At 55.7% G+C, this 61,997-nt stretch overlaps 4 protein-coding genes across 5 annotated transcripts; 3 read left to right on the top strand and 1 right to left on the bottom strand.

Annotated features, from left to right (window-relative positions):
* The first annotated feature begins 9,710 nt into the window (after positions 1-9,710).
* STC1 (stanniocalcin 1) lies at positions 9,711-20,923 on the top strand. Its single transcript, XM_009665652.2, has 4 exons — positions 9,711-10,148; positions 12,359-12,501; positions 13,544-13,755; positions 16,921-20,923. Exons 1-4 carry the CDS (start codon positions 10,031-10,033, stop codon positions 17,189-17,191), a joined length of 744 nt encoding a protein of 247 aa, XP_009663947.2. The 5' UTR covers positions 9,711-10,030; the 3' UTR covers positions 17,192-20,923.
* Positions 20,924-28,492: 7,569 nt separating this feature from the next.
* On the top strand, positions 28,493-31,226 carry NKX2-6 (NK2 homeobox 6). The gene is made up of 2 exons (XM_068920691.1): positions 28,493-28,646; positions 30,118-31,226. The coding sequence occupies exons 1-2, from the start codon at positions 28,505-28,507 to the stop codon at positions 30,714-30,716; spliced, it is 741 nt and encodes a 246-aa protein (XP_068776792.1). The 5' UTR covers positions 28,493-28,504; the 3' UTR covers positions 30,717-31,226.
* Positions 31,227-34,670: 3,444 nt separating this feature from the next.
* Positions 34,671-39,010, top strand: NKX3-1 (NK3 homeobox 1). Its single transcript, XM_068920527.1, has 2 exons — positions 34,671-35,079; positions 37,152-39,010. Exons 1-2 carry the CDS (start codon positions 34,698-34,700, stop codon positions 37,532-37,534), a joined length of 765 nt encoding a protein of 254 aa, XP_068776628.1. The 5' UTR covers positions 34,671-34,697; the 3' UTR covers positions 37,535-39,010.
* A 6,534-nt stretch (positions 39,011-45,544) lies between these two features.
* SLC25A37 (solute carrier family 25 member 37) lies at positions 45,545-55,975 on the bottom strand. 2 transcript variants are annotated; one of them, XM_068920689.1, is made up of 5 exons: positions 55,750-55,862; positions 50,126-54,996; positions 49,143-49,371; positions 47,197-47,253; positions 45,545-46,319 (listed from the first exon to the last, which is right to left on the bottom strand). In XM_068920689.1, exons 2-5 carry the CDS (start codon positions 50,165-50,167, stop codon positions 45,799-45,801), a joined length of 849 nt encoding a protein of 282 aa, XP_068776790.1. In that variant the 5' UTR covers positions 50,168-54,996; positions 55,750-55,862; the 3' UTR covers positions 45,545-45,798. The 2 variants fall into 2 exon arrangements, with proteins under 2 accessions (XP_068776790.1, XP_068776789.1); XM_068920688.1 differs by lacking the exon at positions 50,126-54,996 and having other exon boundaries at positions 55,750-55,975.
* Between the last annotated feature and the right edge of the window lie 6,022 nt (positions 55,976-61,997).

The raw sequence follows: 61,997 nt of genomic DNA on the forward strand, positions 1-61,997 counted from the left end.
GAGCAATTTTCACTTGTTATTCCAGGCCCCTTCCTCTTGAGTGAACACTGTGGTTAACAGGAAGATTCAGGATAGTTCTGAAATTTCTCGGAAGAAGAAAAAAAAAAAATCCCTGTAACGAGTACCACAAGGACGCTTCTTTGTGTCACAAAGGCGTCATAAGCTGAGTTGTCTTGATCTCTCCAGTCTCACCGCTGACAAATGATTATCCGGGCTGAGAAATGAGTCGCTTCCTGGTATAACATGACTAAAGCTTTGAAAACTTTTACCAATCTCTTTTGGATGCGCTGTTCGGTAGCGAGGGGAATCTCATTACAGCAATCACTGTGGAGCAATTGTCTCTATTTGGGGTGGGCTGGCTACCAGCCAAATGGTCTCGTAGCCCCTTCCCATAGCTCCCGGCTATGGGAAGCTGGCAATGTCCGAGATTTCCAAGCCTTTGGATGGAAAGCATGTTTACTGTAGTGAAGGACAGGGTATACTTGGGGGGAAAACAAACAGATTGTCCAAAAGGTGGAAGAATCAAGATAAAAATAGTGAACTCCATCAGTCGTTCAGCCCGTCTCTGTGAATAGTGCGGGTTGGTTTTCAGTTTTCTCAGGCTTTGTCAGGCACGGCTTAAATATCACGAGCGATTAAACTTCAAATTACTTCTGTAGCACGTCCAGTCAGGTCTTAAATGAGCACTTAGTGGGTGGCAGGATGCTGCTGTGGTCTATGTGGGTCCTGCGCAGCGGTGGCTGGAGACCCCTGAGCTCGTTCCGCAGCGGGAAGGCAGCTGGCAGGAAATGGGCTCCTTCCTTGGAAAACGAGTCAGTATTTCCTTGAGCACTGGGATTAGCAAAGCCTGGTTTCCCACAGGTTTGGGTCTTGTGGGCAATTGAAGCTTTTCCCACAACCGAGGCATTTGACATCTCTCTTCCCCCTTCTTCCCCTGTGGAGTCCCCGTTATCCCTGAGATACCACGGGCTTTGGGTGGAGCGGGCTTAAGGGTTGTCCTCCAACAACTGTCCTTTCTAGCAACTTAAGTTCACAAAGCAGGGGTGGATGAGGGACTCTAAGGTCTCTATTTCTCCATCAAAGAGAGCTGAAGGTGCTCAGAGAATTAAAGTGATCAAAAGTGTGTGCACGCACAGATACATATGCAGGGTGCATGTAGGAATGTCACCTTGTTAAGCAATTGGGTTAAAATTACTAAGGATGGATTTGAAAATCATGGCAGACTTCATCCACGTCATTTTTTTTAATAAACCTAGTGGAGGGGGTTGGTTGGTGGTAGCTTTCTGTTTGGCTTTTTCCCCCCCAATATATTTGAGAGGATTCTGATCACTTTTCCAGCAGAAAAGAAAAGCATCCAAAAAATTACTATTCAATTTTTGGAAAAACACTTTGGTTGATAGGTCTAGGTTGGCACCGCTACCAGTGAGACAGTTGCTTTCCTTGTCTGTTCCATAATCAACACGTTCATGTTTTATGTAGTGCCTGATCTTGAATTTTTGTACGAAAAGCATGCAAGATTAAATTCTGCTAATCTTGAAATGAGGATGGTGGGCATCATCCTGGCTTGTTTTGCAGAGGCAGAGCAGGACCAAAGTCCTGATTTTTGTTTTATGATCTGCCTGAGATGTTGGTTGCTTGCTAGCACCATCCCCATGTGGATCAGGCCTTAAAGACTCCATGTGGGCCTGCAAGTGTTACATGAGGATGAAAGGTTTCCTTTCTTCTATTTAACCGTAAAACTGTGATCCAAGGCAGTGGCATCTCCCAGATAACACCCGCAGCATCCAGGCATTTGCAGTGGGCAACGCTGCCGTTCGGTGCTGGAAGATGCAAACGAGAATTCCCCAGCCCAATCTTTAAACGTGCCAACTAGAAGTGGGGCAAATTCCTAGTTCAAATAAGGCCTTGAAGATGCTTGTTCTTATGGCTGAACACCAGATAAGCGACAATTAGAAAAGGCAATCAATTTGTGGCTGCTGTGGTTTTAGTTTTCATCTGATGCAACTGCAATCTGGAATACAAATCTTAATTTAGGACTACAAAGGGATTGTTCTTTCCGAAGATAACACGCACTTGTCCAGGCTGTTATCTTCCGTGAAAATTGATTGTCCCGTTTAGTGATGCCTTTGTTTCTCTGAGTTGGTTCAGGACGAGCTGCCAAAAAAGTGAACTGTGTTGAAGATGCTACTGGGAGAGGACCGTTAACTCTCCCTCAAAGCCTCGCTTCGTCGCCTTTCGCTTTTACGTGCTCCCCAATGTTCACGTATTTGCCTGTGTTCGGTGCAGGAAATGGGGATTTTTGAAAATCTGTTCTGGAAAATCCATTTTCTTCTCACTTTTAGTCAGTGGATATTAAGAAGGCAAAGGTCTGTTTTAAAAGCACGGCCACGGGAGCTGTGCTCTTTTCTGTATTATTGCATACCTGGTTAGGAGATGGGCGGAGATGAATTTGCTCTAGGCAAATGTATAAACCGTCCTTCAAGTTAGAGGAGGGAGCCTCAGATGAGCTTTTCCTTGCCCTTCCCCCTGGTGTCTTTTATCCTTTCCCCCTTCCTTTGGTCCCCTCCTGTCTCCCTAGATTTCTTTTTTTAGACGCTTACCTCCCTAGACACCACCTTGCTGGCTACCTTGCTAACAACTCTCCTATCTCTTAACCTAAAAAAGGGGCCAAAACAGGTCTTCTCCCTAAGCTAAAAAGCCATGCTCCTCGCTCTTCTGTATGTTACTGCGCTAGCGAGAAAACTCGGAGCAGCTGTCAGATATTTATGCAAGCCCTTTTCCTCTTCTATTTTAAGTTCAGTTTTGATCAAAAAAAAAAAGGGGGGGGGGGGAGAAACTGGCTTGGAAACCACAATACATTATTCAGAGCTCCCTGCTTCTTTCTCTGCGAAAGTAGGTGTGAGGTGTAGTGACAAAACACGCCGGGTGAGTCGAGCCCGCCGAAGGAGAGCAGCAAGCGGAGGATCGCAGACGCTGACTAGCCCCTTCGCGAAACCCAGCCTTCCTCCTTGCCCCAAAACGCGCTGCCTAGTTAATCGCCGTCTCCCTCGGAGGCCAACCCACAGCGAACTTCAGCCGGACGACGCACGCGACTCCGCGCAGCCCTACTTGCTTAGCAGTGCTCGGGGTTTGCCGTCCAAAGCAGCAGGTGGGGCGGATAGCAGGCTGCAGGCAGAGCCGGGCTACGAACCAACCGTTGCAGGCCCGTTTTCGGCTGGATTTAAGCCTCCCGCGTGAACTGCTCGGCGCGGCCTGGCATCGCAAACGGGATGTTGCAGGCGCGGGGCGCTCCATCGCTGTCCTGCGCGCGGAGAGGAGAGGTGCATGCTCCCCGTTAGCCTGACAGATGCTAAACGGTAAAGCTGCCGAGGGAAACGAAACGCAGCCAGTGTGGTTGAATTCACGGTATCTTTTATCCCGATTTATTCCGATTGCTGAGCCAATGGCTTTTACCAGGAACCCTAACGGGAGAAAAACGGCCTGCGTCACTGATGTGGAACGGCTGAGGAAATAGAGAAACTTTCCCTGGTTTTCATCTTGTTCACAAAACTCCTCTATGCTGGCCTGTTCTGTGAAGCATTTCAATCCGAGGATCTAACATGCAGTCAGTGGAAGGGATTCTGCCTTCCAGCCCCGTGTACTGCACCAGTGGGATGCGGACGTGCTTTGTGGAGCAGGGTCCTCACTTTCAAAGTGCCGCGCAGGTCCCGAGCGCTTTGCTGGTTGCGCACGGGTGTTTCAGGGCTGGGGCTGGCACGACAGCGTGCAGGAGTCTGCACTTCAGAGTCCTTCCTGCTCTGGCTGGAAATAAAGCGCTCACAAATTGAAGCAATGCATGAAAGCGTAATCGGGTCCTTGCAATCCCTTGACCAGCCCCAAATCCAGGAGGCACAGTGGTTTCGAGGGACTTTGAGCCTCTGCGGTCCAGGGTTGCATCTTTTGCAAGTCAGTCTCTGGCAGGGAGACCAAGGGTCGTAATCCCAAGGGGAGCTTTCCCATTCGCATCTGTGTGTTTTCGATTATGCCCTGCTCACTTCACCTCTCTTATTTAACAAGGCAACGTTATTTAGGGCTTGGCAATTAATAGATTTTCCACGAGAATAATCTTTCTAGCTTCTGAAAAATCATGGGGAAAGAACGAGTCTCATGTTCGGTGTTCTGGTCAGTGGGGTAACCAGAATGTTTGCTATACTAACTTTAGGATCTGTGCCTTGTTCTGGTAATAAAAAGAAAAAATACATAATTGACGCTCTTGCAAAACAAATTCCTGTAACCATTGGCGAGAAAAGTTTCAAGAGACTTTCTCAAGAGTAAATTGGGGAGGCTGCTGTATCAGCTCCCAATTTTAAAGGGCTGCTGTGCAAATTAAAACGTGTATTGCTGGATAATTCCTGCTGGCCTTATTGCGTACCTAGTGCTGAGGATTTCCTGCAAGAGGCTGAGCAGGGGACGCTCTTGCCTCCCTGTAAACGGGAAAGGATTCTTCCACAGCGCACGAAAAAAGCAAATTCATGATTCATGAAGGCTCTGGCCATAGATCTTGCAAAGAAATGCTTGGCAGCTTTAGAGAATAGCTGGGTTTATTTTAACCTTTAAGAATGACACCAATTTCACAGCTGTTAATGCTATGTGGCTCCTACGCTTTCCAATGCAAATTGCACATGAAGGGCTAATGCATTTTGATGAAGGGGGGGTGAGGCAGAATCTCCATATTAATGTGCCAATATCTTTGTTCTGAAGTGTTTAATTTTATGCTTTAATGAGAGATCCTCTCTCTGGTGAAGGCAAGCCTTTGCAAGAAACTATTTAGATATTTGCTAGTGTCATCAGGCTCCGGAGCAGGGGGAGGGAAATATTTTTTGCAAGTGTTGTTTTGTTTTGTTCTGTTTTGCTTCTGTGGCAAGAGCAGTTGCGGTGGGAGGCTCACAGAGATATGGTGGACCCTGAGTAAAGGTCTTGCGCAAAGCCCCTCGAAATCAGGGTTTGGTGTTAATTCTTGCTGCAGCCAAAAGAACAGTGGATTTTTGAGTGAGCCGCCCGGGAGAACTGCTGGCTGCAAGGACGGAAACAGACCCGAGGGATGCGTGAGCCCTCTACAATTTTGGGGTGCCTCCGCCTTCCCTTCTGCGGTACCAGCGTCTCTGAGCTGTTGCGCTTTCCTTGGGTGAACAGCCCTGTTACTGTGTGCAAAACCTCTGTGTGCCGTGAGCCTCAGGGATGGACCTGCTCGAGCGGAAGAAAAAGCCCTGGCCCTGGGGTGCAGGTACATATTGAACGCAAGCCGGCCAGGCCAGCGGTTGGTGATAGAGGAGTGAAACCACGAGCCTGTCGCAGCAATGCCCCTAAGGGGCTGTTTTCCCTTCCCCGGATGAGCGTTTCCACTGACGAGCCCGGGCCGGAGTACCTGGAATTGAGTGCGGAAAGTTGGTTGTGTATTTGATATGTGATGCACATTTGGTCTTAATCAAGATCCCGTTGAGACAGGCAGTCAGGATTTAGGGCATAGGATTTCAAATAATACCGGGCTATTATTAATAATCGCTTTTCATCATGCATTGCATTTACAAGCTAGAAAAGCAGCCCAGCAGAAATACACCAAACTACATAATTGCTTTTATTAAAAAATCAAATTATGCGAAGTGAATAAATCATGTAGTACAGTAATATGAGAAGTCCTTTTCCTTGGCTTCATTTACGTTAGCGATTAACTCAAACACATCATGAGACAATAGTTGCGACCTCCTGTTGGGCATAAAACAATTTTGCCTTAAGACACGCAGTGGTCGTGACACGATTAATCCTTTTCTGACTTTTGCACGAATCCCGGAGACGGTGCATCCCTTTGTTTACCACCAGAGTGCTGAGCGGCTGCTTTCTCTTGCCGGGTTTACGGAGGAAGGCTGAAGCCTGTAGACGGGTTTGAGTGGCCGTGTCGGGGCAGACACCCAGGTAACTTTTTAATTGAATCCTGCCTTTTGGAATAAGTCCTGACGTTGCTTACGCCGGTGCAGCCGGCATTATTCACTTGGCCTAAGCAAATTAAAAGGTTCTGCTTAGCCTCTCCCTTCCTTTGCTTTTATACTGTCAGTGTAATTGAAGCTACCGCTGGGTTATAACTTGGCGATGGGGACTCGCATGCAGACAGCGCGCGGCGCCGCGCCAGGGTAACGGCCCAGACGAAGGGCCGATGCTGCGTTGGGCAGCTGCGCTGCCGCCCACCTGTTGAGCAGCGGGTCCAGCTCCCGCGCCGTCCCCGAGCATCCCCGAGCTCGCCTGCCACCGGGAAGGGCCGGGGCGGCTGCGTACGTGTGCGCGCCGGCGTCGCCGCTCCGCGCCGCCTTTCGGGAGCGGGCTCCTCTGCTCGCAAGGAGCAGCCGTGCAGGGAGAAAGCAGCGGAGCGTTGCTAACTCCCGAGGTGGTGCAGTTGCTCACGTCCCTCCGGAGCGGAGCGCGTGGAGGCTCCGGCGGTGGGGTCGGGAAGGTGGGCAGGGATCCGGTTACAGCGGCGGGGGGCCGCCGGCCAGCCGCGGGGCCGGGGGGTGAGGGGGGATTGGTGCAGGGCTCCCCTCTTCTCTTTGTCTTTTATTTTTTTTTAAAATCTTTCTTCTTTCCCATATTTCTCCGTGAGGTTTGACCAAAACCTTGCCGCCTTGGGAATGGGGCTGCAGGGGCGCAGCGGGTGCGCTGTGCGTGCCCTGCTGTCAGCTGCCGACACCGGGCCAACTCGCTCGCAGCTGACCACGGCTTTCTCTTTCTCTTTTACACATCTGCATGCACACTTATATGTATAGGTATATATGTTTGTGTATATGCACACACATATATGTATCAGCTAGAAAACAAAGGTTTGGAATGGAAACGCCTGCACTTTGGGGCAGCATTTAACCCGTAAGGGAAGCTAGGGAGAAAATTCTTCCTCGCACCTAACACTGGGCTTTTCCTCCTGGACGAATGGACCTTCTTTTGCTTTTTTTTTTTTTTTAATTTCATTTTTTTGCTTTTCTATTTTTGGGGGGCGGGGGGAGTGTTATTTTTCTTTCTGCTCTCTCCAGGTGTGCTCTTCACCCTCCAGGGCAGCTATTAACGGGCTAGAGGAGAAAGGAAGATCTTCAGGGGAAATCCTCTCCCATCATGGGTGTTCTTACCGTGTCCCTAAACCTTCTAGTAACGGCCTTCGTGACCCTGGAGCAGGCAAACGGCCGAGCTGCGCACAGCCCAGCGGCTCCTGCGCTGGTTCTTTCTTTCTCCCATCTAAAAGCCTGAGTACGAAGGATGAGACAAACTCCTCCATCCCCCATTCAGTGACTGTGGAAGGGAGGTTACAGGGGGATTTTTCAGTACCTGTTGCCTTCGCTGTGCAAGGTGACGAATGGAGATGTGCCCTGGTACCGCAGGGCTCGAGGGCCTCGCGTAGAAATGCTCGTACAAGTCTCCTGCCAAATGTGACGGCAACTCGGTATGGGTGCTTCGCTCCCTGCGGCGCTTTCCCACTTTCTTAAAGTACGGGCACGCTCCGCAGGGTCTCTTTGGAGACTTCAGATAAAACGTCTCTGATGTTTCAGCGTTTGCACGTGGCCCGATCCAGCGAACCACACTATGGCGTAGTGCCTCTTCCCATTTCCGAACTCAGCCTCATCTTGCAGCTGCTCACCTTTTACTGATGTTTGTGATCAGGACTGGTTGCTTTAAACGCAGCCAGCAGGTACAAATACTAAAACTAGCTTGGATGTCCCTAAAGGAGTGTATCAGCCCTGCAGTAAAGCTAGGGGAAAGAATAGAAAATGTGTTTGAGGAATTTAGTACCTGTATAAACTACTTGCTACTCTCTAACTTTTCATTACGGTTTGACTCCCATCAGGACGCGTACGTGTTTGGAGGTCAAGGGCAACCCGGTTTGTTTTGCACACTACTTCAGCTCGGATTGAAACATTAGAAAAAGTAGGAATGTTCACCTTGGAGGGAGGAATCAGATTTGAGTTTGAAATTCAAATCTGCGGAAAATGCAAAGCTTCCACTCCAAATGGGACGTAGATAGAATAGTGATTCATCCCCCATTGAAGTCAATGCCAGAGTTGCTTTTGATTTTAATCGGAATCAAACCCCGTGGGATTATTCTCACTTGCAAACTGGACCGGTCCCATTAAGTAGAGAAGCCACAGCGCTTTTGCAGGGTTGGGTGTTTTCTTTTTTAATTTTATTTTTATTTAATGAAATTGGCTCAGTGTCACAGCACTGGGACGAAACACAAAACCCTTCTGTTTGAGTGCTTTTCGAATATTCTTGGAACATCTGGCACAGCTGTTATTTTGACCCCAAGGCAGGAGCACAACCTCGCTCCTGCTCCAATTCCAATTGGAGCTGACACCAAATATGCCAACGAGAGCGGGGCCGCGCAGCCCAAACCGCGTGGAAGAAATCGCAGCTCCGTGATGGGGCGAGCAACCAGACCAGTCCCGTTGTCACGGTTATAGCTGTCAAACCTAGGCAAAGGCAGACAGGAATGAGATAAACCAGTGGACGCTGTTTCTGGAGATCTGCAAAGGAAGAAGTTACCTCTGTTTTTCTTTAAATTGCTTCCTTATTGTTTTTTTTTTTAAGTCAGCCACTCGTAAACCCAAACGAATGCACACAAGATGAGTTTTGCACCTCCACTTAAATCATATTTGTAGAATTAGTTCATGTACTACTGAACGTGCCTTCTCTATATGGCCATATTTCTGAATTTGCGTGAGCTTCATTTCCTTGTCTTGCATCACGGAGACGATAGCGTTTTCCCTACAGAAAAGATTGTGGCGATAGCTCAGATCGGAGTGAAACAGACGCTGGAGATCCAAGCGGAGCTATCTCATCTCTCCGATCAGTAATATTTGATATCTAAATCTGACTTATTCTAAACAGCGGGAATTTGTAACTTTTTATCTGTAAATCTTCTTTCTCCGTGCACCTTCCTGCTTTCGTTTCAGCTCTAAGACTTAACGCTCCTGCTTATGCTTTCATCCCTTAAGTAGTCAGAGCCTTAAATTGTCTCTGGCATACAGGATAATCAGTCCGCTCGTGTGTTAAGCCTCATTATGTGCCTATTAAAATGAAGATTGAATCAAGCATGAGGGTGCCTCCGCTGCCTCCTTCCCTTATGAAATCTGCAAAAACAAGCTGGGGGGTGGGGGGGGGGAAGCAACCTGACCATGTTTTCTGGAGCTTGACTTACAAGCGCGCCGCAGCAGGAGGGGCGCGCGCCCGGGACAGCGCGGGGCAGGTGAGGAAGGGGCGCGCGGCGGCTGAGCGCCGGGGGGCGCAGGGGTGGGCGCCGAGGCGGGTGTTTGCCTGGGTCCGCGCGTGGGCTCGCCGGCCCCCGCACGCCCTTTGGCGATGCCCGGAGCGGCCGGGGCCGCCGGGCTGACCCCGCTGGGCGAAGGCTCGAGGCAGGCGTCTCGCAAGCCCCCCCGTGGTACCTGCTGGGGGAAACCGCCCCTGCCCTCCTTCCCAGCTGATGCAACCCTGCTATAAATGCATGGGAAAATGCCTTCTCTTAAAGGGCAGGTGACTTGGGGGGAAAGATGTGGGGCTGCCCTTGAGCTCCGTTAAGCCATAGGAAGCCCCCCCCCGGCCTTGCCACCGCCTCGCCGGCGATTAACTTTGCTGTTATTGTTGTTTGGCAGGTACTTTTAATTGGCTGGAAAATATTCTTCCTGTGAAGTTGCAGTTTTCTGGGGCTTGAATGAGTCCAGTCTGCCATTGGCTGTGCCCGGCGCCTCCGGATTGGCTCTGCCGCCGGCGGGGGGACCGATAAGGCCGGCTATAAAAGCCCTGGGCTCGCAGCCGGTCCCCCAGCGAGCGGGAGCCAGCAGGGCCGGCCGAGCGGGCGCCAGCGCTTCCCCAGCCCGCACGCTGCTCGCTCGCCACCAGCGCCCGTCCGGATCCACATCTTCCTTCGCGCCGATAGTGGGAGAGAAGAGACGCGCACACACACACGCACCAAAAAAAACCCAAAAATCCCCCAAAACCACACTTAGCGGAAACTTGTCAGAGAATGCTCCTAAAGTCTGGTTTGCTGCTGCTGCTGGTGATCAGTGCGTCCGCGTCCTACGAAGCCGAGCAGAATGACTCTGTGAGCCCCCGGAAACCCCGGCTCGCAGCCCAGAACTCAGGTAACGGCCGCCAGCGGGGCGCTGAGCCCCGGCCCCCTGCCCTAACCTGCTTCAGGCGGCTCTGCTGCCCCTTCCCCTTCTGTTTTTTTGGTTTTAAACTTTGCGGCCGGTAGACCCAAGTAGTGATTTAAGGAGAATAGCGGTGCATAGCGAGAGAAGAAACCTCCTCGTTCTGGGAGCCGGGGCAGGGAAGCAGCGTGTGCTCTGCTTGCAGGATGTAATCCCTTCTCTCTCCTCCTCCCCCATCTCCTAAATGAGTTCCGTGCACTTTTTTCTGTTTGCCCTGCTTGCATGTGTCTCTTTCTTCTCCCGTCGCAATTATACTTTAGTGTCAAATTCCTTGCTTATTAGGAAGTTGATAAAATCCTCAGAAATTTGACTGAACCATTGTTCTGCCAAACATCTGTATATTCAAAGAGGGAGGAGAGAGATATGCCACTTGGAAGAATGCAGTAACCTAGAAACTGTCCACTGCTAGCATTTATTTTTTGAAAGCCGATTGCTATCAGTTAGATGGTACCGTAAAAATACGATTGTGACATTTAGCAAACTCGCTTTTACAATGGACAAAAAAAAAAAAAATTGCTGGCAGGTCAGCACTAGATGTCTCTACTTCGTGCGCTATAGATGCTTAGATAAGTTGGGCACATTGTCTTCAACAATGGAAACCAAAAATCTGTCTCCTCGTATACTGAAAAGATATTAGGTCTCTAATTTGGAGCTCATTAACAGATGTCTTATTTTAGATCTGCAAGGCTCTGCAGCATTATACTAGGGTGTTTGCTCAATTTCCTTTTGTATTTGGTTGCTATAGAAACATGGGGTCTCACTCTTGCACGGTGCCTAAAACAATAAAAGCTTAATGCATACTAAGTCTGCTGAAAGCAAAGTTATAATTTGAACCTGTGGAAACATAATTATGGAAATGACTTGTGCGATGGTGAGGTTACGAACTGGGGCGAGGATGATCTTACCAAATATTTCTCCCTTCAGGCACGTAAGCAATAGCGGAGCATGGAGGGGGGGAGGAGGATTTTTTTTTTTTTCCTTTTCTGTAAAGACCCTAGTTATAAGATACGTCTTTAGGCTACGACTTAGTTCTTAAAAAGGTGTGTCCTCTTTGGTTAAATGCAAGCCCTCACTTTTCCCACACCTCGTACCTTGCTGCGAAACACGGGGTTTGCATTTCTTCCTAAAGAATGTCTCGTAACATGATCTGCAAAAGTAATGAATATGCCTTGCACAGACACATAAGGGGACAGATGTTCAGCTTACCAAAAAAGGTTAATCCCTGCTAACTTCAGGGCAGTAGTGTGGCAATACTGCTGATTCATTGTTAAAACGCATAGTATCTGTACTAAAAAAGACGGGATGACACGATAGCCTCCTGTTCAGACTAACCACTGCCTCAGTGATTTTAATTATACATGGTCATCTCCATTACCTTAACTTTCTCTGGCTGAGTCTCGTCTCTTTGAACATCTCCGGCAGTATGACCTTTCTTGGCTACGCGTGCCAAATGCTGGTACCATGGTAGTATTTAGCACCAAGCTACTCATTCAACTCCTTTGTAGTGCTAATAACTAACACGCAAACTAAAATCTTATTTCTAGATACTTTTCCTTTCTTGGAACAACCCCAATACCTCCAACACCAGCAAAAGCAGGGCTTCCCCACAGTAACTACAAATCTCATGCGAGCTTATTGGCAATCGGCATCAGTCCAGTCTCATTTTTGAACGCGGCTGGAGGCTGGCAAACCGCTCTGCCCTTCCTGCGGTCCAAGGCTGCCCCGCTGACCGGAGCTCCTCCTGCGTCCACCTTCGTTACTTCTGGCTTCTGTAAAGGACCTCTGAACGACGCGGTAAAAGCGGGCAGTCACAATGAGGTCGAGGCAGGCCTGCAAATCTCCATCTAGCCAAAGGCCATGGGGTACCGCCTGTCTCTCAATCTGTACGTAGCTGACTCGAGCAGCTAGGTTTCACGGTGAGAGTTTCTGTTCCTGGATTTACCCGGGATCCGTTGCGTGACTCAAGTTAATACCTCGCTTCAGCAGTGCCTCCTGCCCTGTCCCGCCAGCCCCCGAGGAGCAGGAGCGCTGCCGCTTGCCTGCCTGCAGCTGGGCAGGACTTGGCGTACGCGCTAAAGACGGGCAGCCCCGCTGTAACACTCCTCCCCTGCCTAACCGCCCGCCCGTGGCTCTCTTTCCAGCCGAGGTGGTTCGCTGCCTGAACAGTGCCCTCCAGGTGGGCTGCGGCGCCTTCGCCTGCCTGGAGAACTCCACGTGTGACACCGATGGCATGTACGACATCTGCAAGTCCTTCCTGTACAGCGCTGCTAAATTCGACACTCAGGTACAGCAGCAGTCATAGCGGGACAAGTATAAGCTCTGCCTTTGAGAGCTTCCTTTTTTTACGCCCCAGTTCAGCAAAGTACTTTTTCAAGTCCTGGGGCACTAACGCACGTGTTTAAATGCCTTGCTGAATTGAAGCCTTAATTTCTCTGGTCTCATGAAGGTGGGCTCTGTGCAGCCTTAACCCTTAGCTTCTTACAGCCCTTGCTGCCGCTTAGATACTCCTGTGAACCATGGTTTTGGTTTTTTGGCCACAAATGCATCCTTCAGGGATACTTTCTACAGTACATTTTCCACATACTGTATGCTATGTGTGAGGACTTGGCAGGGAATATTTTGTGGGGCGGAGAGCTAAGTTTCCTCTTCAGGAGGAAATATAAACGTTCTTCTAACAAAGTAAGTCTTCTGACTGTGTGAGCTGGCACAGGCATGCGATTTGAATTGGAAGTCTCCAGGCCTGGGAATGCGAGGCCAGATCAGCCTCTCTGGAGCTGCAGGCGCTCGCAGCAGAATAAATAGGATAATATCAGGGGACTCTGGCTCTGCGTACTTTCTTTTTTCTTCGTACTTTCTTCCCAAACGAGCACACCGCCTTGTTCCCTGCACTCTCACCCCTGGAGACAAACTTAAAAGCACTTGCAGCATCTCGCGATCCAGAAAACCAGCTGTGCTAAATCCCGGGGACGCAGTGAGTGGTTCGGCCCCCTCACAGAGGGCAGAATTGGCCCATCTGTGATGCTGGCACTTGTAGGCCTGTTCATGCAAAGACTTCCATTGCTTAAAGCTTTTGGGAACAGGAGCTAACTGCTCTCTCCAGACCACGTGCATCCCAACGAAAACTGCTGACCGCTGCTGTGAATGTAACCGCGCACGAGCGTTGAGGGTCCAGTTCCCTGCCGTGTTTGCCAAGCGACCTCCAGCAGGTCTAATTGCAGCAAGGATAACTAGCGGCAGCCAGCTACAGCAGAATATCTGATAATGTATTATTTTCTATGAACTCTGTTGCAATTTAAGGTGTTTTTTCCCCCCCCCCACCTCCCCAGGGAAAAGCTTTTGTGAAAGAAAGCTTGAAATGCATCGCAAATGGAGTTACATCCAAGGTTTTCCTTGCCATCCGGAGGTGCTCCACTTTCCAAAGAATGATCTCTGAAGTGCAGGAGGAGTGTTACAGCAAGCTGGACATGTGCGGCATCGCGAAACGGAACCCCGAAGCAATCACCGAAGTTGTCCAGCTTCCAAATCAGTTCTCAAACAGGTATGTGCGGCTTTCCGGAGCCAAAAGATATCAAATGCAAAAACGTGAAGCACAGAGAAAGAAATGAAAGGAACTGGGTTGTCTAACTTCTTGCAAGCCCTAATATAGCTTAGTCTAAATAATACTCTCTGCCTTCTCAAATTCTTGTTAAGTTTTACCAGCATTCTTCTGATTCTCGCTCTGGTAAATACTCTTATAAACACCTCCAGGGAAGAAACATAAAATTAACTAGACATACATTACTTCATAGCCCGGAGTTTGTTTGAATAGTATAGTTCTTTTCGCTTGAACGCGATACAATGGTAAATAGAGCTTTTAAATATCAAAGCATTTTGACTAGTATAGTACCTCGGCAATATGGACCCCTTAGGAGCTTCTCAAGAGCTATTACAGCTTCATTCTCTTCTTCAGACTAGGGCCATCTCCTTTTTTCTGTTCATATGGCACCTAGTACGTGAAGCCTTGCTCTGGGACTTACTGTAGTAGCACGAAGCACTAGGAAGGCTTGAAAAAGGGAACCAGCTCATAGGCTCATCTATAACCTTATTCTGTCACGATGCAGTAGTTCGTGTTTCTAGGGATAATCTGGCGTTCATAATGATCTCTTCTGAGGTTTTTTTCACCCTCGTTTCTTTTTCGATAGCAAAGGCGGCCTGCAGAAATGGGCACGCCACACTGTTGTCCGGTGCCTTCCTCTGAGCCCAGCAGCGCCCTGCCTTGCTGTCCCCATCCTGCAAGGACAAGGGATAGAGGGAGGCTTCAGGGAGCTGCTGCAGTCTGCGCAGTCACGCTGCAAGGGTGAAGATTTCTCCCTCTAAATCCTGGAACAATCAGTGCTGAGTCTTGTGATTGGGATAAAAGGGATCTTTTCGAACAGTTTGAGTAAATGCGCTCTAGAAGTTGAGCGCGACCAGACCAAGCTGCAATTTGACATGTTGACTGGCTGCGGCGAATGCTAGAGCTCCTCTGAGGAAGCTCTTTGACCAGCTTAAATCTAGAAGCCTGTGACCCCCCCCCCCCCAGACTTTTCCTGGCGCGAGCATGCCAGAGGCACGTGGAGGTTGCATCTGTGACGCAGCCCACCTTGGGGTGGCTGTGGGAGCACTGGGGCGCAGGGGGGTGCCCGGACGCTCCCGCCGCCGGGGAGGCTGCAGCACCGTGATAGCGGCGGTGGCGCTGGACGTGTCCCCGACGGTCCCCGCGAGCGCTCAGGCCTGAAACGGGGCCGCTGGCTCGCGAGGCGGGGGCACCTCCTCCCCCACAGCCGCCAGCTCGTGTCAAAGCCAGAGGATATTATGACATGTTGAGTAACAAAAGCAGCAGGATTTCCCAGCTAATAGTTTACATTAAGGTCTCCTAAAGCATCCTGCTTTCCCAGCCCCTGTCCCAACATAGCCACAGAATAAGAATGTGCCACTTGGCCTGGGACGCTGAGGGGAAGTAGTTAAAGGTCATAGCATCTTCCTGTGATTTAATCTCATGGCAGGAGCGGTGCAGAAGGAAAGCCTTTTTTGCTTTTGCTCTCAGTCTGGCTACTGGAAGAGGTTGGTGAGCGGTTAGCCTGCAGTTACAGCTGTGAAAGCCAACGCGCTATGTTTCTCTGAAGCAGCCGCAGCCAGCAGAGCACAGCACCGACACGTTTCCAGAGTCTCGGTAGAGGCAGACCGATTCAGCTGGATGCGTGGTTCGCACAGATGTGTTCATCATCATCTCGTGTGCATGCTTCAGACCTCAGTATTAGCACTGCCGGGTTATGCATGCCCTGGGCTCCAACATGCTTAAGCCCAGTTTTTTGGGGTTTTTTTTCACTTTAAGTGCAGCAGAAACCTTAACCTCACCTGACCTCTGCTGAATGCTGTAAAGGCCAGAGCTGAGAGTTGGGAAAGGAGTTTGAATGCGAACTCTCATTTCCCTCTTCCTTCCCCTCCTCCTCCCACAGGTTACTCTCTTCTCTGCTCCTATGGAAAAATGTCATGGTGACCTTAAAGACTTAAAATAAGTTCCCAGAAGTTGCAGGCAGCAGTAGTCCAGCAGCTGTGGAACTACTCCTCTTCTCCCAGCTCTCTCCCCGTTCGGAAGCTGTTCTCTCCGCTTTGTCCTGTCCGGGGCAGTCGGGCTCTCCTTGCCGCGCCAGGCGTGCGCGCGGAGCCGTGCCGCTTGCGCCGTAGCCCTGGGGAGGATCGCTCGGTGGAGCCCTGGTCTCCGCTCGATTCAAGCCGAGCTGGGGAAACAGATCAGCACCATTTCCTGGCTCCCTCCTGGAGCGAGGGAAGCGTGCTTGAGGCCCGCTGGAAGGTGAAAACGCAGCAGCCGGCCGTGGAGACGGCGGGCACAGAGCAGGGGAAAGCATAAGGTCCTCACTGTAATTTAATGCTTGGTCAGCTTGTTGGAAGAGACTACTGCCTGTATGCCCTAAGAATCTGTCCCCAGTGAATACGTGCATCTGTCAGGCTCTCAGACTCGCCCCGAGCCAGCTTCTTCCTCCTCCGATCCCTTTCTTCCTGCTGTGCGTGAAAGCGAAGGGCGGGAGGGAAGGGGATGCTGCCAGATCTCCTTGGAAGCATTGAGAAGTGCAGGGATCGTGGATTCCTTTGTAGGAGAGGTCGTGCCGGCTCAGACCGGTGGTCTGTTCAGGCTGTTATACTGTCTGACGAAGGGCAATGCCTGTCTGTCTTTGAAAAAGATGCAAGAAAACTCTTTTCTTCCTCCAGCTCTAGAAATTCTGCTCGTTTAGCTGAGAGTAAAACGCTCACTTAAGCCGGTTACTGCCTCAGCTTAGCTGCTCGCTGTTATCTGCTTCCTGCTCCATCAGTGTGACGTCGAAATAAGTCGTGTTCCTAGCCTTACCTTTTAGCGATAGGGCAGCTGCTCACTTAAGATGACTAAAGTGGAAGTTTGCCAGGTTATGTTGTTCCCTCACTATGTCACGAATTCATCGGGGCACAGCATCTCCAGGACGAAGGCATCTGTTTGGTACAATGAGAATACGTAAGTTGTGTTATGGTGACATCGATCTCAAACATCCCGAGAATAACTTCACAGTTCTGATTCTCTCAAGCTTGTCACGTACTGAGGAGGGTCTCCTGGCTGAGGGTCAGCTCTTCTGTTGTTTCTTTGGTCTTGCTGAAAGATGCATTGAATTAACAGCTGGTAACTCTTGCACAGGTATTACAACAAGCTGGTGAGAAGCTTATTGGAGTGTGATGAAGAGACTGTCAACACCATCAAGGACAGCTTGATGGAGAAGATTGGTCCCAACATGGCAAGCCTCTTCCACCTGCTGCAGTCGGATCACTGCTCGCAAGCCCACCCGCGAGCAGACTTCGCCAGGAGACGTATCACTGAGCCTCAGAAGCTAAAACTCTACTTCAGGAACCTCCGAGGTGAGGGGTCCGTCCCAGCCCACGCCAAGCGCGCCTCTTCCGAAAGTGCGTAACCCCGCCGGGTCGCGCGAATGGGTGTGTAAGGGATGCTAAGCACTACCAAAGCTGACGTCTCTCTTCTAGAAGAGTAATGCACCCAAACCAAGTGTACTGTAGCTAGTTTTAATAACGACTAGGAACTGGTTTTAGATTTAGTCATTGATATTTTCTATTCCTCTTGAACAAACTTTTGCATGGATCTGTGTTCAGTGTCTCAGCTTTCCAGCCGTCAGAGTGTCTCCATCTCTTTTTCTTTTCCCCCAGGAAAAAATATCCAAAACGATCTTAGTCTTAAATATAACCATACAGTAGTCAGGCCTTCAGACAACAAACTCAAAATGTACTGTAGCGCTAGCACCATTGAAGTCTGAAGATTTGGCACCGCGGAGAATAGCTTATTCTCCCTCGTAGTAAGCTGGTAGGCGATGATAGATGCACTAACAACTATTGCACATCCTGAAGATGGCAATGGAATTCGTGTTATGAATCTGTGCTGGCCATGGACGAATATGAATGTCATATTCCAGGTCTCTTAGTGTCCTACAGTCCTAATCCTTCCACTGCAGCTCCTCTAGCTGGTTAATTTACCAAACTTGCTAGCTGTGGGTGGTTGTAGTTACCGTGATCTGGCACCACAGTGCAAAATGAGCTAAAGCAACCTCTCCCCCACCCGCCCCCCCCAAATCAGCAGAGGAGCATTTTGTACTGTGGAAATCAGTAAAGGAAGTGCCGGTCTATGGGTAAAGCTAGTCAGAAGGTTACATAATCTTGCATTGTATTTAAAAGCTAACATCTATGTACTGTATTTAATTGTCTAAAGCTTTAAAAGAAACCTAACACAAACAAACCCTTTCTTAAGACTAGAGTATTAAAGGTCTTGCTCTAACTGTGGTATAAATAGTTTTAAAATCTGTCATGTACTGTACATAAATTCCACAAGAGTCTGCTTAAAAGAAGCAGAATATAATAACTTTATTGCATAAACTTAGTTTTGTAAGTTAGCTATTTTTTTTTCCTGGAAACAGTATCTCTGTCATATTCAAAAGTTCGCATTCTACTTTGTGGCCTTTTTATAGTGGAAGAGAGAAGATGTTTAAGACAGAAACGATGAAGACAGGGCCAGAAACAAGCCTCTCTTTTCATAGGTAACGTGAGTTGAGACTGGCCAGTCCCGTCTCCGCAGAGCTGCCGTGAACCTTTAACCGTACCCAAGGCAGAGCCCTGCAGGAAAGCTGCTGGGGGCGTTATCAAAGGCGGACAGAACAACTGCTTTGGCATCTCATAGCTGCCACGGGGAGTAAAAATTTCCTTAAAAAGGCGATTTCTGGGGAAAGGCAGGTTTTTCCTGCAGCTCTCTTGAACTCTGAACGTGAAACAACGTGCCTGTCTTTAAAAGGACACACGCAGCACGGCTCTGGCATCTGCCTTTGCTCAGGCGCAGGCCTGCAGCGGCGGCAGCAGCCCCGTGCCCGGTGCGCCGCGCTGCGCGGGAGCCTGGCCGGGCTGCGGGGAGCCAGGCAAAGCCACAGCTGCTGCTGCACGCTCCCCCTCTGCCCGCTAGCGTCCATCTGCGGGGTGGGTGACTCTTGCTCAACTAGTTAGAGAGCTAATAAAGGAGGGGTCTATTTTCCTTTTCAAAATCTAAAGCAATATAACCTTTTTTTTTTTTAACCACAAAGCCTTTAAACAATAACTTGCTGCTAATACATTGAAACCAGATGCAGTGGCAGCATTGCTAATATTGCTGTCTTCATTAAATGTAGCCCAAAAGTGCTGTCATAAAATTGCAAGCGGCAAAAAATGTTGCTGACGGTGGAGGTTTTTGGGGTTTTTTGTTTGTTTTACTTTGTTCGAATACTCTGAATCGCGCAGTCCGGAGCAAGCAAGGCGCGATACTGTAGCTTGTTCTGAAATCTCAGTCAGGTATATAGAGTGCAACCGAAGGAAGTTTTGCCAGGTGAAAACCAAAGGTGCTGCCCCGACAAGTTTGACGTCCGCTTGGGGAACGGATCGCAGTTGGTTTTGCCCGCCGCGCGGCACCCTGTCGGCCCGAGGGGTACTGCCAGGCCGGGAGAGCCGCTGGAGCGCGGATCGCTGTTTGGGGAAGCAGTTGCAAAAGGTTTTTAGCTGAGGCGCGGGGCAGCCGCCGGGGCAGCGCGCGGGGGGCACCTGGCAGCCGCCCGCGTGGGCGAGAGCCTCCCGCCGAGGGGCCGCTCGGTGCATCCATTTCTGTGAAAACCCAAAGAGTCGCCAGAGCTGATTTGGGGCTGGGGGCAAGGCTCCGGTTACCCTGAACCTTAGCCTTTTGGGTTGTCGAAATTAGGATTTTTTTTTTTTTATCCAGTGGGAATTTAAACTTCCCCCCCCCTCCCTTTAATACGGGTGGGAAGAGGAGCGGGAAAAGACTTCCCGCCGGGTCGATGCGCTCTGGTCTCGCGGGAGCCTGGACCTCCTCACCGGATTGTTGAGCTGCTTAATATGTCACTTTTTCTTTTTTTTTTTCCTATGCTAAAGTAGTAAGGAAGCCACAAGCACACCCAACATCCATAAAATGAAAAGGCCAGGGGTTCGCCTTGCCTCGCCTTGGCCGTCCCGCCTCGGCCGGTGCCGCGCAGCTCGCCCGGTCCGCGGAGGGCGCCGGGGCGGTGGCGGAGGCGCTTCCCGGCGGCTGGAAAGGAGGCCGACTTGTCGGTGGGCGAAGTAGGTGAGCGAGATGCCCCTGGGGACGGGGAAATGATTCTCCATATTATGTCCGGCTATCTCACGTTTTATTTAATCTCTAATGCTTTATTTTTTTAATCTTGCGTTCACTGCAAAATGATTTCTCTTGGGGGGGGGGGCGGGGAGAGGGGCTTATCTAGAAATGTTTGCATGATTCTCATTGTGATTTGTTTGCACTTTAGATGTTTTGTGCCATTATAAATTTGCATTATGTATTTATAATTTAAAGATACCTAGAGGGGGGAGAGAGTTTGGTTTTTTGTTTTTTGCTGAGTACTGGAATAAACAGTGAGCATATCTGGTATATGTCATTATTTATTGTTTAAATTACATTTTTAAAGCTCAGTGTGTTCATATAAAGGTTATTTGAAACATATCATAGTAATGAGAAAGATGCAAGTTATTTTCTTTGCTTATTTTTATAATTAAAGATGCATAACATAATGAGGCCTATGTTGGATTTTTCTTCTGCAATGAAATAAAATGTCAGATTTAAGATTTTTTCAGTGTCTGACTCTTTCGTTGAACCATCCTGCCGCTGCTGAGCTCCGGGGCGGCAGCGCGACTACTGCGGGGGCTCTGGGCGCGCCGAGCGCGGCGGCCTTAAATCCTGCAGCGTAGCAGGCGCCGATCGCCCGTGACGCCCGAAGAAGCAAGAGCGAGAAGCGGCTGAGCGCGGAGTAAATGATTCCCGGCGTTGCCTTTCGGCAGCCAGACCACCGCTCCCGCGGTCCCGGCTGCAGCATCCCGCCGCGGCTGCAGATCCCCGCGCGAAACCCCTTTCCTGAAGCCCCTCGCTTGTGTAGTGTGAATAAGACACGATTTACCCCGTCGGGCTACTGATAGTAAAATTAAGGCAGAAACATTTTTTTAGTGACTGCATCTATGGCAGCGTTGCAGGGAGAACAAAGTATCTTGGTTTTTGACTCTGATGTGCCTGGAAGCGTGCCTTTATGCTTCATTCAGGATAGCGCTAATTCCTGGTGGAAGACCAGAAAGGAAAAAAAGTGCAATATTCAGTTAGCAGACTGAGTCAGGCTTATTGCTTCAAAAGCTATTGCAAAAGTAAGGAAAAAAAAAAAAAAAACCCTACTTTCCCCATCATGTTGAAGCATGACTTGTTCGAAAGAATAAAAATTAATGATACAGTTGTATTAAAAGAAAAACGACCAAACCTTGTGCTTCTGCTGTGTTTTGTCCAGCCAGGACCACGGTTTCTCACAAAACCCTTTCCTAACGTGAAAACGGTAAAAGCAAGGAAGGCTCGCGGTGACGGCCGCGGACATCGCTTCCGAAACGGAGCAGCAAACAGGCAACGGCTTCGGCTCTGTGCGCCCTGCGGCGCCCTTTTGTTTCATTTTTGGGTTTTTTTTTTTTATTTAACGTTTCCTTACAAACCAAGGGGAAAATCCTTTGACCCTTCGCCGTGCCGAGCAAGGAGCGAGGGGGCTCTCTGGCCCTTGAAACGACGCGGCACGAAACAGGGGCGAAATTTGGGGACGGCTTTTGCTTCCTGCGGACTAAGAAAAACAAAAAGCAGGGGTGGGGGGGGAAAAAAAAGACCTCTCCACAATATAGTGAAGGGCATTGTCTTTGCCGTCGTGATTCAGCCAGTATGACCGAGAATATGAAAGAAGCTCAAAACAAAAAAAAACGAAGTCAGATGTTTAAAAAAAAAAAAAATCCAAGGCAGGTTCAGAGGGGCGGGCTGCGGCGCGGGCGGAAGGCGCCCGGCCCAAAATCCCGCTGGCAGATGCTGGGGTTTGTCACCCTTCCCCGCGCGGCCGGGGCGCGGGCGGACCACGGCAGGCGTCGAAAACCCCGCTGCCTTCCAACGCACCAGCCTTTTCCCAGAAAGCCGTCTTTTCCCCACCAAGTCCGCAGCAGGCAAACTGACTCCCTCTCTTCCCGGCCGGGAGAAAATGCCAGCTGCTTCCTTGGACTTTTCATCAGTTGGGTTTTGTTTTTTGGTGTCTCAGCGCTTGGAGCGTTTTTTTGCTACGAACGCAAATCCCCGTTCGCCTCGCAGTGAGCCGCGGTGCTCGGATCGCACCGAAAAGCTTTGCGCAATTTCACTCCCAGCTGGGGAATTCAGACAGTGCAAACTAGCGGAAAGAGCGAGTTTTAGTGCGGCTATTTATTTTTATTGCTGTGCTGATAATTAATTCTAGCAGTTATTCCAGGAGGACTTTAAAAAAAAAAAAAAAAATCTTTGTCTACGGATTTATTTGCTTAACCGTTTCACATGTGTCTCCTCGAATCGCTTTATTGGCTGGCTACGGTTTGCATGAGCACTGCTGAACTCATTGCACCTGTCTAACGCCAGCGCTGACGGAGCTGGGGCGGGGGGGGGGACCCAGCCCGGAGCCCCCGGGAGAGGCGCTGGCGTCCCAGGGCGCCCCGTAAGGCCGGGAGCGGCGATGCCGGCACAAGGCCGCTGCTGGTGTCTCCTCTGCGCCGGGCAGGCGGGCTGCTCCCCGCGGCGGCTGCGTTCCCGCACCCAGCGCAGCCCCCCGGTGCGGGGGACAGGCAGCACCGGGGGGGGGGGGGGGAGGACGCCCCACCGGCATCCGCCACTGTCGCGGTGGTCCAGGCGGTTTGCAAGAGCCCCGGTTTGCAGGTGGCGGGTACCCAGCAGTTCTTTAAAAGTAGACTTCTTTTTTTTCGGCCAGGCCATCTTAAAACTCGGGGCATCAAACATCAGCTGGGAAAACCTGTGGCTCGCGCTCGCCCTGCCGCATCGCTGCCGGCCGCAGCCGCGGCCCCATCTGCCCCGCACCGCGTCGCCCAGCACGCCGGTACTGGCCTAACCTGTAAGAGCCTCTCTTAATTTTGCAGCCACCACAGCCTGCATCTGTCAGCAGCGGTAGCAAATACCTCCCCGCTCCAGACTCCAAGTCCGCGGCCCGCAAGTGCCTCGCAGGGACGCGTTTCTCGCCGCAACAGCAGTGCTCTTTAAACAGGCTTTAAAGGAGCTAAAGAGACACTCGGCAGCCGCCGGCCGGGCTGGTGGGGCTGGCAAGGGGCACGCTGACCTCGGCTCCTTTGCGCAGGCTGCCCCCTCCGCAGCCGGGACGTTTGCAGCTTTACGGGGCTCAGCGCTTTCCTGGCTGCTGATGCAGCAGCGCCTCGAAGCAACAGCACCCTCTGCCGCGACGGTGCCTGAACCGGCACCAAGCAGAGCCAATACACCCATGCGTGTGCTGATACACCTACGTGCATGCCGATACACCCGTGTGCATGCCAATACACCTGTGTGCATGCCGATACACCCACGTGCATGCCGATACACCCACGTGCATGCTGATGCACCCACGTACATGCCGATACACCCGTGTGCATGCTGATACACCTACGTGCATGCTGATACAGCCGTGTGCATGCTGATACACCTACGTGCATGCTGATACACCTGTGTGCATGCTGATACACCCACGTGCATGCCAGTACACCCATGCATGTGCCGACACACCTGCCGGATGCGACTGTCTCCCAGTGCTGTGCCTGCCGGCTGCCTTGATTGCACGGGGAGGGATAACACGAGATCTCAGTGTTTCACCCAGCAAGCGCCGGGCCCGACCCGTGCTTCAGCCAGCTAAACGGCTCCGCGGCGCAGCAACAGCCCCAGAAAACCGTGAACTGCAGAAATAAATACTGGGAACTTGGCATCTGTGGAGACCAGCAGCGACCACATCGGGACGGTGTGCCGGTGCGGGCTCCGAAGCCGAGCCGGTCTGGGCAGCGTCAGCAGAGCGCCGGCACCCGCGGGCTGGCCCCCGCGCTGGCCAGGAGCGCCGCCGGCTGCCCTCCCCGCAGCCCGCTGCGAGCCCTCAGCTCCCTCCCGGCAGCCTCGCGGCGTCCCTGCTCGGTAACCTCCTCTCCAAGTTAACTGAGTAATGCAGCGAAACCTTAGCCGCGCTGCTCGCAGGCTGAAAACGAAACGCCGTGCAAGCGCGCCAGCGGGCCGCCGGGCATGCCTGCGGGGCGGCCCCCGCCCCCACGGGTGGTTTTGAAAAGGCTCTTCCTTTTGGCAGCTTTTTAGCTGAAAGTGGAAAATTACACAGATCACCCTTGGAACTGATGGTTATATCATTAATCATGCTTTTTAAAAAAAAAAAAAAAAAAAAGCCAACTCCCAAAGCAAATGCCACAAAGGCGAGCACCAAATAGCCTTTTCAGGTTGACTTCCAATTGCTTTATCACGTATTTCATCCCATTCCCAAAGGCTCAGGGCTGGGCCTCAGGAAGTTGCTCACAGCCAGTTTATATATTTTAAGGGTGGGTAAGCTGACAAATAGGAAATCTATGACATGCAATAGCTGATAATGCATGATGCATTTCCCCCTGCCCTGTGAATTACTTGAGGCTACGCTTTATTTAAATAGCATCATGCCCAGAATTGCAACGCACAGCATCCCCAGATGACATCAGAGGGAAAATTAAGCAATTCCCCTTGTTTTTGGCGCTTTTTTAGCTCAGATATTTTAAGTCGCTTTTTTGGCCCGATTCCCAAGTGATCTTTCTTCAATTTAAATAAATGTCTCCGAATTAAGAAAAAAAAAAAAGGCAAAACAAAACACTACACAAAACAAACACATGTGGTGAGGCACTCAGTTGTTCCAAAGCAGCGAGCAAAGCCAAGCAGCCGTGCCAGGCCCTGTCCGCCCACTTAACCGAGCCTGTCAAAAGCAATAATAAACAACACTTGTGCGGCGCTCGACGCGTACGCCGCGCCGGGCCGCGCTCGCTGGGCCCGCCGGCAGCGCGGGAAAGCGCCTGGGGCTCCTTCGGCCCCGCCGCCGGCCCCGCGTGCCCTCGCCCGCCCGCTCTCCTTGGCGCCCCGGCGCGGCAGGGCCATCGCTGCCATCGGCCTCGATGCCCAGGGCAGTTTCTGGTGGTGTCACAAGCGCCCGTCTCCAAAGTCGGCATCCGAGGCGAGGGGCAGCGTGGGAAGCGGGAGCGAGGAAACACCGGGGGATATATGAGCACCGGCAGCAAATAAGTAAATAAACAAAATATCGCGGCGCCAGCCGGGAGCGCCCGGCCGCCCCAGCAGCACGTTGCGGCAATGCCCCAAGTCAGCGCCTTGTTGGTTTTTCCACCAGGTTTGTGCCAGTGCAAAGGTCCCAGCTGAAGTTAAGCAAGCTGCAGGGCAAGGCACGATTCCCCCCCCCCCCTTTTTTTTTTCCAGGAGGCTCCGCTCCGTGCCCGAGACGTGCTCAGCTGAGCCACTGCTCTTGTGCCATCTGCTGACCAGAGACCTGTCCCGGCCCTTCCATTCCCCAGGACGGTATGGGACTGCTGCAGACGCCTCCGTCCGGCTCCTCGGTCCAGCCCCGCAGCGGAGACGCCGTCTCTGCCCCCGCTCTGCCGCGCCGCCCCCGAGGACCCCGCCATCCCCTGGGCTTGCGGACTGCAAACTGCCCCGAGAAGACAAACCCAAGCTCTCCTCCCCGCCCAGGAGACCTTGGTCCTTGGCCGAGGACGCCCTCGGGCTGGGTGCCCCCCGGGAGCCCCCGGCCTGGCCCAATGGGTGCTGCAGCCCGCGCGTGGCGCCCCTCGTTGCCCAAGTGAAGGGGGGAAAGGAGCCGCTGGTTAGATGAAGACTGCGGTCTACGTCGGGCTGCCTAGCAAACGTGACTAATGGGCAGGCGTGAGAGAGACCCCCCAACACCAGCTAATCACCAAGGTGTGAGCGTACGCCAGCGGCTGCCGTAGCTGTAAAAAAATCAGCTCGTCTAATGCGGCGAGGCCAGAGCAGCCCTGAGCGCGTCCATCTGCGAGTCCCCACGTCTCCCACCTGGCAGCACCGGGGCGCACCGGCTTGCTCGGCACGGAGCACCAAAATAATCCAGCCTACAAATAACTAAGTCCCCTGCTCACCAGCTGGTGAGACCGCGCTTACCGCTGGGGACCGCTCTTAACGCCGAGCGGCGTTTTGCTCTGCCGAGCGCGGCGCGCCGCCCCCAAATCTCGGCAGCGCTCTCCAAATCTCGGCAGCGCTCTCCGGCGGGGCGCTCGGAGCGGCTCCCGGCCCGACGCTTCCCCCCCCGCCGGCGCTCAGCAGCGACCACTAAAAGCGACGCGAGCTGCACGTCCCGCAGGGCCAAGCAGAGGGCACTGCTGGCTAATGCTTCGGGCCGGCGCTCGGGAAAACCGGAGCTGAGAAACTCGGGGCTACGGCTGGGGGCCGGACAGCACCAGGGCTGGCTGTCGCCGCCGCGGTCCCGGCCGGCAGGGACGCGTTTCCAGCGGGGCTGGACGCTCCTCCGACAGCGCCCCGGGGCTCGGCTGGACACCCGGCGGAAACCAGATACGTCGGGAGATGCAGTTGCTCTGCTGCCGCAGGAATGCTCTGGTGTAAATGACCGACAGGGGCTAGAAGTAGCTTTCTCCTGATTTCATCTAACCTAGTTAAAAAGAGTAGTAATGTCCCTGGGTAGTTACAATTAAATTAACTTGCCAGCCAAAAAGAAGCAGATGATTTATGACCGTTTACGATCGATCTTCTCAGTCTTTTCGCTGGAAGTCCCCGCGGGGCCTGCCGTTGCCGAAACGGGGCGTGCTGTGCGGCGGGCGCGAGCTGCCGCGCTCCTCTGAGATTCACGGGCGTGGGAGCTCGGCCGGGCCCGAGCCGAGGGCACAAGAACCAGCGCGGCCGCCGAGCTGTCAGCTGGGCAGATGCTGCTGAGATGACGTACGAGTTTGACCCAAGCCTGCTGCTGAGCCAGAAGCCATCTGGGCTCCGCGCGGGCGCTGAGCGGCGCCGGAACCCACCGCCCCAGCACGGGGAGCAGAAAGGGCCCTTTCTGCCCCAAACTGGGCCCAGCCAGGTGAGGCCACGGCCACCTGCGCCAGGTGGGATCTTCCTGGGGGATGCTGAGGTGACCGGGACTAATCCAGCCCCTCCAGCCTGCTAAGCTCCGCTTTACTTTCCTCTCCCCCAGCTGGACCGTCCGGCCCTCGCTCAGGTGAACTCTGGCGTCTCCATCAATCTCTGCGGCGCAGCGTCATTGGGGGGGGGGGGGGGGATAAAGCTGCTTATCCCGAGTCCTTCCGGCTCATCTCGGTTGCAGCCAAGCATTTCACCTTGGCGCCGGCTGCCTCCTGCCACCAGTGAGCTGAGGTGTAACGTTACTGCCCGTTTGCCCTCGCCTTTTGGTGTTTTGAGGCCCAAACAAGCCATGCAGAGGTGGCAATGAGTCCAGCTGGGGAAGAAGCGGCCAGGGCTGGCCAGTGCCTCCCAGCAGGGCCGGAGGCAGCGCCTGTCCCGAGGGCGCCAGCCCCACACCGGGCTCCGGAGGGGGCACAGGCCTCAGGGACGGGGAGGTGGCAACGGCGCCTGGCAGAAGCCTCCCCATCGCCTGCTCTCCTCTGGCACGCCGTTTCGCCCTGTTTTGCTTAAAAACGGCCTGCGTGGTCGTGCCGCACCGTGCTGCGGCAGCCTCAGGAACACCGCGGCCTTCCCGGTGCCTGGGGGCTCCCGGCCGGGCTCTGCCGGGCCCCGCGGGAGCACGGCGCTGCCAGCCCGGAGACGGCATCTCTGGGCCCAGCGTGAGCTCTTCACGCGGATGGTGGTCGCAGGGCTGCTAATAATGTGACTGGTCATGGTTTGCACGCCGTGATGCCAGCGCATTGGCACAGATATCCCGCAGGCATCAACACCTGCAATACCAACAACACAGGACACAGAGGGTGGGAATAAACCCATGCGTTAAGCAGAAATAAGGATGGACCGAGAACACTTTTCTCCCCCAGCCAGCGTATTTATTTTCCCTCCCGTTTCAGCCCCTCATTTCCTTGCCTGCCTTGGGGTAGTTTATTTATTCAGCCTCCCCTAACAGTCCAGTTCGGCTCTGTTGGTGGTGTGGGAGATACCGACCCAACCCAGACAAAAACTCGCTGCGCTCTGTCATGGCTATCAGCAAACACCCCCCCGCCGAGGCCAGCCAGGAATTTTAATGGCCGGAGCCGCTCGCTGCGCCCCGATAAGGCCGGCGGGGCCCCGTGGCAGGCGGCCGCCATCGAGGGCCCCCCCGGCTCCTTGACTCCCTCGCTCCCCCGGCTCCCCCAGCTCCCCCAGTTCCCAGGGTCTCCCGGCTCCCCGGCTCCCCCCGCTCCCCAGCTCCCCCGATTCCCCGGCTCCCCCTGGCTCTCCGGGTGCCCCCGGCTCCCCCGGCCCGCGGCGGCGGCAGCCCCGGAGCGGCGCTGGTGGGGGCCCCCGTCGCAGCTAGGTGGTCGGCGCCTTATCAGCCCTTATCTCCCCTCGCCGCTCGCTAATGTGACCTTAATGGAGGCTAAAATCGACACGATGTGTTTTATTGCGGCTTAGCCCGAATCCACCGCCCCCCCGGCCCCGGCCCCGGCGCTTCCCCTTGTTTTGGCAATACGGAGGCGGCGGGCCGAGGGGGCTGGCTGCCTCCCGGCCCGGCGGAGCCCGCAGCCCCGGGGCGGCGCACGGCCGCTCCCCCCCGCCCCGGGACCCCCCCCCCCCGGGCTGCCGCCCCCCGGGCGCGGCGGCGGGGCCGGGGGTGGCGCCTGCCGGGCGGCAGGAGGCCGGGCAGAGGCGGGGAGCGGCCCCGGTGCGCGCAGCCCCGGCGCGGACCATGCTGCCCACCCCTTTCTCCGTCAAGGACATCCTCAGCCTGGAGCGGCCGGACCCCGTCGGGGGGCTCCGCGCCGCCCCGGGCCCCGCTGCCGCCGCCGGGGATGCGCGGAGCGGCGGCGGCGACGAAGAGCCGCAGCCGCGTAAGTGAGCCGGGAGGGGCAGGGAGCGGCCCGCAGCCCCCCGGCCCCGGGGCCAAACGCCGCCGGGCTCCCGGGGGCTCCCGGCGCCCGCGGAGCCGCGGCGGGGCCGGGCAGGGGCAGCGCGGCCGCCGCCCGCCCCTGCGCGCCGGGAGCAGAAGCGAGCGCAGTTTCCGCGCGGGGCGGCGGGCGGGCGGCGGAGCCTGTCGCCTCTCGACGGAGGTTATTTTCCCGCAGTTCGCGGTGGGAAATGTCGTTTTCCCTCCTCCGGCCCGTTTCCCAGGGCGGTATTTCGTTGCGGGCGTGTTACCCGCCGCCCTCCGAGCGGCCCGCCGCATCCTGCCCTGCTGCGCCCAGCGCGCCGCAGCCGGGACGTCCCGTCCCTTCGTTTGCAGCACCGCAAGCTCCCGATTGCCACCTCGCCCTAACGAGCGCCGAACTAAACCGTAACATAAGAATAGGCTATTTTCGGTTAGCAACGAGACCTGCTGGCGGGCTGGCGCCTCCCCTCTCGGACGAGCGTTTGCCCCTCGCCCCCCGCGCAGACCGTCGGCCAAAGCCGAAAAACCGCCCGCGCTTTGGGTGCCGCAAAAGCCCTAATTCGATGCTGCGCAAATTTGTCGCCGCCGCAGCCCCGCCGGGGGGTCTCAGCGCCCTACGGCGACGGTCGCTGCCCGGCGCCCCTCACCGTGTCTTCGGCCGCCGGCACCGGGACGCGCCGCGGGAGCCGCCCGCTGGCCGGGGCCGGGCGCGGATCCTGCGCTCGCCCCGCGGAGCACACAGACCGGGGAAGGGCCGGGAAGCAGAGCCTGAGCCCAGGCACGGGGGGCCAGGGCGGCCGAGGGGGAGCGCGGCCGGCCGAAAGGGAGAGCAGCCCGCGTGAAACCCCAACCGAGACGAAACAAAAACGAAAAATAACCCGACTTTGCCTCTTCTCGCCGATCTAACAATTTCCCTCATTCATTCGCAGCCCCTTCGTTGCTCTAGCAAAGAGCTGCCAGATTCCCCTTCCCTCGGGCGCTAGAGGAAAATCCTGCCCGAGGACCCCTTGCAACCACTTCCACCTGCTCCAGGGCAGAGGGACCGGGATGGGGATTTGTGCTTGGGCGGGGGGGTGCTCAAACCTGCGGCCACAGCGTATCCTGCTCCTCCTGCGCCCCTCTGGGCTGGAGCTGCCACGGCTGTGGCACCCACAGCAGCACCGACACCCTTAGGAATGACCACAATGAAGCTTTGGCTAAAATTCACGCGACAGCTAGGCTTCTAATTCCATCCAAAAAGGGGGGGGGGATTTTCTTGACTTTCCATTGAACTTCATATGAATGCTCATATTAAATTCGGCAAATGGATATGCTCCTTCATCTTATTCCCGAGGGGCCCCGTTCCCCATTTGATTCCTTCTCCAAAAACTCACCTTCCCTGGGAACAGGACCGGGGTCGGGTCTCATTTTGCTTTGGGTTTTTCTCACTGCAGGAAATTGTGTGATCTCCCGCTCCTTCGAGGCACACGACACCAAAGCCGACCCCTGCAACCCTCCCAAGCAGCGGCAGCGCAGAAAACCCAGGGTTTTGTTTTCCCAAGCTCAGGTGTTTGAACTGGAAAGGCTGTTTAAGCAGCAGAAATACCTCTCCGCTCCGGAAAGGGAACACCTCGCCAGCCTGCTCCAACTCACCTCCACGCAGGTGAAAATCTGGTTCCAGAACAGGCGCTACAAGTGCAAGAGGCAAAGGCAGGATAAGTCCCTGGAGCTGGCTGCCCAGCCGCCGCCGCCGCCGCGGAGGGTGGCCGTGCCGGTGCTGGTCCGGGACGGCAAACCCTGCCTGGGGGGCTCCCCGCCTTACTCGGCCCCGTACAGCGTGGCCGCCGGCCCTTACGCCTACAGCACCTACTACAGCACCTATAGCTGCAGCCCCTACGGCGCTAACTACGGCTACGCCGGGGGGCTGCCGGCACCCACCGACACGGCTCCCGCCAGCCGCGTCGCCAACACGAGCTTTGGGGTGGCCAGCGCAGCCCCAAACCAGCCCCCGCACTTGCAAGCCGTGGTGCAAGCGGGGATCAGGGCTTGGTAAGCGGCCGCGGGAGCCAGGATGGCGCCGCGGGAGCCGCCGCGGCACGGCTTTCCCCGGGAGGGGAGCAGTCCGGGGCCTCCGGGGGTTTCTGCCACCCGGGGCGGTCGGACGTGCCCTGCGTGTCCCCGCCGGGCCACGGCGGGTCGGGAGAGCGGGCCGCTCGCCTTCCTCACTGCGGCTTTGGGGACCGAACGACCGCAGGTGCTTATTTATTTGAGGACAACGGGCCCGGAGCCTGGCCCTTCCCGCTCCCACCGGGGTTTGCTCCTTGGGGACGCCAGCGGGCAGCGCTGGGAAAGCTGCTCTTCTTCTAAGGCGACCGGAAAACAGGGTCTGTGCGCATCACTGTGCCTTTGCTTTTTTAATGAACACTGTATTTAATGCTTAGAGTTTCTCTTTAATCTTCTGAGATATATTTCTGATTTATATTTCTTAATATCTTCCCAGCACCGATTTTCATTTTTGTTGATATTATTATTACTATTTACAATTAAAAAAAAAAAATTGGTGAAAATGTGCGTTTTCCCTCTCTCATCGCTCTTCAAAACCTAAGGTTTTGACTTTTCCCAGCCACAATTTGCATCTGAGTGCCAGAATCTGATCCAAAGCCAACACGGAAATCCATCTGAACACTAACAAATGACCCAGAAAGGATATTGCCCAGCGGTCCAAGCACTGCAGCTCCCAAAGTTTAACCTCTGTTGGTGAGTTCCCCCCTCTCTAAACCCTGGCAAGTCTTTTAAGGTCCCGGTTGCTATTTCCTTATTGGTAAAACAGCTCAATATCTGCTTAACAGCTGATCTGGGTGCCCCAGATCCGCATCTGGCTCTATAGGCATCAAGCCTTTTGATGGGTAAAAGGAATACATATACATTCTGTACACACACACATACGCACACATATGCACACACCCTTGTACGTGTAATGCTGAAGAGCCGCATGGCCTTGCACGGGGCGAGGGCTGGGGCTTCACAACCCCGACTTCTGCGCTGGCGTCGGGGCCGGGGAACGGGAGACGCGCTCCAGAGAGCCACCCTTGCCGTTTCGATTGTTTTGCAGAGAATTTTTTCAGGCGACTCTTCCCGTCGCAGCGTGGGCTTTGCCTTACCTTTCTTTTTTTTTTTTTATTAGTTCATATGCTTTTTGAAAGGAAAAACCCACTGCTCGAATGATTACTTTTCCTGCCCATCACAACGCCCAGGCAGGAACTAGGATCCCAGCAGCGTCACTGTTACTAAACCCCGACGCTTCCAGCCTCGCCGTGAGAGCAGCAGGGCAGGCACGGTCCTACAGGCCGCTTCTCCTGCCACGAGTTTGTGAGGCCTCTCTCAGAGCACCTGCAGCTGCCGGCGTTAGCGGGCGCTGCAGGAGGCATCAAAGGGGAGCACAGCCGATACCCTGCACAAGCGGGATGAATCCGTGAGTTACACTTGCTCAACTACCCTGTTAAGGCTATTTTGAGAGCTTGGCCACGAGGGGCTGCATTTCCCAAGGACTTTGGCCTGCACAGGGCGAATCGGAGCTGCTGCAGCCCATCGCGCCTTGCAGAAGCAGGACACGCTGAGGAGCCGCTGCCTCCTTCCTCGTCCCCCTCTCTTCCTGCCGCCTTCTTACCCTCCAGGAGAGGCTGGCAGGAGGCCACTGAGGTTTTACCGCACACGGCCCCATCACTCCAGCTTTCGCTCGCTTCCCCGACGGGCCGTACCTGACATCCAAACCAAAGGAGAGAAACCTGCTCGCGCCCCCGCCGCGGACGCCAAGGGAGAGCCAGCGCAGCCAGCAGCATTTCCAGCACCGGGGCTGAAGCGCGAGTTTAACAGCGCCGAGCACGCCCGGGTTTTTTTGCGTTGAGGTTCGACAGCAAAACGAGGCAAGAGCAAGAGGCTCCAGGCTTGTGCTGGAAAATAAGAAATTATTCTGCCCACATTAGAAATTACCCACTCTGCCAGCCACTACAAAACCGGGAAGATCTGTCCCAAACACGCCTCCCCCCCCCAAACCGGCCAACCTTTGCGTGGCCAGCCGCAGGGGGCTTGCACGAGGCGAGAAACGGCCGCGGAGGGGTGTTGCAGCAAGGGGCTGCAAGCGCAGCATCCCTGGCCACGGCCGGCCGCCAGAGCCCGTCCCGGACGCCTGCTACTGCTCACACCGAGGGCTGCAACGGGGCGAAAACGGGCCTGGCCGAAAAAGTGCCGTGCAGCCAGGCGCGAGGGGTCGAGCAGGCGGATAGGAGCGGCGCTAAGAGCTACGGCAAAGCTGTCGCTGCAAAGCCGCGGTGTAGCAGAGCAGCCCCGCGATACCCCGATGCCCCTGGAGAGGGGCAAACAGCCCAGCTGCAGGCACAGAAACCCTCCAGCTACGTCTTCTGCTCACACGCTTGTGCGGCTGCCTAAAAGCCCAAGTGCTCCGGCGCGCAGCGGGGGAGCGTGCACCGAGCTCCTAACGTCTGCGGCACCTGGGAAACAACCAAACGCCCCTACTGCACCTATTGCAACCTTCGTCCTCTCAGAGGTTGAAACAGCAACGGTGACGGCACGAAAGGACGGAGCTGAGCAAGGGGACAGAAGTAGCCGGCTCCGAAATGAGGCACAGAGCTCGCGCAGCGCTGCGCCCGCAAGGCACGGGGGCATCGGCCGCACGGTCCTGCCCGTGAGCCCTGAAGCATGGCTGACTTCGCTGCAGCTCCTGGTGCAGGTTGTGTCTTCTGGCCCTCTTTGCAAGGCAGCCGGTGGGCTTCGGAGGGTCTCGCTCCTTGCTTTGCCGGCGCTCGCCGGCTGGCTGTCAGCTCCGCTGCGACACAGGTAAGGATGCCTGCCAACGTCGCCTACGGGGCCCAGGGGGTGCTGCCGCGAGCGAACGCGCTTCCCGGGGGACACGGTCCCAGGGCCAAATCCTGCTCTGCCCGGGGGCGTCCCCCCCCGGCTCGCTTGGCCTCGCTTTGCCGTGATTTTTTTTTTTTTAAAAAATCACGTGCTGGACACGTTTGCGGATGTGGCTAGGGATTTTACGTGCAGAAGGGGAATTTGTCGTGAAAACAGAAACTCTAGGAGTCTGACGCATCGACGGCACGTAGAGCGCGGGTGCTGAGGAAGGGGCAGGCGCGACACAGAGGGGGCGACCGGGGCGGCGCGGTCCGGCCGTCCCCGTCCCGCTGGGCGCCCTGGAGCCCGGGGCCTCGCCGGGGCCGCGGCTTCTTACGCAAACGCTGTCCCAGGCTACAGGTGGCTGAGGTCTCGCGCTAAAATTATGCTTAATTTTTCATGCTAACGCCGCCGGGGGCCCCTTCCTGTGCAAGCGAGCGAGACCTCTGCCTCCGATCTGCTCTCCCGCTCCATCGTGCCTTAATCCGCATCCTGAAGCCCCTTCACAAAGATAGATGAGGGGGTCTTTAACATCTTTTTCTCCTTTTTTAAACAAACTGAAAGTTCAAAGTGAAAGTTTTGGAAGGAAACCCTCAAAACCTAGATAAGAAGAAGCTTTTTCCTCTTTTTTTTTTTTTTTTTAACCCTCTTAAAACTCAGCATTCCCACGGAGCTCTAGGGCCGGCCCGGAGGACACGCAGCACCTCCCCAGCTGGGAGCAGGCAGCGCGCGGCCGGCCCGGGCTGGAGGACGGCATCGTCCCGGGACGGGAACGCCGCCCCGGCGCCCCAAAACCCCGTCCGCAGCGATGCTCCGGCTGCCGGGAAGGAGGCAGCGGCTCAGGGTTATTCCAACCGCCGGCGCCGGGAGCGCGAAAGCTCCGGGGGGATCGGGAGGCGGCGGCGGTGGCTGGGATGCGCCGCGCTGCGGGGCCGGCCGCAGCATCCCGGGCAGCGGGAGAGCTCCCGGGAGCCGAGCCGGCGGCGCAGGGCGTAGGCTCCCGCCGGGATCTCCAATCAGGCCCGGGAGGCTTGGCTGCCGGCTGTATAAACGCGGCGCCGGGCGGGCGGGCGGCCAGAGCGCTCCGGGCAGGGCGAGGAGGAGGAGGAGGAAGAGGAGGATGAGCGCCGGGGTGCTGCCTCCAGGGAGGCCGGGAGCCCCCGGCAGTGCCGAGGCGGTGGGAGGCCAGCGGCACCCCGGGGACCCCAACCCGGCCCGGCGGCAGCCGGCAGCGGGGCCGAGCCCCACGCGGGGCCGGCAGACCATGCCCGTCCTCTCCAGGCCTCTGACATCCTTCCTCATCCAAGACATCCTGCGGGACGGAGCCGAGCGGCGGGAGCTGGACGAGAGCCAGGGCCGCGGCGGTGCCGGCGGCCGAGGGCTGGGGGAGCCGGGGGCGGCCGAGGGCCGCGAGCGCCGCTCGGCTCCCGGGGGTGCCGCCGGGGACCCCGGCCTGAGCCCTCGACCCGAGGCAGCGTCGCCGCCCCGCCAGCCCCACGCAGGTAAGGGCAGCAGCCTCGGCCGGGCCGCGAGCCAGCGTCGGCGGCGCGCAGCTCGCCGGAGGGGCGTAGCGTCGGGGCAGGATCCCAGCTGCGCCCAGCACCGAGCCCCGGAGCCAGACTACCGGGGCGTTCGAGGATATCCGTGCTTTAGCTGCGGGAAAGCAACCTGGGCATCAAAGACCATCCCCGCTTCCACCGTGGGAAACTCAGAGGAAGAGCAGCCGGGCGCGTAGCTTTAGCCAGGCTCTTCCAGTAGCGCCCGGTACCGATGCTGCCTAAAACTCTGCTGGAAAAAGCCCGCTCGAAGGATTTCTGTGCGATCTTGGCGGAACTTAGTTCCCTTTTAATTCAGACCCCCCCCGCCCCCGTCAAAGACGTAGCTTGTGCCTCAGCTTTTACGCCGCCTTCGGCGCGGCGATGCAGCCGCAGCGGGCGTGCGATGCCTCCGGTGCAGCCACGCTTTGAAGTTCTCCGTGTTGCATTTATGCCCTTTGCCGTGGGGCTGCTTTCCTGGGGGCTCAGCACCGCTCCCAGCACCCTGCACCTCGCCGTGTCCCTGCCCGTCACTGACACGAAGCCGCTCTGGCGTTTTTATTAATCTTTCTAGCATTGACCCGCTAAATTCACTGGTCAGAATAACATTTCGCTGCAGAACTCACATACCGAAAAAAATCACATGCAGAAGCAATTTGTTGAATGGTGCCTCTGGCGCACCAAGAGCCCAAGGGCAGAGGGAGCCCCGGGCAGGGGATCGGCGTTTCCCGTCCTGCAGCGCCCCGGGCGAGCGGGCCGGGTGCTGGGCTTGGACGGCCAAAAGCAACGCTGAGCTCTCCAGCGACCGCCTCGCGCTCGCTAGCGGAGACCTTGCCAGGGGAATTTTGGCTTTGCGTTTCGATGCTATTAAAAGAAGCTGCTGCACAGAGCAAATTCGGAAACATTCACCAGGCTGGTTATTAAGAAAAATCATTAAGCCCCCAAACCAGCTCTTGCAGAATGGAGCTGGTGCCGAGCAGCACCGCTCTGGGGATTTCAGCGGGACTGGGATGATTTACACAAGCTGGGAATTAAGCCCATTGTTTCTATCTTAGGCATTATGTTCACATCTTAAGAAAATATACTAAGAAATAACCAAAGAAGAACTTGGCCTATTTCCATAGCAAGCTGAGTAATACACCAACAGGAACTAACTCCATAAATAAATTGACTTAAAAAGTTTTGATAGTTGCAGGTGACACTTCCCAGGGGCAGGAAGAACACGTCCACTTGTATTTTTGATCCTCCAAGGCATCTTTCAGGCTATGGTTTTTTGGTAAAAAGAGCCCACAGCTGAGAAATGGAGGTGAGCCACTAGCTCTGCGGCGCTCTGCGCGAGCTGTGTGCGCTCAGCACCTTCCCGGATCACAGCTCGAGTGACTGAGCGATGCCGCGGGAAACAAGCCCGAGGCAAATCCCGGGCTGCTGCTTTGGCACTCCGGCTGTGGTCCGAGTCCAGCTCTGCGGCTGCGTACGATGCAGTCAAGCCGGTCCTGAAGATTTAGAAAGCCTCGAGACAGCGCCCCAAAACTTCCTGGCATTGCCGCGCGGTCGGGAACAAGAGGGAAGAGGGGAGTCGCTTTCAGTGCTTTCTAATTGCAGGCGGGTTTAAGCTGCACTGATTTTACGTTTCTGAGCTAGAGTTTAAGGAGAGGAACATACTTTTTTGTGGAGGCCGGGATCTTCCCGTAGGCACAGGCGAGGGGACTTTGCAAAGAAGTGCCCGGCATCGCGAGCTCTGCAGCAAAACCCCCAGAGCCGCCAATGCCGTAACAGTACCTGGGAGCGTCAGGCGGGCCTCACCCGCGTGGCAAAATGCCCCTCACTGCGTTTTTCTTTTTTTCCCCCACTAAATATTTACTTATATGAATTAAGAATCTATGATATTAGGGGGAAAAAAAGAAAAAAACCTTAGGCAACTTAATGCACTGCTCCACTAACTAAAAAGTGGCAATATGAATATTTTGTGCTTTTGGAGGGGGGAGGAAGAGTAATTTGGGCAACTTGCAGAGGGTAATTCTCACCTCTTTGCTGGGCAGCGGCGGCGGCGGAGGAGCCCTGCGCGTCGGAGCGCGAGAGCCCGCCGGGCGCCCCGCGCTGCCCTCCGCGGACCCCCCGGCAGCAGAAGCGCTCCCGCGCCGCCTTCTCCCACAGCCAGGTCGTCGAGCTGGAGCGGAAATTCAGCCACCAGAAGTACCTGTCGGCCCCGGAGCGCGCCCACCTGGCCCGGCACCTGCAGCTCACCGAGACCCAGGTGAAGATCTGGTTCCAGAACAGGAGGTACAAAACCAAGAGGAAAGAGCTGGCGGCCGAGCTGCGCGGACTGGCCAAGCCGCCGGCCGGCCCGCTGCCCCTCGCCGGCGCCTGCCGCTACCTCCCCTGCCTCTCCTACCTGAGCGCCTGCAGTCCCTCCTGGTGGTGAGCGCGGCCCCCTTGCCTCTTAAACAGTTTTTTTTTTTTTAATGCTGTGTTGCTTTTTCTCATACTAATTGGGGATGGGGGTGGGGGGTGGGAAAAAGGCGCTTCTGACTTGGTTCACAGCAACGCTCGGCGCCTAGCTGCCATGCGAGCCTTTCTCACCACCAACCGTCCGGGGTTATAAAACGCAAAAAAAAAAAAAAAGCAAAAAAAGGCAAAAAAAGAGCAAGAAAAATGCAAAAAAAAAGCAAAACCCCCCAAAAATTGCAAAAAAAAAAAAAAAAAAAAAAGCCCAAGCCTTCCAAAGCATCTAATTCGGCACACCGAATAGCGCTGCTCCGCGGCGGGGCTGCGGCTAGGGGCTGGTGCCGGCTGCTTGGGGGCAGCAGGCGAGGCACGGCCACGCCGCCCGCGACGCCGGAGCCCTGCAGCTCGTAAAAACCCACAAGCGACTGGAGGAAAAAAAAAAAAAAAAAAGGAAACCAAACGACCGCCGTTGCGTTTCTCCCACGGAGAGCGTCGTTGCTGCCCGGGGGGATGGAGAGCGGCGCCGGCCGGGCAGACCCGGCCCCGGAGCTCCGGGCACCTCGGGGAGCCCGGGCCGGCGGCCGGGAGCGGCGACAAGAGCGCGGTGACGGATGAGCTTTGCATATCCGGCTGCTGACGCCGGTCGGCGGGTTTTTTACATCCGCGCTCTTTCAAGCAGCCCAAGCGCAAAGAGCTCGGCGCGCCGGGCGGCTTTGGCAGCAGCCAGCGCGGCGGCGGCGGGGGTGAGAGCGGCCGGCGGAGCCCGGTGCTCCCCGGCCCTCCGGCCTGCCAGCAGCAGCAGGCAAAGTCTTGCACCGGCGACTTTTTAAGTGAGGCAATTACTCGGGCGGGTGGCAGAGACGGCTTCGGTAGCTCATCGCGCTTTAAAACACGAGATGCTGCTAAGTCTAGGAGAAAAAGCGCAGAACCCGATGGAGGAAGGGCGCCCGCCGGCGGCAGCGAAGGTGCCCGGGGCGTTTCTTCCCGCGGCGCCCGCTCTCCCAGAAGGAGGATGAAAAGCAAAATCCCCAGCGATCAGGGTAGGGGCAGAAACTGCTGGGGTCACCGGGGCCCCTGGCGCTCGCCGGGGAGCAGCCTTTCCGCCCGGCGGCTGCAGAAGCGCCTCGCCGAGCGGGGAGCAAGCGCTCGCCGTCCGGCTGCCGGCAGGTAACCGCCGGTATCCGCAGAAAACGCCTCCTGCCCGCCCGGGCGGCCCCCGGTGCGGCGGCCGTCTGCTCCACGCCGCCGGGGAGAGCCCGCTCTTCCGCGGCCGGGAAAAGGAGACGGACGTACGGTGAACTTCTCGGACGGTTCGCTGGGGAAATGTTTGTGTCGTGGCTGCTGCTGCTGCTTTTTTTTTTGTTTTGTTTCCCCCTATGATTTTTTTTTTTTTTTAATTCCCATTCGGGGTTTAGGACCAATAAAATACCCTTCTTGCTGCTTCAGCACCAAACTGCTCGTACTTCCTTCTGCTGCCAAGGCCAGCGCCCTCGGTCGCTGGTTTTGCCTGTATTTTTTGATACTGTTTCACGCGATGTCCTTCGGAACAAGGAGCGCAGAAGCGAGCCGCCTCCGCGGGGTCTCTGCTCCGGGGCTGGATTTTTCTGCTCTGGATTTTCTGTGTTAATCTTGTCCCCATATATTTTGTTACTCCTTTAGGGGATTTGGATACTTGTGAGGAAGAAGATAAGTAAGTACGCTGGGCACGTCCTGAGCGCGGGGGCCGGCCGGGGTGGCAGAAGCGCTGCTTGCAGCCCCTAGCGGAGTCGGCGCCTCGACAAGAACCGAGCAAAACCCGTCAAATCGGGCTGCGGGGCTGCTCTGGCTCTGCCGCTTGGCGAGGGCGAGGACGGCCGCGGCCGGGGCAGGGACGGGACGGGAGCGACCTTGAGGCCGGCCGGCCGGCCGCTCTCCCCCCGCCGCAACCCCCTCGCCTCCGCTCCTGCCAGCGGCGGCTTTGCAGGGCCGGGAGAGCGAGCCGAAATAACCGCTTTTACCCTCAGCAGGTTTTTTTTTTTTTTTTTTTTTCCTTACTGCCGTATTTAAGCCGAATCCGCCGCCCGACCGAGCCGGGCACCGCGATGGCGAAGCGTGGGCCGTCCTGCTGCGCCGAGGTGGCCCCCCCCAAAACCCGGCCGCCGGGCCGGTCCCTCCGCTCCTCCGCAGCCCTTTTCCCCTCCATCCCCAAGCGTTTTCTCCCCGGCGAGAACAGAGACTTCCGGCTGATTTTCTTTCCCCCCCCCCAGCCCGAAACACAAAGCACGAGGACAAAAAAAAAAAAAAGATGGGGGCCGTAACGCTCTGCTGACCGCATGATGCAGGCGCGGGCGCGAGTGCGTTCATGGCAGCGGCCGGCCCTTGATTAACGCCGAGACGAGCGATCCCACCCTGACGGCGGGGCCGCGGAGTTTTAATCCGCCTTAACGAAGCACACCTCCTGTTTGCCCGCGGCCGGAGGCAGAAAGCAGCGTTTGACGTCCGTCAATCAGCGTCACGCTCCGCCGCCGGCGTATCCATCAAGACTGAATAGCGTCTCACGCTGACATAACATTTACGCTTGCTTGTGCCAAAGCGTTTATTTGAAGCGAGGGAAAAGGGCTGCCTTTGGATAACGTGGCTGTTGACTAACATTTGCATGCGCTAAACCGCGTAGCTGGCAACGGCGCGCGGGACCGGCGCCAAGAAAAATCTCCCGCTTGCCCTGCCCGGCCTTGGCGAGCCGGAGCAGCGCGCGGGCGGCCGCGCGGGGTCCGGCAGCGGCGGCACCCCAGCCGGAGACCGTTCTTACCCTGGGTGCTCTCCTCGGCGCCGCATCTCTCGCCAAGCCGGCCGCAGCACCGCCGGACGGCATCGCCCGCTCCCTTCGCTGGGCCCGGCCGCCGTCCCCGGCTGCTTTGCGCTGGGGGAAGCCGAGCGGTGCGATCGTCCCGGCGGATTTTCCCCACCGCCTTCGGCCGCAGGGGGAAGGGGAAGGGGAAAAAAGCGGGTGGCTTTGGGGAACGTGGGGAAAACCGCAGGTGTGGGGACCGGCTCGCGCGCGGTTCCCGCGCGGCGCTCCGCACGGGCCCAGCCGCCCTCCTCCTCCTCCTCCTCCTCCTCCTCCTCGGCCCCTTCGCGCCAGGCACCGCTGGCGAGCCCCCGCTGTCACGTGTTCGCGTGGGGACAAGGATCCCCCCCCCCAAAAAAACCCCACCGCGCCGGGCACGCGGCGTCCCCGGCGTCCCCGTTTCGCCCCGATTCCGCCGTGCCCCCAAAGCCGGCGGTTCGCAGGATTCGCTGGGGGCAGAGCAGGGCGCCGACGCGCCCAGCGTAGCGCCCGCTGCGGAAGGGCGCCCGGAGGCCTGGCGAACCGCGCCGCGCGGGCCGCCCTGGCGCTAGAGCAGCCCTGGGGCGGCCCTGGCTCTGCCGGGCAGCAGCTCGGCCCTCCAAAACCTCCGGCACGTGCAAAAACCCCGGCGGCGGTGGGTGAAAGGGGGGACTGGCCTTTTCGACCAGCAAGATGTACGCCGGCGCAAAGCGCTTGGCCGCTCTACAACCAGGTGCCCTGTCTGTTATAAAGGGAATTAAATCTCGAGGCTTAAATACAAATGTTTTTATTCCCTTTGTGGACAATCGTGGCAGAATGAGATAACAGGTTAAGGTGGGGCCGGAAAACCTTTCGCTCTGTGCGCTGCATCTTGTCCTCCAAGGTAAACATGCGGCTTAATGAAATTTCAAGAGGGAAAAGGTGAGATATTTGCCTTTATTTAAAGCAGAAATAATATTTGAAGAGAAACAAAAGAATCAGGCAAACTAGGCAATAATCGTACGCGGTGAACAAACAGAGCCCAGATCCTGGATTAAATCAGAAACGACTTGAGAAACGAACGCCCGACGGCCGGGCGGCACGTAGCTCCACGAGCGCGGCGCCGGTGCAAGCGTCCCCTCTCGCAGCCCCCCGCCGCGGGCGCCTGCCGGGCTCCCGCTGCCACGTTTGGCCGCAGCAGGTTGGTTTTTTTTTTTTTTTTTTTTTGGTGCCAGTTTCAGCCCGAGAGGGAAAAATACCGGCGGGGAAGCGGATCAGATACAGGCTGCCCAGCGGCAGGGACCCGGGCGGTCGGCGCCAACCCAAGACTTGGATGCAACCCGAGAGCAGAGCGGAGCGAACCCCCATCCCCGTCCCCGCACTGAGCCTTGCTAAAGGAAATCCCCGGCGTTTAAGGAGTTGTTACGGTCTGCTGGGTAAATAAGATGCATTTAAAAATACCCTCGGAAGACTTTTACACAATAGCCTGTAATGGCTCCAGAGGCACCGCTAGGGTCATAGAGAAAAAACCAAATCCTTTCTGCAACGCGCACCTTCTTTTCCAGGAAAAATAAAAGCTGTGTTTTATGAACGCCCCGTTGCATTTTCCAGCTGCATATTTTAACGCTTTTCAGATAAAGGCGGGTTTGTGAATCACCTACATTTGACACTGCGCCTCTTTGAGCCTTTGCTGTTTACAGGGTGCTCGCCGCCCGCCCGCCCCGTCCCCCGCGCGGGGCGCACGAAAGGCCACATGCAGCCCCTCTTCTCGTCTCCGTAGCCAGCAACGGTTTCCGTTGTTATCTGCAACACCGCTAGGGCAAAATAAGCGTTTAGCGGAGTCGGACGACCTTCACCCGAAGCAAAACGGGAGGAAAACGTAGGAAAAAGTTTAACTTTTACTCACCGGGGAGCAGGAGGGCGAGCGGCCTCGGCTGTCCCAGCCGGGCGATGGGCGCGCGGGGCTGCAGCTCCGGCCTCCTCCCGGCCGAGCTTCCTCTCCTGGGCCTTTCTCGCGCCCCGGGGAGCTGCAGGAGCCACTTCAATATAAGGTGCCTTTGGCTGGTTAAAGAGAGAAACGTAGGGACCATCAACCCCGTAGGAAAAACAACATTTTTGTGTTGAAAAGGGGCGTACGAAACATGCTTTCTACCTCCCGGGGTGCAAAAAAAAAAAAAAAAAGGGGGGGGGGGGGAAGGGGCTCCGGCGTGCAGAGATGCTCAGGGGCCTCCCAGGGCCGGCCCGCAGCTACCCGGCCTTCCGGCCGCAGCTGCAGCTTCCACGGCTGGAGGGTCGCAGCGAGCCATCTCAGGCCCTTGTTTTTTCATTAGAGCGCTGGGTGAGCTTAAAGTGTTGTTTTAAGATAACCTCTTTTTTTTTTTTCCCGGGTAGATTTGGAACGAGGGCGCTGCGATTCTGCCAGATTTATCGGAGAAAAGGAGGAAAAGGAGTTAAAAGAACTGCCGCTCCTGTTGGCAAGGCCGGAAGCAGTCACGTTTAGAGACCCCTTATGATAACAGGCTTTGGGAAGATGACTCTTCGGCTGAAAAAAGGAGGGGGATTTCCTCCCATCCCGTCAGTCCAACCGATAGCCGGGGGGGGGGCCCGCCGGCGGCGGCGAGCTCCGGTCGGGGAGTTCCCGCGGCAGCAGCCGAGACGGGGATAAAGCTGATTTACGGGCGCAGGGGGAGCGAAGCAAAGCTTGGGAGCCCCTTTCCACCGAGGCTTCACCAGCTCCAGCCCGGCACGAGGTTTTGGCTAAAGCCTGGCTTTTTCTGCCCAAACCCCCTCCCGATGCGCATACGCATCCCGCTACGTGCAACCCTCGGAGAGAGCAAAGCCCAAGCGCTGCTTGGAGGCACTTGGGGAGCGGCGGGACGGAAACTATTTCCCCACCGAGCCCCACGGCAAAGCGGCCGGATTTGGACAACGGCCGCCGACAGCAAGGGGAGTCCTGCAGCCCGGGGGTCTCCCGGGGGGCGCAGAGCCGCTCCGGCTCCCCCTCGTCCACGCCAGCAGCCCTCCGGGGCGGCCGGCCCCGCGCCGCGCTCCCTTCCCGGGCACGCGCCTAAGAAAAGCACAGGCAGGAGCCCACGGGGACAAGAACCAGAATACTTTATTGCCTTGAGCTCCAGTGTTACAACTGTAGCAGCATTTCACAGGTGAACTTCTGCATTGTTCCATACACATTTAAGAAAACACATTAAATTCCAAGGCAGGCAAAAAAAAAAAAAAAAAAAGAAAGAGCTGCAGCCACCTTGCCTCATCCTCCCCCTTGAATACATGTGCGTTTCTTGCAGACAAAGCAGCCGTACGTGTTTCACATACCAGGTTAAGGCAAAACTGCGGACTCGCAGCACAACTGAAACCAGGCGAGACGCGGAGCGACGCTTTGGCGAGGGGGCTTTAACCCAGCCTCAAGTACAGCCCGGTACAAGTTAAATATGTTAAAAAAAAAAAAAAACAAACTATGCAATTCTTGGGTGACCCGGGTGAGCACGCTCCCGCCGCCGGTGGGAAGCCTGGCTCTGGGAGCGGCTGCCGAGGAAAGCCGGCCGCTCGGAGGCTGCCGGGCACGCTCCGGTTTGTCTCGAGAGCGGCAACGGGAGCGGGGAGCTGCACCGCCCCGGCTCCCTCCCCGCAAGCGCAGCCTCGGCCTCCCAGCTGCTCCCAGGATCCCCCCTGGCTCCAAGCGGGAGGTGAAGTTCTCCCGGAAGAGCTGAGATGAAGACACAAATTAAAGCTAAGCAACCCAGCGGAAGAGGATCAACACGCGGGGGGCGGCTCGCCGAGCTCGACTCCTAGCTACCGAAGTCACACCGAAAGCTGTCGCCTTCCCGCGTTATGCTACAGTTTGCCTATTAAAGTGACCCAAGATTTTCATCTAAGTGTTTGTGCCCATCTTGGACGGAAAGAGTTTGTGCAGTTCTGGCTCCCGTTAGTGATGCTCCAGTTTCTAAAGTCAATAGCAAAGGACCGGGAGGTTTAGCAGAGCGCTCCCAAAGACGCTCAGCCTTGAGGCCGTAACTTTTGCGCTTTAACCTAAGGGGTGCGCTTGGCATCATGCGAGATGCCGTCAAACTCGGTGACCAAAGGGCCTCGAGAACCTCATTTGGTACCTACCAGCGGCCAAGGGCAGCTTACGCCAGGCGCACGCGCTCCCAAACTGCTGACCGCCCGCAGGAGCGGCTCAAGGAGGCGTCTCAGCCCGGGGGCCGCTCGAGCCGGCTCGGCCGCCCTTTCCGAGTCGAGAGCCGCGACTCGGGCCCCGGCCGGCGCTGCGAAGGAGCCGTCGTACCGAGGCGAAACACGAAGGATGCACAGGGAAGCGCCATCCTCCCCCCCAAAAGGAGCTTTCCCCCAAAAGAGGAAGATTAGAGTTTGATACCCTTCCAAAGCAGGCACGATTTTGCCGAGCGCCACACCGAAGCTCTGCTCCGCGCGCCGGGGCAGAGCGGCTCGATGCAGCCCGGTCAGACCCCGTGAGCCATCCGGAGGTGCAGGGCTGCTCCTGCGAGCAGGATCGGGCCCTTAGTGAAAGTATGAATAAATTAACAGAGGATGAAGCCTGTTTAGCTATCACACACACCATAAAAATGTACCTTTTTAAAAAAAAAAAAGTGTTTGCAAAAAAATACTAGTCTGTAAAATCTACATTAAGAGTTTCCTTGTAAAAAAAAAATAAAAGGAACTGATAGAGTTCCCCTCCGCCCCAAAGTGACCAGGTCTTTTGGGTGCTCCACTCGATCTCCTAGCTTCCCAAAGCAAGTATTGCCCCCATTCCTTCTCCTTGCATCCCCGGCAAGTCTCAAGGGGTTACCAAGTACCTTGACATCCACATGAGAAACCAGGCCACTGATCGCGGTCCAAATGCTGCATAATTAAAGCCAATCTGGCTATAAAAATAAATGCTCTCGTGTCTTCCTTACACGTGGTGGAAGAATGTAGCCCTTTTTAAACAGCTCAGCACCTAGCTGTAATAGTATTTAAAAAACAAACCAAATGTCTATATAGAAAAATAAAGGATAAACATTATCCATCTATTTTATATTTATATAAAAAGTTCTGTGACAGGATATTTTGCTTCTTTGCTGTAAAAAAACAGCCTAGGCTGTAAAACCTAAGCCTCCTGGTGAGGAAGTAAACTACATCTTCAGACATATTCAGAGAAAAATATCAGTTAGCAAATTCACTTCTCCAAAATAAAGTTATTAATTAAATATATATATTATTATAAGTCTTTATAATCTATTTCATTGTTTGCGCAACAAGGGGAACACGTCACTGAGGACCACTTAAACCCTCCTTCCCCCAGAGGGGAAAAGTGGACTTCAGCTGTGAATCCACCAGAAACCTGGTACGTTCCTTATCAGAGACCCAGAGCTTGCTGGCTCGCACACAGGCGCGGACACGCACAGAGGGGACATGGACGCTTGCATTCACTCTTGCTAAGTCCTTCAAAAGGATGTTCTTTTCTCCAGCTTGTGCTTTGTGAGAAAGTACTTAAAGAATTCATACACTGACCACGCAATGGCCGTTGAAGGCATCTGGTAAATGACACGTGCCTGCACCCCTCTAAAATACCCCGAGATGCCCCCGAGCTGGTAGACAGTCTTGAAGGCGTTCACCATGCCCGAGAGGTGCCCGCTGATGTTCACCGAGCTCAAGGCCATGTTTTCTTGCGTGTTGAGCAGGGTCTTGCAGACGTCGAGAGGAGTGGTGGCCGCGGCAGCCACAGCCCCCGCAAGGGCGCCGGAGACGATGTGCGACTGAGGGTTATACTCCCGGCGAGGGTTGATTTGCTCTTGCATGAACTCATAGGTGATGAAGTGAATGGCCTGGAAGGGGATGTTCATGGTGAGCTGGGTGGTGTAGCTGCGGTAGAAGGCACCAAACCCTTCTGTCTTCTGCACTGTCCTTACACATGCCAGGACGGATTTGTAAGGGGAGTTGAACATCTGCATCCGCTGCTTCACCACTGGTCCAGGAGACAGCCGGGGAGACGAACGCAGGGCAGGCGGCACCGGACGGCATAGAGAGGCAGGGAGATAAACACACTGGTTAACGCACACCTTACCTGGCCGTTACAACATCCAGACAACCCTGCCCCAAGTCATTTAACATCACTTGACATCCGCAAGCGATCGCTTAAGCAAACTTGACATTTAAAAGGTTTTTAAACAGGAGACCTTTTTCCTTCAGAAAAACTTGCCTTTGGTCCAGCTCTGGAGTACAACATACGACAACTTAACGAGCTGGACTGGCTGCTATTCAGCCTTCACTTTGGATGCATTTTACTGTTACTCCTTTCTCTGCTAGGTTTCGCTTATCCTGGACAGCCATGCCGTGGCTCTAACAGCCACTCTACTTGTTTGACAACATGACTGAGTTCAGTTTTGTTTTGGTAGTCCACAGAGCTTCAGAGAAACCACAGTTGCTTTAGTACAGATTTACCAGCAGAGGAGGAACAGCATCGTGTTACTAAAGCTGTTCCTGCTAAGGAAAGACCAGAGGCTGTATGATCGGGTAACCAAGCTGGAGCGCGCCTAAAGGTGAGACGCTCTCTTGGGAAGTCCTGACACACTGTGCCACCAAGGGGAGTCTTACCGGCAACCCCTCTGCAAGCTGCAATGGCCAGTCGGGCCTGGGCAGGATTTCTCCCTTTATGCCGGCCCTGAAGAGCTGCGTTAGCCTATCTGATCTCATTAAAAAAAAATTGGGCAACAAGGGTCACTAAAGCAAAGGGTTCCTCCTAAAGCGCGCCAAGATAGCCTGGGAGGCACCAAGGACCCCTTGGGCTAAGAAGGTGCAGCGCTTTCGTTCTGCAGCACTTCCCCAGCAGCCCTGGGCATTACCTTCAGCCGGATTCATTACTGCATCGTGGAGTAACGTGGCCACGCTCCCAGCTATACCTGCAAGACAGAAGAGCATCCTTCACAAAAGGACTCGGAGGCCATCGGTCAGGGGTTGGCTCCGGCGCTGCCGCTAGCTGCTGCTGGCACCGGCAGCCCGTACATCCGTGTGCACAAAGCACCGAGCGCCCAGGTCCCGCGGCCCCACCAAAGCACTCGCTAACCAGGCTGCCTTCCTGCACCGCGGACCCGGGCCAGGGAGGTTTGACAGAAACCAGAATCCACTCACAAGAGTGGCAAGCCAACGCGCTGCTAAACGTGACCCAGCTCCGTACCAGTCACGTTTGCTGTCCCCTACAACCACCGACACGGCTTCGTCTACGCAAGGCATCATCAGCTTAACGCAGCTCGCTCCGGACTGAGCAACGCTTAAAATCGCCTCAGTGCATCTGTAATTAGGCATTTTCATCCATTTACTCAGGCTAGTTTTAAACACTAATTGCCTGGATTCTGCAAACATCCAGCCAGTCATTAATGATTCTGCAGTTTGCTCTAGGATGGGCCTCTCGAGCCACACCTTTTCCTTTGATGTAGGTTTCCATCGCAAATTCTCTGTTGCCCAAATGACTTTCGGTCATTTTTCTCATTAATGCAACACTTCAGTTTTCCCGCTGGTACTGCAAGCCTGTAGCTACTTGAAAGGCAAACATAGGAAGCACATTACTAGGAAAAAGCAGCAAGCCAGAAAGATCTCATATCCTTAACTCAGTTGGTTGGGCCAAGTCAAGTGACTGTCATTGCAGATTCCTACTGTCACATCATATCACGGACCAAGAAGAAATGTCTTTTGCACAGCACATTTTATAACAAGTCTGGCTGTCCAACTAGAGGGCTTCTGCTGTCACAGTATCTAAAAGCAAAAGCCTCCTTGGCAGAAGCAAAATCTTTAAGAAAAGCATGCAAGTACACAGCAGATGCAGTGCACTTTACCATGCTGGAGCTCCAACAAGGGAGTCATCTGGAATGAGGAGAGCCTCTACTTCAAACCTCATGAGAAGAGATTTAGATGATACCTTCAAGCATAAAACCAGAAACAGCCTGTGACTACCTCCTGTACACCTCGTGTCCAATGTATTGATTACACCCACTAGAGTCATTTGAAATCAGATTCAGTGCAGAAGTCTGGATTAGACTAAGGTTTTGGAAGATGCCGTCATGGATTTAAGGTCAGGGAGTGCTTTTCTACTCTGATGCTGACAGCCAGCCCAGCCACATGTGATCTTCTGAGTGGCTTGGAGTGCAGCAGCCTCAGATTAGCTAGCTAGGAGCATAGCTTACCTTTCCCCGGACAGAAACTGCCCCAGCATCTGTTCGTGCAAGACAGCCTCTCAAATTCTCCATGCTCAAGGTGGTATATCTAACCACTGGCTGGTAAGCAGCTCCCCTGCCTTCCCCATGGAAGGGAAAAGTCCACTTGAAGCAAAAACATACTTCAGGAGAAGTTGCTTCAGAGCTCCTCTGCATGGTATATTACAGCTTTGACTCGTTGGTTAGATACTGCTGCAGCAAAGACCTCCCATATCGGCTCAGTACCCTCTGGAAAAGAGATTTACCAAGTGCTCAGCAGTCCTAAGACGGGACACGGATTTCAGAGGAGCGTGGTGAGCAGCGTAAAGCACTGAACTAGAGGGCAGGTGCCACACTTGCGTACCTGACTTCCCCCTGCCTTTCCAGCACTCCCCATAGCGGGGGCCGAGGCCTGCAAGCCGGGGCTACGCTTGTGTCTTGCATCCTCCCGTACGGATATTTACAGTGTCAGTCTGAAAGCAGGGTGCCTACAGCAGTTCTTCCAGGAGCAGAGCACAGTGAAGGATGCCACACTAAAGTGCATGAAGCAAGCAAGGGACAGGCTGTTAACTGCAAGCTTTTTTGTGGAAAAAAAAAAATACCATTGGCCAAGTGGCTGTTTCCTCCATGCTGAATAGTCTCACTTAGAGTCTTTTTCATTTTTTCATAGCAGGCAAAGTACATTGCGTGGGCTGGGCCAGCCCCCAGCATGGTGACATTAATCCCACGTAAAGGCCTCCAGAAACCCTCCGTGAGAACAATTTTCTTCAGTGCTTCGTACACACTCCTGTATTGGGCTTTGGGGTCCGGCTGCAAACTCTGCATCCTTGTCTGCAACAAAGCACACAGAGGGAGAGGTCTCAGTTACTTGACTCGAGCGAGCACGAGCCGCAAGACTCAGAGCTGCGAGACCTCCAAAAATCTAACACGTGCCTCCACCAGAGGGTGGAAGAATTTATTCCCAGAGCTCCGGTAGCACGGGAGCTACCGAGCCAGCCTCTGCAGACCATCTGCGACACCCCCGCTCCAGAGACTTGACCCAACTGCAGGCGAGGGCTCGTCCACCGACCCACCAGCAGCTGACGCTGGGGTGCCGACAGCCGGTTTCCCCCTCTCCTGTCCTCCGGAGAGGGGAGCAGCCTGGCTCAGAGATCTCCGCGCCTGCCGCAGCACCAGCCCCGCTGCAGCCGCGGCCGGGAACGCTCCTGCCCGAGCGCCAGCCCAGGGCCGCTGCACTGTTTCTTCATGCCTTTGCCGGCCACACCAACAGGATTAAGTCCGCACTTCCGTTGCGGCACCAGAACACGACAAGTCCGCTCAGACAAGCGCTCAGCACACAGGGAAGTATAACCTCTGCGCTTGTTTATGTGCGGAAAGTACAGGGAATTAAGCAAAGTTGTTCAAAAGACTGGGTGAAGAAAGAGTTAGGTGTTTAATTGGCTCTTGCTTACAACGCTCCAGTCTCTCTGCCTCAGCTTGTTTCCACTGCGATTGCTCAGTTGCTTTTGATACTTGGCTTGCGGGAGTTGGGCCGCTTGGTTGAGAAACGAGTTTCCTAGAAGTGCAAGCTAAGAAAACGGGGTACCTGCAAAAACCCTCTGCGGAGAGTACGACGGGCAAAGGCCATCCGGTCTGTGACAAGCCCGTGTTACTTCCTATCGCACCAAAACCGGTCTGAGGAGATACTGCCGGAGTGACGGGCCCTTTGGTGGTAGCCTCATGCCTTTAAACGCAGAAGGACCCTGGAAAGCATGTAGCCACAGGACATCAGCGTTTGGCAACCCACACTAGACTCCATCCCACACTAGACTCCATCCTGTTAAATTCCTTTAAGGAGAAGCTTGAGAAATACAATTAAAGAAAAGGTCATTTAGGTTTTATAAAAGGAAGGTCTTGCCCTGGGTTAGCTTGGACTCTACTCCATCACTGGATTAGAGCTTCCTTCAAATGATTTTATAGCATATCACCACTAGTTACTCCACTTGAGGTTAGGTCAGTTCACAAGCACAGCAGATAAAGGCGAGAAGATAAGGGCGCAGCCAGCACAGCCTGCGAGGTGCAACGTCAGCACTGACGAGTTAACGTCTTTTGCTTTAGTTGCAATCCAAGCATCGCAGCCAGCACCGTGGCTTCTTTACCGGAGCGCGGACGGCAGGAGGCTGGACCCACCCTAGGAGCACTCAGAGGAGACCACACCGGTACTTCACCTTGGCCACGTAACACCTCTGGGCGCGGACAATATCTGCCTTGAAGCACACGCACCACAAGGCGGGCTTGTGCAACCGCGCGTTGCAGCCCTGGCTGGCTCAGGCCGCGGCCGCGTTTGCTGGAGCCCGACCCGAATGAGTAAGTGCGACGCGGGGAGCCCGGCTCCGGCAGGCTCCCAGCGAGAGGCCGGCGCGCTGCAACTCTGCACGCAGGCCTGCCCGAGCCCCGAAAACGCCAGTCAGCGCCGGGGTTTCTTTAAGCGCTAGCGGGCCCGCGCAGCAGCAGCGCCGTCCTTGGACTCCCGGGCAGAGCAGCGCCGCTGCCCTGCACCTTGGCAGGGACCCAACAGGGCTTTGGAAAGAGCGAGGAGCTCGCATGCGCTTCCACTCCTTCATCCGAGGACACGTCCCTCCGAGTTTATCGATTTACATAAGCAATTAGCCAGGAGGCAATACTACAGCTAAGCTTTCAGGCACGATTAAGCCACTACAAGTGTTTTGGGCTTGGGCACTAGATCCCACGAGCTGTTTGAGCTCCTCAGACGGAGGAGTGCTTGCACAGCAACTACTCCGATACCAGGAGAGCAGACTGAACCCAGGACTTTAACCCGGCACAATAAAACCGAGCTACTAGTAAAGCAATACGCGATGCTAATTCAAACAAATTATTGTATTCGTAGCAGGTCTCATAGCGCAGGAGTTACGTTTGCTAAGTCGCTGCAATTCAGCGAGGCTAAATTTAAAACTTTGGGGGAAAATCTAAGCACTAAGGTCACTAGCGACAAGGCATCGCCCTGCCAGGCTGCAACCTGCTGGAAGGAGCTGCCAGCTGCACCCCTTCTCACCCCTTCATACAGCTTTTACAGCTCATGCATTGCTCCGGGGTCAGCGTTTCACAACCCAAGCGCGACGGGCATCGGCCACGCCGCCTCGCAGCCGGGAAACGCAGTTGCACAGCTGTGCAATCTTCCTGGGTGCTTATGACAAGCACCCAGGAAAATTGCCCGCCAGGTGAGGCGGACTGCTTTGCCTTGCAGTCGCAGGGAATACCCATCCGCACGGCGCTGCCGCGCGCGTGCTCGCAGCCAGAAAGCGCTGCCCTGAGAAGCCTGCAGCCCGGCCCGATAAGGCAAGTGAAAACAGAGCAGGGAAACCGGCAAAATACGCCCCAGGCCTGCAGCAAGCTAAAGCCCGAGCCCGTGTTTGGAGAAAGCCAGCAGCAGACTCCAAGGCCACTTTCCCTCGGCGCTGAGGAGCTCAGATTAGAAACGGGGAATTTGGCTGCCTCGAGCAAAGCTTCCTGTTGCTGAGCGTACCGTAACCTACGGGCAGCGCTGGAAATAGACCCAGAAGCTCAGAAAAGCCTGAATTATCTAGGAATGCGTTTAAAGTCGGTCTTTAAGGCTGGTCAGTGCGCAGAAGGGTTTGCCAAGCGCTGCGCAAGGTTTCTGCACCTGCGAGCCTCCCGGAGGCCCCAGTCAAGAGCAGCTGGAAAGCAGGAGGCTCCCGGGGCGGCCAGGGTATTCGAGCATGCATCAGCTCCAGCTCCTCCCCGAGGTGCTCAGGGACACGCTCCCCGTAAAGGCACGGCCCGGGGCGGGCGCTAAGCCCGCGTACCCTCCGCGGGCACAGCGCCCGTCCGTCTCCGCGTGGGAACGCACGCGGGCCAGCTCGGCGTGCATCCCCGGGCCCCCTCCAAGGGCTCGTGCTGCATCCCAGACAGGGCAGTGCAGCGCGTTTCGTGGTTCCCTAACGCACGCCGGCTGCAGTTTGCGCCGCTCACGCCGCAGCCAAGCCCGCCTTCCGTTACAGCTGCGGACGCAACCTGGACAAACAGGCCGGGGAGCAGACGTAAAGATGTCGCGCGTGGCCGCTGCGACCCAAGAGGCGCGTAGCGGAAAGCAAGCTTAGCTCTGTCTCGCCCAGGATGAGTTTATCACGGTTTGAAGGAAGCCAAGTGCCCCATTAGGCGCTGCACCTTTAAAAGGCTGCAAACAGGCAGCTGACTTGCCACGAGCTACGCCGGCCTCAGCCTCTCGTACCCCCAGCTTTTAACAGCTCTCTGAAGTTAGCAAACTCCGCCAGGAGCCTCACGCCCCTATTGTTAAACAGCCAAGAAACACTTCTCCTCCCATCTGGATTAATCCTCCTTGCACAAGGCAGCAGAGCGCGCCGACCGGCGAGCGTCCCCCGATCCCGCGGCCCCGTTCGCCGGCGCTCTGCCATCCCTACCCGGCTTTCCCACCGGGGCAAGCTCTCCCGCGAGCCCTCGCTTGAAACGCAGGACCCCCCGAAGGGGGACGCCCGCACCTGCCGGCCACGCTCTGCTTCAGCTCCAGGTGCCCGGGCCGCAGCACTGCCAGCGCGCTAGTGCAAAGAGCCAGCGGTAGCGACACCGTTGCTAAACGCAGCAGCGCGCGGGCAAACGAGCAGACGCACTTTTCTGAAGTTTCTCAGGCATTAGCAACAACGCAGGATAAATCATCTCCTATCTAGGAGCATTTCACTGACGAGCGCTAGATCCTCAGTTGCGCGTACTCCAGCAAAGCGTCACTAACTTGTCGTGCAAGTTGTTGTCCGCTCTCTCGGGCTCAGCCCGCACATACGACAAACGCACTGGTCCTCCTGCGAGCAGCGCTTTGGGTGCGCGACCTCGGAGCGAAATCCCTGCTAAGGGCTCTGGAGCACGTTGCCCGCAGCAGAGGGTGCCGGGGCCATCGCTGCAACCAGCCACCCAAGAGCCGATGGCGGGGCTGAGCTCGTCTCCCCGGCACGCGGTTACGCCTCGGACGAGGCTTAACCTCTTAAGCTCCTTTCTACCACCAATTCGGCAAGCGATCGGGCTTGCCGGGACGGCTGCGCTCCCAGCAGCTACCAACAAACCTAAGCAGCACCAGAGAACAGCAGCACACCACGAGCACGCTTCCAAAAACCGGCTGGCCAAACCCGTGCTTTAACGCAACCGCAGAGCGAAGCGGGTAAGGCGGAGGTCAACACATGGTTAAGCTGGGAGCCATAAACGGGGGTCTTTATTTACTGCTGGAAGCAAACCGATGGGAAGGGGAAGACACACAAAGCAACTCTCAAGTCATCACCGGTCTCCAGCCGGAGCGGTGGATGGGAAAACACACGGCGGTCTCGAACGCGTTTCCTCCTGCAACGAGCAGCGACGCCGCTGCAGGAGATTTACATCTCTGACGCCGAACGGAGGGCTACGGGCACTGTTAACCACTTGTCCTGACTCACCGTCCGCGCAGCTGCCTTTAATAGGAAACTGTCATCGCGGCCGGCTCTGCCCCGACTTCACCAGGCTGAGGAATTGGGCAAGCGTCTGAAGCAAACAATTCCCCAAATTGCAGTGTTTTCAGTTTCTCTTTGAGAGGAAATGACTTGCTGGAACCAAAGCATGTTTTCTTTAAGCAGCAATTTAAGAGGCTGGCTGCCTGTGAAATGCCACTTTCCGCAGCAGTCACAGACAAACTCCTTCTCCACCAGCTCCGCTCACCCCGACTTACTCCAGGAAATACTATCCGGAGAGTCCGACCTGCAGAGCCAGGCAGAGCAGGCTTTGCTTCTTCTCTGTAGGAGCAAAGGGGCACGTTTCCCACAGCAAAGTGAAAGATTGCTGCTGCTACAAGCTTAATTAGTGGGTCATTAACTGACATAACAAAACAGCCCTTTTAGGGGTCAGTCTTGTCATTTTGCATGCAGAACTGCACGTGCGCCTCCGACAGGTTGAGTGGCCCTGGCCAGACCCGCCAGAGATCTCCAGCGGCAGGAATATTTCTCGTCTACTTTTGAGCACTTCGAGGTGGCGTGCTGCGCAGGATTACGTTAAGTGCAAGGTATTCGCCCGGCGGTGTCGGGCGCCGCCGGCCGCGAGGGACTCCCGCTGCGCAGCGAGTCGCGGCGTCCTCGCTTTTACCGCGAAGCACGGGAAGAGCAGGCACAACTTTCACTTTCTCCCTATCCCTGCCCGTTTCCCCATAGAGGAAACGCCCTCTTAAACAACACCAGAAAGTCCGGAGCGACGACACGCCGCTGCTCTAACCGGGACCTGGCACCGAACCGCGGTTCGGAGCTGCCGGACGGGCCGGGAGGAGCAGACCCGGCCCGAGGAGACGTCGGGGAAAGCACAGAGAAAGGCCCGGAGCGTTTCCTCCCCAGGCTTCTCCTAGCACGCTGGCAGCACATTTGGCGCCTCGACGCGAAGGCATTTCCTCTCCTCTGCCTACTCTTTCGCGGAGTCCTGCGTTAAAAGAGGAGAAATCAGAGCGTCCGCTCGCAGCCGGCCGCGAGCGGATCCCAGAGGACCCGTTGGCACCGGCAACACCGTGCCCGGCTCATCCAGCTTTCGGCAGCGCCGAGAGCCCCGAAGAAACGGGAGAAGGGAGAGATTCGGGGTGGGAACCCCAAGCTGCAGAAGGGGTGCGAACGCCCTTCGCGGCACGCTCCCCACCGCTTCAGCGACCCCGCCGAGCCTCCCCCCGGATGGCCGGGCACGCTGCCCCCGCCCCGGGGCAGCACCGGGACCCCCGTGCACGTTCCCCCCGCCCCGGTGCAGCACCGGGACCCCCGTGCACGCTGCCCCCCGCCCCGGTGCACGCTGCCCCCCGCCCCGGTGCAGCACCGGGACCCCCGGGGCACGCTGCCCCCGCCCCGGTGCACGCTGCCCCCCGCCCCGGTGCAGCACCGGGACCCCCGTGCACGTTCCCCCCGCCCCGGTGCACGCTGCCCCCCGCCCCGGTGCAGCACCGGGACCCCCGTGCACGCTGCCCCCCGCCCCGGTGCAGCACCGGGACCCCCGTGCACGCTGCCCCCCGCCCCGGTGCAGCACCGGGACCCCCGTGCACGCTGCCCCCCGCCCCGGTGCAGCACCGGGACCCCCGTGCACGTTGCCCCGGTGCACCGCCGGGACCCCCGGTGCACGCTGCCCCCGCCCCGGTGCACCCCGCCATCAGGACACCCGCGGCCCCCTCGCCCTGCCCGGCCCGCCGCGCACCTTGACCGAGTCCACCGGGTACATGACCGTGTGCTCCATGATACCCGCCACGGCCCCGGCCATCATGTGGGTGCCGAGCGAGGCGCCGCTGGGCAGGCTCTCGTAGTCCTCGCCGTCCATGGGCGGTCCCGGGGCGGCGGCAGCGGCGGCGGGGGAAGGGGGCCCGGGCCCCGGCGGCGCCGCCGCGCTGCCCCCCACTGCGCAGCTCAGCTCCATCCGCCCGGGCCAGGCGGCGGCGGCGGCGGCGGCGGCGGCGGCGGCGGCGGCGGCCGGGAGGGGGGCGGGGCTCGCAGGGCCGGGCCGCGCGGAGCCCGCGCGCCGCCCCGGCCCCGCTTTAAAGCCGCGCCCACGCTCCGCCCCCCCCCCGCCGCGCCGCGCCGCGCCAATGGGGAGCCGCCGCCGCCGCCGCCGGCCGCCGGTTGGGCCGCCGCCCGCGCTCCCGGGAGCTCCGCGCGCTGACGTCACAGAAAGCCGCGGGGAGGAGAGGGAGGGACGGAGGGAGGATCGGCAGGGCCCGCGGCAAATGGCGTGCGGGAGGGTGGGCGAGGAGGAGCCTGATTGGCTCTCCCGCGGCACGGCGGGAGGGGGGGGGTGCGCGGGAGCGCGCGCCAGCCGCGGGCCGGGGGCGCGGGGGGCAGCGCGCGGCCTGGCGCCCGCGGCCGCCCCGGGCAGGGCAGGGCAGGGGCGAGCGCGCCCCCCTCGTGCAGTGGCGCCCCTGGCGCAAGGGCCAGCCCCGGGCTAGGCGGGTGCGAGCGCACCCGCCCTCGTGCGTGCGCCTGTGCCTCGTGCACGCGCGCCTTCCCGGGAGGAGGGAGGAAGCCGCGGGCATTAGATGAGCAACGGCGTGATTTTCCCGGAGCACCGCGGGATGACGGCCGAGAAAGCAGCCGCTGGGCCCGTGCGGGGCTGAGAACGGGCGCGCTCGTCGCCCTCGGGGCAGGCCAGCGCTCGGCCGCGGAAAGGCTCGGGAGAGCTTGTGTTGGCGCCAGGCCCTCCCTCGCCTGCGAGCAGGAAGCGGCGTGACTCTGCAGTTTGCCTCGCTTACATAAATCCCGGGGTGCCTGGGAGCACCGTAACTGGGGAGATGGGAACGGCCTTCGCGGCGGGCAGAGGGGAGCGCCGGCCGGCGAGAACAGCCCGCCGAAGAGGGGCTGCTCGCCCCGTGCCCCTGCCGAGGGGAGGCGGCGGCCGGAGGGGCTGGCACGAAGCAGCGGCCGGGCCAGGGCGGTTACGAAACGGTCCGACCGCGCGACGTTTGCTGGGAACGCGGTGCCGCTGGGGGGGAAAAAAAAAAAATCACAATAATAACAGTAATCACAATAAACGATCGATTTGGGGCATCTGGCATGGTATTCTGGCGGGCGCTGCTGGGGCAGGAAGAGGCCTTGAGCGCGCCTGGGGCCCACGGCAAGAGCTGCCGCGTCCGCGCGGACTTTCTTCCCTGGCTTTTCCCGTCCCTCGGGGCAGGGCCTCGCTGCAGCCCCAGGTGGACGCGTCCGGCCGCCTCGAAGCCCTGCAGCCCTCGTAGGAAGCGGAGAAGACTGCCATTGCTTTACCTCTCTTTCGTTTCCCCCCGCTCTCTTACCCCCTAGCAGAGGCCATTAGATTACGATAGATTTGTCCTCCCTAAAGAGATTAAACAAAATACACGTTGCTCACGGCTGGCTTGGCGCTGTGTTCTCGAGCTTAGATGGCATTTCAGACCGGAAAAGCCACACGCGTATATCTGACTCTCAGCAGACAGCACTCCCTGCTGAAGCCTGTCTGATCATTCATGGCTGCAAAACTTAAGCACAGCCGTAAATCAAACACTGGCCTAAGAACTTCCTTTTCTTAAGGCAAAATTAGTCTATATAAGGAAATGGCTGAAGCAAAACTCCTCTAAGGCGAGCACTTTTCAGTATTGCTCCATGAAGTTTATCTAGATTTTCTACTCTATAAACAACAGTCAACAACAGCTAATCTCTCCAGCACGTTTGGCAAGGGAGAGAAGGGTGGGGACATTGCAATATCACTTGCCTTAAGCCCTTTCCCCTACACTCTGAGGTCTCGCTCCTTGATAACTAATAGTATGAATCAATTTGAAATACTGCAAATGCTGTTTCCAGGTAGGAGCCGGTTACCGTTGAACTCCGAGCAGCGCTTAGAGGAAGGATCCTTAGTGCTGCTGCTTGGCCCTGCTGCCGCGCTCGTACAGCCGGGCCAGCCCGCGAGACCGTGCCGCCGGGGATGCTGACGCCGTCAGCGCGCGGACCGAAGAGCTGACCTACGTCGAAGTGCTGCGTTCATACGGAGGGGACGCAACTGTTCGTTATTAGTGAAAGTGGTTTCGTACATTGTGGAAGTATCCTTGATCTCCAAGTTAAAATGGGGCAGGGAATCTGGTCTGTGCTGTGGTTTTGTCACGTTGCATACGCATCCCATGAGTAGGAAAAGAAACAGTCTGTCTCTCAGATAGTTTCCTGCCGTCCCTGCGTGGCTTGGTTAGTAATAACCATCCATGACAGTTCCTCAACAAAGACTCTAGACTCTTATTTGCAAAATATCCCTTTGAAATAACCTGGAGTCTTGTGCAGTTATTCCCTTTTGGCAAGCAGATTTCTCTCTTTCCAGTGGCAGGACTACTGCAAAGCGCTCCCTCATCTGCAGCTTCCCTTGGTTCAACAAGTCCCTTGCTTGCTTGAATGGCCCCAAACTCCAACTTGGCTCTGTCACCTCAGAAAAGCAGAAAAAAGTAAAACTGTCTTTGCCATTAAAAGCACAGTTCAGCTTCAGGCTGCACAGAGGACACTCATTTCTACACCAACAAGTCAATGCAAAATATACAGCTGCAATCTGTACCCACATTGCATCACTGCAAATAACTAACTGAAGTGATGAATCAGACCCACAGATCTGATTTCTCACTAGTACTTAGCCTTTGTTATGTAGCCTCTGCACCACAGGACGGCTTTTGTCTAGTATAAATATAACACACGGCCAGACTGATGTATGGTGAGAAACGAGAAACACTGATTTCATTGCTATATATTTCAGGCTCTCAAGTGAAGTGAAGTGCTCCTCTCTTGCCTTTCATAAGTCTCTGCCCAAAGAGGGTGGCTGCATCTTCCAGGAGCCCAAGACATCTGCTGATTAGGAAGACTCATTTCTGCTTATCGCGGGCCCCTCCCCTGGCAGGAGATGCAGGATGCCACAGCTGCACACAGCTAGATAAAGCAGGAGTGTCTTGCTCAGAGGCAGACACCTTCTGCAAACCACAGAAATTGTGGTTTATCTACAAGATCCAGTGTGTTTTTTTTTCCTTCACAAGTCTACAGGCTCTCTAACAGCTGAGCAACACCTTATTTTAGAGTGGGTTTTATCCTCTTCATGACCTGCCAAGGGCTCTTGCCTTTGCACCCTGGTTATCTGACTGCAGACAGCAGTGCTGCCGAGCTGAGAGGGGACTCTCAGGGAGTGAGAGCGGGGAAGGCTACTTAACTGTAAAGCGATCTGTCCTCCAGCAGCGTGATGTCATGTAACAGCACATTACAGAACACTTTTTTTCTCATGTGTTTAACAGCAGGTAATTATATTTCTTATTGTGGAAAGGAAAAGGCACCCACTTACATACCGGTGTGGTGTAAACCATTCACCTTAGGAGAAGGAGCAGAGCAAATGCATGTAGTTAAGGGCATACGTTTGCAATCTTCTTATACAACGCAGCCAGACCGAACTCTCAGTCCAGGACTGATCTGCTGAGAAATCCCCAAAGCCTTTCCTTGCCAGCTTGAGAGCCAGATGCTTACCTTGAAAGAAGGATGTTTTTCATCCAGGAATTACCACTGATCGGGAATATGAGTCCATGGCTCACGAGACTTGATGTGGAAAAATGCGGATGCCTCAGCATGGCTTGCATTTAGTCCCTCACCATCACAGCGAGGCAGAACTTGGCAGGTGCTGTCCACAAACAGCCACATGAGCCTCTTCTCTTGTTCTCCGAAGAAAGGTTCACAGCCTTTGGAGAAGATTTTGAACAGTGAGTCTGGACCAAGTCCTTCCATCTCACTCACCCAAACTGTCCCTAGGTGTGTGCAAAAACAGCGGGTTTCTTGGTGTTTCTAGACCTAAACCTTCCCTTCCAACTCACCCCTTTCTCTTGAAACTTTTAGCCAGGGTTCAAGTTTTCAATGGCAACTAAGGTGAGTGGAGACTCAGCGAGTTCGAACCTGAAAGGAGACCACTTCACCTCTCTCTCCCTCCTGCATTACCTTGGGCTGGAAACAAACTTCTCCTCTTCTGTGTCTCTCCCAAGCCCTGCACTGTTGGCTTCAGATGATGAACTGGAAAAGGGTCTCTTTGACACCAAAGTCTTAAATGATTGAACGTCCACCGCAGCCCGCTCCCAAGGGGCCGGCATCCTCAGGTGGGCGCATTTTGCAGTCCTAGAGCCTGAGGCAGAGACCAAGCTGGGAAGAAAAGGCCGCAGAAAAATATCAGTCGCTAGGACATCTGATGTGTTCCAGTTATTGTTTACTGTTATATCACCAAATGCCATAAAAATAAGTAAACAATATTGTTTTGTCTTCAGAATGGGCTGACCCACTTATTCAAACATCAGCATAAGGCATTCCTCGTTTTTATGCCTTTGCTTAAGACACCTAGATGCTACTAGCTAGATTAACAACAGAAAATCAGTCACCCAAAACATTAATCCCTGCTCTGGTATAAACTCAGAGCATATCCTTTTGCCTTGAGTCACCAGAGCAGCACTCCAGATTACCAAGGTATTAGTTTCCTAGCCAGTGTATGTATAATAGGTTTATAGCCTGCGTAGCAGATCAACCGCAGTGTGTTAGGTTGATACCAGTGGAGGGACATTAGCTTTGAATGCAAAGTAAATTAGAAAGAATTGAGAGCCCCAGTGATGCTGTGGGATTATTCTTATGCCAAAATAGCTGAAATCTGAAAACGGACTTTCCATCTAAGCCCAGGAAGGCATCGAGCACTGCAGCTCAACTGAAGCTGTGCAGACAGATTCAGTGCCATCAGTATTTATGCAACCTCAGAGGTAAATGAGGTGTGGGTGCGAGGAATTTGGCCTGTAGGGTTTATTTCAGTGCACGCATAATCTGACCTAATTTACCATTACCTAGCTCAATGGATTAATGTAACAGGGAGAGGCAATACAGAATGTGTATAATTATGCCTGCCTTTTGTACCACTTCCTGGACCAAATCTTTTCAACAACTTGCCTTTCTGGTTTGAAGCCCTCAGGAACAATGGAAAAGGTGCAGCCCTCTGACATGATGTTAGTGCTTTCAAGATTTACTAGTGGCACAAGGTAGAGGAGGCACTGCTAGAAAGAATGACACCGCGTTTGTTTGATTTTGGTACAGCTCTCCTTTTAGCTTTGTTTACAACGCTCAGCAAAATTAGATCCAGAGGGGAGGGAGAAAAATTCTGGCTTGTTTTTCAAGTGATGAGTTCAAAACTGGTGATGATCCTGCTCTTGCATAGCCTCGGTCAGGACTTTGAACGTTGATGCGCTCTAGCAACGCTTCTAAGCAAAGCTTTGTGTGATTAAAAAACTGTGAGCTCAAGAGTATGAGAAGGAGGCTCTGCAAATGAGGTTAAGAGGAAGCATTTGGGCATCTCTCACTTGTGCTCCCCAACACCAAGTCTTGGCTACGCAGTGCAAGAACTGCTGGGTGGTGTCCTCCGACCGGTCAGGCCAGACTGGACATCGGCGTGCGTCCTTCTGGCTCCACAGCCTGCCTGGATTTGAAGCTCTCTGGAGCCAGAAGGAGCTTTCAGTTCCTTGCGTGTGCAGGACTGGGTACAAAAGGGTCTCAGCCGTGACTGGCACTCCTAGCCTGCCACCTTAATACAAGCAAATGAAAAAAATCCCTAATATTTACACTGAAGTGAGCAAAAACTGCCAGCATGTATAGGGCAATTAGACTATGGGGACAGCTCTCTGGCTTTGAAATAGGAAGAGGGAGTTTTAACGCATACACACAAAAGTGCAAGAAGAGAAGTTCAAACAAATGCAGCTGTGAGACGCAGTTCACCCCTGCCTCCTCCTATCCAGATCCCCCTTCACCGCACCACGAGCCAAAAAACGGGCTCCTGCATTTAGATCAGTAAAGACACACGCCGAGAGCACCAGCTGCTCCTGTATCTGCTCGCCGCGGTCCATTCTGCAGGCAGATATTTGGGAGGCTCCCGGCAGCATCGGGGAGGTGTTACTGAGAGATAGGGGCCCA

This window comes from Struthio camelus, chromosome 27, assembly GCF_040807025.1.
Source record: "Struthio camelus isolate bStrCam1 chromosome 27, bStrCam1.hap1, whole genome shotgun sequence".
Taxonomy (NCBI): domain Eukaryota; kingdom Metazoa; phylum Chordata; class Aves; order Struthioniformes; family Struthionidae; genus Struthio; species Struthio camelus.

Bases quoted from the DNA above. Each gene is read 5' to 3' on its own strand.
- STC1 (XM_009665652.2), top strand. From the start codon at position 10,031: ATGCTCCTAAAGTCTGGTTTGCTGCTGCTGCTGGTGATCAGTGCGTCC. The intron at 10,149-12,358 runs GTAACGGCCGCC...CTCTCTTTCCAG, and splicing joins GCTCGCAGCCCAGAACTCAG to CCGAGGTGGTTCGCTGCCTG. The intron at 13,756-16,920 runs GTATGTGCGGCT...ACTCTTGCACAG, and splicing joins CCAAATCAGTTCTCAAACAG to GTATTACAACAAGCTGGTGA.
- NKX2-6 (XM_068920691.1), top strand. From the start codon at position 28,505: ATGCTGCCCACCCCTTTCTCCGTCAAGGACATCCTCAGCCTGGAGCGG. The intron at 28,647-30,117 runs GTAAGTGAGCCG...TTCTCACTGCAG, and splicing joins CGACGAAGAGCCGCAGCCGC to GAAATTGTGTGATCTCCCGC.
- NKX3-1 (XM_068920527.1), top strand. From the start codon at position 34,698: ATGAGCGCCGGGGTGCTGCCTCCAGGGAGGCCGGGAGCCCCCGGCAGT. The intron at 35,080-37,151 runs GTAAGGGCAGCA...TTTGCTGGGCAG, and splicing joins GCCCCGCCAGCCCCACGCAG to CGGCGGCGGCGGAGGAGCCC.
- SLC25A37 (XM_068920688.1), bottom strand. From the start codon at position 55,965: ATGGAGCTGAGCTGCGCAGTGGGGGGCAGCGCGGCGGCGCCGCCGGGG. The intron at 49,372-55,749 runs GTGCGCGGCGGG...GCTTTGTTGCAG, and splicing joins ACCCGGTGGACTCGGTCAAG to ACAAGGATGCAGAGTTTGCA. The intron at 46,320-47,196 runs GTAATGCCCAGG...CTCCTGGACCAG, and splicing joins AGTAATGAATCCGGCTGAAG to TGGTGAAGCAGCGGATGCAG.